This window comes from Eleutherodactylus coqui, chromosome 3 (genome assembly GCF_035609145.1).
Source record: "Eleutherodactylus coqui strain aEleCoq1 chromosome 3, aEleCoq1.hap1, whole genome shotgun sequence".
NCBI classification, from domain to species: Eukaryota; Metazoa; Chordata; class Amphibia; order Anura; family Eleutherodactylidae; genus Eleutherodactylus; species Eleutherodactylus coqui.
In genome coordinates this window covers 256,404,426-256,476,514 of record NC_089839.1, presented here as the reverse complement: position 1 = coordinate 256,476,514, position 72,089 = coordinate 256,404,426, and positions in this window count along the sequence as shown.

Below are 72,089 nucleotides of genomic sequence, written 5' to 3'. Positions count from 1 at the left end.
TCCGTTGCTGTGTCGTTCCCATCACTTTCTTGAATTGCTCAGATTTTCACACAAGGAAACCTTAGCGAGCATCGGCGAAATACAAAAATGCTCGGGTCGCCCATTGACTTCAATGGGGTTCGTTACTCGAAACGAACCCTCGAGCATCGCAAAAAGTTCATCCCGAGTAACGAGCACCCGAGCATTTTGGTGCTCGCTCATCTCTAGTAATTATCCCTCTCTACTCTTCCTTAGTCAGACCTCATCTGGAATACTGTGTCCAGTTTTCATCACAGAATAAAATGCCTACATACTGTGTGTGTATTTATGTATGTATGCATGTATAGTATATAAAAAAAAATGTGTATGTATGAAAGTGTAGGGTCCACCCCCCCATGCCAAGCTAAACCGTCACCATATCAGCAATGTGGCCCGAGACTGTAGAATTTATATATCAAAACATCTATAACAAAATGGGGAACCCAAACCTGTGTTTTATTTTAGTTTAAATATACTAATTTAAAAAATAAAGAACCCCTAAAAAAAAAAATCACTGTGAAAATTGGTATTAAATAATAGCCCTATATGTCAGAAAAATATGGATCAAAACAAATTTTGTCAGACCCAAGAAAAAAAGATGATAAAAACCCACCATGCATCAAATTGCTAATAGTTGTGTGTTCCTTTAAGACCAAGGGTTTAAAGTGCCTATCTAATTGTATCTTGTTGCAGCCAAAAAGGGAGAACTGTGAAAGAATGCATTATTGCTGTTCAAATAAAGTTTGCAAGATGTCAAAAACAGCTTGTTCCATGTCAACCCTGTGACCTGTAGTTCCATACAAGGTATACAGCTGTAGAGCTGAGAATGGAGCAACGTGATCTGCATGAGTTGGAGAATCAGAGTCATTGCAGTGCCAAGTTCTCAAAGACTGCTGCTCATCGTAACACAGGTACCAGTCCCCTCACTGGCCCAGACTCCCAAGGGAGTTCCACCTGTAGTCTTGTTGAAACTGATCCCTTCAACAATACCAACAAATATGTCACAGTGGTACCACACCATACCACTGTGGGTGCAATAATGTAGGTAATCTCAATCTACCCCAAAATTCAGAGGGCTCAGAACCTGCATGTTTTTTAGAGGACTGGTTCAAGAAACCACTTGGAACGAACTCTTTTACAGCTATGTTTTCCATTGAGTTGTCTCAGAGGGTACTGACTGACCTTCTACCACCTGGAGCACAACCATGTCTACTACTGGCTAAAATGCTGCACTATAGGGATAGAGATCATGCAGAAAGCTTAATCTAAATGAAGCATACGTATGTTATAAGATTGGTTGTGCTTCATTCTATCTGGATTTCCCACAAGTACTATATAAGTAGGGTGATATTTATGGAAGTGCTGAGGTCACGGAGAGGTATAGGCTATCCTTACACCATGATTTTTTTTTACCAAGCTATAGATGAATGATGATCAATGCACCAAGTTCTTTAACACACCAGAGGAAGCCTGTAACAGGCTGCCAATCCTAGGAGGTCACTGAGATGCCCAAATCTTCCCCTGGTCTGCAGGAGCAGGAGCTTTAAATGCATGCTGTATTTTTACTGGATTAAAGTCCAAGACCATGAGCGTAATGCAATATTCACACTGGTCACTTGATTCAAGTTCTATTCTAGAGCCTCGTGTGGCGCAGAGTGTAAGCTCTTGGCTGCGACCCGAAGGTTGCAAGTTTAATCCCGCATGATTCAGGTAGTCGGCTCAAGGTTGACTCCGCCTTCCATCCTTCTGAGGTCGGTAAAATCAGAACCCAGCTTGGTGGGTTGTAATAATTAATAATTACCTGAAAGCGCTGCGGAATAAATTGGCGCTATACAAATACCAAAATTTATTTTTATTCTCTTCTTTTCCTCTCTCACATTTGGCCGTCACTCTGTCTGCAGCCAACTCTTACAAATCCTATGTGGAATCCTTATTACCATTATCCTTATTATAACTGCTGCGGAATAAGTTGGCGCTATACAAATAAAGATTATTTATTATTATTAACTGGCCACCAATTGTTTCTTTTCTGAAAACCCATTTAAGACCACACTGCTTTGTGGCACAGGCCTATCATAGTTGGCCGATGCCAGACCTTTGTGTATAAAAGTCAAAATATTTCAATTTGTTCCGAATGTTCTTTAAAAGACTATACATCACAATCAGTTCACATTTTGCATAAATTACACAGAAACAATAAACAATATTGAGATGCATTTTCTCTACAATCTTTGTGGAAGATCTGGATGCATTTCCATATATTACACTCTTGTAATCGTACATATTTTGTTGATAAGTAGAGCTGCAAATTAAAAATGATTCTGTTTGATGCCTGCATGGTATAAAACGCAAGCATTTAGTCCTAGTCTGTAAATTATTCTGCAGATATTTAACAATCTTGTGTGTGTAATTAATATTTTGATGAAAGTTTGGAGTATCTGCTGACAGATATTTATCATAATGGCTTGTCTGCTGTCATAATTCAAGTTTTTAAAATGTGTCTCATACACAGCTCCGATGATCTAAAATAAGCAATTGTTAATGTTGTGACTTAAACAGTGTCAGGCAGGCAGTTTTTTTGACTTATGGGCAAATTGCTGTTATGATGCTTTCAGTAATCCTTGCACAGTATATGTTTTATTACAATGAAATACCTTTGTCTGTGCCAAGCAAACGAACGATCTAACATTTTTGTCTCAGATTTCATTAACACTTAAAGTGGATTTGCCAAAAGGTCAAAGTTTCTGGTTTAACCCCTTGAGTGGCACGCCCGGAAATTTTCCGGGACGAGCTCCACTGCTCATAGCGATACAGCCCGGAAGATTTCCGGACTATGTATCACTATGGGAGCTGCAGAGCACAATGCCACAAGCTGTGACAGTGTGCTCTGCCTGCACAGACCCACACAGAGCAGTGCAAGGGCTTTGAAAAACCAGCAGAAGATATTGCAGATATGTCGGCAATCTCCTGCACTGGTTTGTTTACAGGTTGCCATAGAGACCATCGGCTTGTCAGAAGCAAGCCGATGGTCTCTGTGGCAGGGAGAGCTTGGTGCTTGGCTGTCAGAGGACAGCTAGGTACTAGCTCTTACAGCAGAGATCAGAGAAAACCTCCGATCTCTGCTGTGTTAACCCTTTACATGCTGCAGTCTATGTGACTACAGCATATAAAGGGCTGTCACTGCAGCATGTAAAGGGCTGTCACCATTGGACCCCCTGAATGTGATCAGGGGTCCTTATGGGTCCCTGTGGAAGTCCCCTAAAGGGACAAAAAAAAACATTAAAAAAAAAAAAAAAAGTAAAAAAATTATAAAAAAATAAATAAAAACACTTGTCTCCCTTTACTTTGTAAAAAATCAAAAATAAAATCACACATGTGGTATCCATGTGTCGTAATGACCTAGAGAAGGAAGTTAATACATTATTTAACCCCTTAATGACATGGCCCCTTTTTTTCTTTTTTCCCCATTTCTTTTTTTCCTCCCCCCTGTTTAAAAAATCACAACTTGTCCCGCAAAAAACAAGCCCTCATATGGCCATGTCAATGGAAAAATGAAAAAGTTATGGCTCTTGAGACGCAACTGCAAAATTAGTTGAAATTCAATGATTAGACCATTTTCAAAAACCTGCCCTGGTGGGCATGACAGGGTGGTAGGAAACCCGCCACTCAAGGGGTTAAAGAGAAGCATCTCTCAGACTTGAACATGGACCTTCCTGTTGTATCATGTGAGGTGTAATTGTTGTACTGCCAACTTATGGCAATGTAGTGAAAATGATTAAGAGGGCTGCCAGAATGGCCAGGGATGGTGATTATAGAAGCATGGTGGTAAGTATCATAGCATAGGAGGCATTGTAGTTGCTATGAGGACCACCTACACTGAGCAGTGAGTGTCATTAGTGATTACTGGGAATGGTAACATAGTAACATAACATAGTAACATAGTATGTTAGGCTGAATGAAGACAATGTCCATCTAGTTTGGCCTGTTTCAACCCCTAGTTGATCCAGAGGAAGGCAAAAGCCCCAAGAGGCAGAAGCCAATTAGCCCATTTGGGGGAAAATTCCTTCCCGACTCCATAAGTGGTGGAAGGCAAAAGTGAGAGAATAAATGGAAATCATTAGGAAACCAAGGAAAGGAGCAAAAGATACAGACAAGGGACTAAAGTAATCATGAGCCTTCATGTACAATCCCAATGGATCAAGGACTCATTCTATCATTTGCTATGTGACCCCATGGCTGACACACCCCTGAATCTTTTCTATTGAGGAAAGAATGGAGAAAGAATACCAGTCAATTACTCCTGTGAATTAATCAGAGATAGTGAATCTGGACCACTCCCCCTTTTTCAAACAAGATTAAAATGCAAATCATTATTTTACAAATACTTATTTCACCACAGAAGAAATTTTATTGAGACCTTCTCCACATTAGTCACTACAGAATGAAGAGAGATCAATAGTCAGTGCCTACAGAAACACAATCTTAAAAAAAGAGGAACGTCAGGCACCTAAGACTCTAATGGGCAACCAGAACATAGTCATTCCTAATGCCGATAAAGGCGGGGGAGTGGTCAGATAAAACCAGAAGCTATGATAATCCTTTCAGGTACTGCTTACTGCACTCCAATTCTGACAGATCCTACAGAGGAAATGAAAAAAGCCCTCATCTCTCTGGTACAAGACATGTTCAATGACCAGGTAATCAACAAGGAGATATATTTTTTATTCATTGATCATCCATGACTACCAGCTTTTTACCATTTGCCAAAAAAATCACAAGCATCTTAATAACCCACCAGGGAGATCAATATAATTGTAGCTGGAATCAATTCCACAACCAGCAACCTTCCCAATAGATTGATATCCTTCTTGAGAGATATGTGATCAACCTTGAGTTCTATTTAAGAGACACCCCATGACCACTTAGCATCCTGATGGATATACAATTTACGAATGGATTCATTTGTATTTCTTTATACTTATATTATTATTTGTAGTGGCCAGACTGGTATCTTAGAAGAACACCTGAAGATGCTGACACGCACTCTGCATATTTGCTGTTTCCCTGTTGGGTTTTCTTTTTGTTTTATATTAACCAAAAACCACCAACAACTTAATAAACAATCTCTGGGCAGCGCAATATGTGAGAACAGAAGGCCATAGAATGTAACTTATATCTTTGTAAGCTGTTCCTGTTTCGTGCAGCATAATTGAATTCCCTAAACCCCACTGCTGTCTGCGTAAGGTCGGCAAATAATTTGTGGAGGCCTGGCTCATGACTGAACGACATCTGAGGCTGCTGACACACACTGTGTGTATTTGCTGTTTCCCTGTTGAATTTTCTTTTTGTTTTATATTAACAAAAGAACACCACTGTCTAAATAAGCCACAATCCCTAAATGGTGCAATATGTGATAATGGAAGGCCACAGAGTAAAGTATGAATCTTTGTGAGCTCTCCCCGTTTGGTGCAGAGCAATTGAATTCCCAAAACTTCACAGCTAGCTGCATTACGTCTGCAAATAATTTCTAGTGACATGACTTGTTATTGAATAATGTCTAAAGGCGCGAAAATGAACTATGTGTATTTGCTATTTGCTTTTTGGTTATACTGACACAAAACACCACCGACAACTAAATTAGCTGCAATCTCCGGACAGCATGATATTTGAGAACAGAAGGCCACACAGTGCAGCTTCTATCTTTGTGAGCTGTGCCTGTTTGGTGCGGTGTAACTAAATTCCCCAAACCCCACTGCTAGTTGCGTAAGGTTTGCAAACAAGTCATAATGGCAGGACTGATGACTTTGAAGAACATCTGAGGTTTGAAACAGAAATGCAATATTTTCCACACGAAAGTGTAGTTTGTCTGCTTTACTACTATATATGTTGTCTACAGCAAAAATATACCCTCTCCAAATGTACATCCCACATTTCATATAGACATATAAAAAGGACACACTTCTTTCTCTGTTCACTCTAATAGAATCCTATTTTAAGTGCTTTGCTGGTATACAAGCCTCACACCAGCAGCAATATATTCTCTGTAAAATATATGTCCCTATTAACAAGAGACTGCGTGTTACATATTCATATAAATATGATGCAGCTTCTTTCCCTGTTCCCTCCAATATAATCCCAGTATACAAGCTTTCACACCAGCAGTAATATATCCTCTGTGGAATTTCTGGCCCTAACAACAGAGCACGTGTTATATAGACATATGAACATGATGCAACTTCTGTGCTCAACTATAAAAGCACCACTGATTACACTGTGCCTGTGTCATATATGACTAGGTCATGTGATGCAGGTGTCCAATTAAACAGTTGCCCCTATGCAAGATGAAGGACACATTTGGTAACATCAGCAAGGTACACTGGATGCTGTTTGGCTGCACACTGACCCAAACAGCAGGCATTATGGGAAATTTGACTTTCCCATGATTTTCAATTGAAATCAGATTGGACTTTCCTAATGATATTTTGCGAAAATCGGGACTCTTTTTTTTTTGCCTGGCCAATCAATGCAAGCAACACTACGCACAACAATAACTGCAATCTGAAAATCCTAAGTTTCCCTTTAGCCAGTCAAGAATTGCTTGCTATCAGCGAAAGATTCTGATTACCTGCATCGGCCATGGAATCAATACCAAAACAATGAGGGGTAAAGGGGAAGATACTTGTCTCATGTCTAGCTGTTACTGAAAATTTGCAGCACTGTTAACATTTTTCCGGTGTCTGTTCTGTTTCTAAAGGTTTAGCCAAAGCCAAGAGAATCATGAAGGCCTTGCTGCTGTAGAATACATATGACAATGATTTCATAGTAGAGTAGAAAACAGTTTTGAACTTGGTATGAGTAAGTTAAATTCCACACAAATTCCTGCAAGACTTACTAATATAGAATGGCAAATTTTATACCAACCAGTGTCTGATGAGTCATAGACAAAACAGGATAGTCTACTCTTTGCCAATTGGGTTCCAAGGTAAGAAAGGGAATGTGAATTCTCTATAAGCATGCACATGGTCCACATGCGTTAAGAGAATTGCTTTTGTATTCTCTCCATGATAGACCTTTTGAAAAAGTTGTGACAAAAAAGGCCCGAACATTCATTTTCCTGGACACTGTCCTGAATAAACAGGGCAGCGATCAGCCAACAAATCTCAGCTGTTCAAATCTTTTGTGCTTCTGCAAAAATCACTGTTGTCAATTTCATACAGTGTGTGGCCATGCTGTGTCTGAGGAATCTTTAGTGAAGTGTTCAGTTATCCAAGTTTTCAATATTAGCGATTTAGTTATCTCAGTACTTTGGGTTTACTTAGTATCAGAAGGTTAGTGTTTAGTGTAGTTGTTGTTAGGCAGTCTTGAACTGGTCACCAGTCTCCCTTCCATAGTGCAGGGGGTCGCCCTTTTCAGGGCGGGTGCTCTGTTTGACAGACTGGTCCTGTTCTGGCAATCTTATCCATGAAATCATCTGTACATCATTAAATTCCGTCCAGTTATCCAAATTAAGTCCAAAAAGATCTGTATTACCAGTCACAGTTTTTTCTGCACCTTTGTGTCCCGAAACTTTTCACCTCTGGTTATACAAACTAGTGGGTCAAAACGTGACACGATGTTGGCATATTTCTTCGAGCTTTTTATGTTCTATTACATCCTGCTTGTATGTTTGCTTTTTTTTCATTGCAACCACAGCAGCTGTGTATATTTATTTCACTTGGGAAGTGCTTTCTAATCTTGTTTTTTGCATTGAAATCAATAGGCTGTCCAAGTAAAGTCTCCTAGAGAGAGACATGCTGTTAATAGACACTCTATTCTGCCTAATAGATCAGAAAGCAGAACAACGTGTGTCCATATGCCCTATTAAGGCATATAGACATCATAGTTGGGTTCCACCTCTGGAGGTGTTCATGTATAGTATTACAGAGACATCCAATTACCTGAATGGCTGCCTTGTAACACCCTTTTTTCCTGAAAAGCCTGTTGTTCGTCATGGTAACTCTTGAATTACAACCCTTTTAAATTAAGGTTAAATGCCCTAAAATAATAATAAAATCAAAGTTGAAGATTTTAATATCTGACAACAAAAAGAGCATTGCATTTGAATGAAGAGGTCCAATATATTATTTACAAGACTACTTTTAATATAATGATTTAACACGGTAGCACATATATCCGTGCCTTATACCAACACAATGCAGTAAATCAGAATCTCATAATATTTTGAATTCTTCAAGAAACCTCTTTTCACCAGAGGCCTTTGCTGTTTTAAACTCTTAATAGCATCTCCAATATCATCCCCAGTGTGATTAGTTCAATACCTGTTTGCCTGAAGAATTCTGAGAACTTTTATCTCTTTGAAGAATTCTTCACTACTGTCAGATGAGTGGATACTTATTAGCAATAGAAATCCACGACATTTCACATTACCGAGGGGGCATTACATCAATCTTTTCTGAAAGGAAACAGCATATTTTCCTTTTTAATGCTGTCAAATGTTGGAAGAAAAGATAAAGTTCCTAGGTTGAGAATGCTATATTTTAATTAAACTTCTACTGTCATACAGGGTAATTGAAGTGCATCAAATCAATTTCTGGGAAAATATTTATCACATTATTCCAAGTTGTTAAATGTTTCATTTAAAATGCCAATCCAACAGGCTAATTAATATTTTAATTATAATTTCCAAATGGGGTAATTACAGCTCTGTGCATCTTCCTAATAGCTTGGATGGTAGGGTGTGTTAATGATATTAATGCTTTCTGCCCCCAAAATTGCTTCATAGTAAAGAAGTGATTTGTAAGGCTAAAACGGTGGTAGAAAGAGTCTGTCAGTGGTTCTATCGTTAGATGTTGTGCATCACAATGCCCTCCTGTTGTGACTGATGGGAATTTCATACAGCCCTTGTAAGAATCCTTTTGACAGGATGATTGTGAGTCATCCAAATGATTCACTTTTGTGCTTTCTCACAGGATTCGTTATCACTCAGTGAATGGAGGTGGAATGATCCAGAGATCGTTTCTGGCTGCCCACCTCCATTCACAGTAAACAGGCAGTCCTTCATAAATGAATGATTGCCTGTTTGAACAGGCCAGCCATCCTTTGATTTTATGCCTGCCTAAATTGAATGAAAATGATAGGCAAATAAATTATTATTCATTGTTTAGTCACTAGCAGCAGATGCAGCGAGAAACTGAACGATAATCGTTCGGTGTAAAAGGGCCCTTAGTTTTTTGTCCAGTCCTCCAACTCAACTCTTTCTGCATCTCTCATGCATGGGACACTTACCAATCACACTTGACAGGGCATAAAAGTAAAAAATGTCCTGTGATGGGGCAATAACTTTATCAACTATTGTAATAATTACTGATCAACAGCTTAAATAGATGTCATATAGGTTTATTCTAAGCCAATTCTAATACCATTCAGGTATGTTGAGGAATGAGAAATAACAACTGTACAGTATTGTTTGATGTCACAGTACATTCTACAGTTTAGGAAGAATTGATCAAAAGCAAATGAAAGGCAATGGCAGGTATTTATTTCTGGCTCCAGTGGTCAGGCCATTAAATTTAGGGCATCTACTCAAGGTTTACTGTGCCTTCCATCCATTTGAGGACGGTAAAATAAGTACTCAACTTGCTGGGGGGTAAAAGATAACTGGGGACGGCAATGGAAAACCACCCCACAAAAACAGTCTGCCAAGAAGACATCATGATGTGACGTTATCCTAGGATTCAGTCATGACTCAGTGCTTGCACCAGGGGACTTCCCCTCTACTGAGGTCCTAGTTCCCAGACCACACTGATGAGACTTTCTGACAGGACTCATTACTTAGCACAGTAACAGGGTTGTGAGCCATCCGTATATTCCTGGATGGTACATAAAAATAGAAAACATTTTCCAGTATTTGTGCAGAAAACAACTTTTCATACCAATCAAACCAGAGACACTGAAAAGAATCAAAAAGCGATTGTTCCCAGCAAGAGAAACCCAGTAATCTTGTAGATATATATTTTAAAAGCTAACAAGACTACATGATGTTATAGTGAGCTTTTGAACCTCTCAGGGTTCTTCCTCAGGCATCATGAAGTAGATCTGAAGATGCATGCATATATATACACACATACTTATGACAAGGCACAGACATGGATGTGATTAATTTGCACTTAAAAGAATACCACAACAGGATGAGTAGTGAAATAAATACATACTTAAATAGTCCACAGATAAAGATGTGAAAGTTTTATGGCCTCTGAACTAGTGTTAGGGGGTCAACTTAATTTAAGACAGAGGGTTAAATTCTTCACATTTGTAGGTGCTAAACTCTTCACACTGTAGATGTTATAACAGTAAATTATACCTCTTGACTCATAGTGTCGGGAGCCTTCTATTACAGTTGAGTTAGCCACATTGCTTTTATCTCAATGATGATGAATGCCATGCAGTAGACAAATGTAGTTTGATAAGAGATAGTATGTTCCACAACTGACTTGTTATTGGGTGGTCTAGCATGATCTTGCTCTGTGCCATACTGTTAACATGTTAAGTAACAGTACTATAACTCTCATTTTTGTAATAAGGTATTGTTATTGGGCACTCCTAGCAATAACTTTTTCAATTGAATAGCAACTTTTTGTGAACTTAGGACCAGAATGCTCAAGTAACTGGTGCAGATAATCATTCCCCAGACTAGACTCATCTGGATTTCTTCCTGTAGGGTTTTGCTAAGGCAGCTGTGTGCAATGGATAATCAGTAGCACCTCATAATGTTGGTGAACTGGAGAGATAAATACGAGTGGCTTGTGTAACAGTGACCCCAGAAATGCTACTTGCTGTCCGTTCTGACATGTTCAACTGTGTACACATTTTTGTATAGCCAATGATGGTGGTCGTTTTAAACATTTTCTGTTAGATAAAAAAGCTCACTTTTTTTGTTTCCAGTCCTGCATTTCTCTTTAGTCTTTCCAGTCATAAATTGTTTGTTACGCTAATTCATCTTAAATTGATTCACTTTGGTTATTTCATCACTGGAACAAGCAGTTCCACACAAATACTCTCATGCAATGCTGGAAAGATCTCTTTGGCTCCTAGATAGGTATTTTGTGGACACCCTATATAGGCCTCACTGTGCTAAACTGTTTCACACCACTTATAATACTTCCTTCTTTAAACACAGATGTCCTCACATCCAATCAACTTTACTTTGGCTTGCAAACCAAACTATTTAGAAGAATATATAGTATTTAAAAAGGCCTTCTCTTCTTCCTTTCAGACACCGCACATAAATGTGTTAACCGCAAGGGCTTTATGACTAGAGCAGGTCTACTGTCATTCCATTGGTAGTTCTTGTCAGTCCAACTAAACTCTGTCATCCTTCAACCCAGTTTAAATTAACAGGTAATTTGTAGATGTCACTTCAGGTTAGGCCACTCATTTTGTTTCTACTCTACCAATGCAAAACATTGGACTAATTTTTCTTGTCTTCTCTTAATAGGATTTTCATTTATAAATAGATTTATGTTCTGAAAATAAATTACTGTAAGTGATGCACAGGAATGGTAGCAGAATGGACTTTCATGGAATTTTAAGCGTCTCTGAATCATGGAGATTAATAGGAATACTTCAAAGACTAAATTCTAGTTTTAAAAAAAAAGAGTGTTGAGTTAATATTTAATTGGAGTAACGGATCTGGTTGAAAACATAATTTTTAATATCTAAATTAATTTGCAAAACAAAACCATTAATTTAACCCGATTAAATTTATAGTGTTAAATTTTAACAATGTACTAGAACAAGAAAGTTTCCCAATGAACAGTGGCATAAAAATTAATTCTATCAGATCTCATTATGCCATTAATAGTTATGGATCCATGCACAATACAATACATTTTCTTACTGCTCTATCTGTATCTAAATTATTTAATCAATCTTTTCCTATTTTGGTTTCCAAAAATGAGATGTAGTAACGATAATACATCAGGTTTCACTGCTATATAGAATAAAGAGTTAATGTTGAAGGCACAATCCTACCAAAAGTAATTGGGCACTTGAGCAAGAATCAAAAGTAATATTTAGGTACATATGTAAATACTTAGTGGGCCCTCATTTGGCCCTAATGACATTAGATACTCTCCTTGGCATACGTTCTACTAATGTCTGATACACTTCAGCTGGTATTTCCCTCCATTCATCCTACAAGGTCTTCGAAGTTCTCTCAAAGAAAATGGATGCTGTTAATTTCTTTGACGTGATGTTCCAGTTCATGCCAAAGATGTCCAATTGGGTTCAAGTCAGGACCCTGTGCAGATCAGTCCAATCATGGGACATTCATATACTGAAACCAATGTAAGACAGCATAAGACAGTGTAAGATTGATAAGGCAAGTTGTCTTGTAAGTATTGTTGACCATTCCCAGAATATTGTCACATTATCAGCAACATATTATTGTCTAGAATGTCAAGGTATATCTCCATGTTCTTGGTTCTTGCTACTTCAATCAATGGGCCAAGACTATGTCATGTGAAATGTCCCCAGACCACAACAGAACCTCCGCCATGCTTAACTGTTTGCACAACACACTCAGGCAAAAGACATTCCTGAGGTATCCTTCACAGCCAGATAAATCCATCCGATTTGAAGAAAAAACATCCATTGCATGTTCTTCCATTGCTCAACTGTCCAATGACAATGCTCCGTGCATCCTTGCACCATTGTAGACACATGCATTGCAATTTGTGATAGATGGCTTGTGTGCACCAGTATAACCTGCATATACAATAGGGTGCAGTTCCCATCGCAAACTGTGGCTGATACCTCCAAGGGTTTACATCTTATGTAGCATGGTTTAGGACACATAACATACTAATAAGACATGATCCATTCTACTGATAGGGGTGTGCAAGTACTTGTGATAGGATAGTGTAGGATGGAATTATATATAATTGAAACTCATATAAAAATCAGTTTTTCAAACTTTTTAGGCAAGAAATGTATGTACAGTGAAACATCTTTGAGATGACCACTCAAAATTGCATTGATGGTTTTCTAGGAATTTGGTCTCCTCATAGAAGATGATCAGTATGTATAAAATACGATGTAACTGAAAGCTTTTTATGGGAAATCTGGTCTGGATGAGGGAGGGGTCTTCTTATAAAGGTAGCTTTTTGATGAGGTTTCACTGTATGCCCCTTAATAGATAAATATACTATAATGGTAAAAATGATCGATGTTTCTAATCTTATTGCGTTTAAATTCCGATCATGTTTGCATTAATAATAATATTAATTTATTACCTACACCAAGGGGGATAACTTTATTATTATCAGAAACAGACACAAGGGCAAAGCTATACGTAATCTAGATGTAGTGATTGAACCAGAGCTCTGGCGCATGAAAGAGCTAAAAGGTTCCCCTTGCATATAAGATCGGTAACAGTTTTGAGAGAATAGAACCAGTAGAACCCTGTTTTGGGTTGAACTTTGCTAAATGTTCAGTTTGGCATGAAATCGAACTGAGATTTTAGAAAAGGTCTACCCAAAATAGGGTTCTACTGATTCGGCTCGCTCAACACTAGTCCTGAATTCTGGTGTATAATATTATCTAAGAGACATAGAAGCCCTATAAAAACTCTAAAAGTGTTATACAGGCCTTTTACGGCTCTTAGACAGTTTTATACACCAGTTTTAGTGAACTTCTGGTTAGTTTTAAACTAATTCGGATGAAATCAAACTTTTTGCAAAAGTTCGATGACCTGGTCAAATTGAACTTTTCAAAAGTGATTTTATTCACTTACAATACCCAGCCTCATGTCAGATGGGACCAAGTGAGATACATGTCATTACTAATAATGAATTTAAAGGGATTGTCCAGTTGTACACTATTTATAGCCTATCCAAACATCAGCGAGGGTCTATTGTTCAGGACATCTCTGAACAGTTGTTCACTAAACCAGTTGACTTGTGCACAGAACTGAGGTCAGCTGAAAGCAATCAGCTCAGTTTCCACCGCAGTGACCAGGCCTGATATTCCCGCAAAGTTCCCACTGAAGTGAACGGGAACTTGCGTGTTAGGGCGTCCAGGGCGGGAGGAAGAGCTGTCAACTGAATAAGTATTTGACCGACAGCTGTCTAAGGTGTATATCAATATTTAGATTTCTTCCATTAGATACAGAAATACCATTTTAAAAATTGTAGGTAGACAATAAGGAGCATCTTTGAGTAAGAAGACACCAAGAAGATGCCTGCAAATATATATATATGAGAGTAGCTTCAGATCTCTTAGTGGACTGGATGTTAAACAAGTTGACAAGGAATAAAGAGTGCATGGCAGATCTAAATTCTTTATATATGTGTACCTGTAATTGGCTCCTTAATTTAAATAAACAATAAAGCAGAGATGATCTAGTTATATTGTGAAGTTTCCTAAAAGATAAGAATGCAATACTGCATAATGCTGCAGATGGATATACATATATTAAATAGGAGAAGTGACATCTAACAGCCATGTATTTATTCCTTATGCATGATTTGTACATTCATGTCACAATTCATATGCAGATAAGTGAGATATCAAATGCAGCTCAAGCCCAGAATTGTTACAAGGTTGGAAAGAAGATATATAAAAAGAAGAGTGAAACCATTGCATATGTGTGATGAAACCAGGCAAGAGATGAATAAGAATTCTGCATATTTTATAATATGGAGAGTAGTTTAAGGCAAATTCCTTAGAAAAGCATATATAGCACAGTCTGCATAGCGTATTTCTGAAAAATGACTCAACATTCAGTATATCAATTTCAATTGCAACTGAAGGGCGTTGTATCATCAGTGGAGGCACTATGAGATGAGACATCCAAACAACTCTACTTAGAACACTTTAGAACACCCAATTCAAGAATATCACTTTCATCTTACTAATAGAAAGTCTTACAGAACTAGCAAAGCTAACAGATAGTCACAACAGTGTCATAATGTCTAAAACTACATGCAGTATTCACCTAAAGGCCAGAAAGATCTGAAATTTATTGTACATTCTTTCTGGTGACCCCAAAATAGACATAACAGGAGGACATAGAAGCGCCATTACCATTCCTAGAATTTTGTTTAGGACTTCAATATCTCACAGTATAAATTCAATACATTCTGGCAAAAGCTGCGTCTCACATCACAACTAGTGTTGCTCATCTTGATAGGCCGGGCAATAAAATCATCCCAATTTTTGCAAAATTAAATTGGGTTTGTCCGAACCGATGCCTTGCGAAACTTCATGCTGCAGAGGTCAGCATGCATCTAATCACCAAATGTGTCCTCCATCTTGCATATGGGTAACAGTTTCATTGGACACCTGCATCACATGACCTAGCGATATATTTTACAGTTGAGCACATGGCAGACAAGTTGCATCACAATAATATGCCTATATGACGCATGGTCTTTTGTTAATAAGGACACATATTCTATAGAGCAGTGTTTCCCAACTCCAGTCCTCAGGGACCACCAACAGGTCATGTTTTCAGGATTTCCTTAGTATTGCACAGGTAATGTAATTATTGTCGGTCCTCAGACATTGCCAGCGGTGTTCTTACCATAGGATTTCCTGAAAACATGACCTGTTGGTGGTCCCTGAGGCCTGGAGTTGGGGACCTCTGCTATAGAGGATATATTGCTGCTGGATGTGAAAGTTTGTATACCAGGGTTATATTGGAGGGAACAGAGAAAGAAGCCGCATCAGTAAGTCTGCACCAGGCGGCCATGAGCATTCATCTCTACTTCATCCTGTGCCGAATCCCCCACACCCTCTGAAGCAGTCCACATGGATCAGGCTGAAAAGTTGTTTGAGCTCCTGGGCATGAATGTCAACTGGGCAGTCCAAAGAACCAGAGGGAGAAGACCAAGACATTTAATGCATTGATGCCCTACCATATTTTTTTCTTTGAAGAGGATAATAACGGTAGGTCAGTGCATGTGGTCAGCCCTCCACAGACAATGTGTACTCAGGGGGGTGTGGAAACAGAGGTACCAGCTCCCAGAGCTCACTGTGACAGGGAATCCACTAAGGAGGAGAGGAATAAATACTCAATCTAATATGGAGAGGCAGGGAGCGTCATCATAGTAGCTCGCAGGGGGAGAAGGAAGAGGCGGACATCACAGGGCAGCACCCTGCCAAGGTAGCAAGTAGGGTATCACGGAAAAACAAAAGGGCAGTGCCACTAGGCTCAGGTACTACTAGTCGCAGCAGCAACATCAGACTCACAGCTAGGTCTGCTCATAGAACTTGTAAAGCCTGGGCATTCTTTGAAACTGCATGTGATGACAAAAAAGTGGTCATCTGTAAGATCTGCGTTAGGTCTCCTGCACATGAGAGGATTTGCATTGCAAAATCCAGAGTGGGATTCCGCCTCCAGATTCTGCAGCAAATCCAGCCCATAGTATGCTATGAGAAAACGTGGTTTCCTGCCCATGAGTGGAAATCAATTGCGATTTTCTGCTCGCAGGGGAAAATTGCAGCATGCTGCGATTTTGTGCAGGCTACGCTTGGCCAGCTTCCATTGAAGTCAATGGAACCTGTCTGTCCCGCGGCCATTCCGCAATCATCATTGCAGAATGGTCGCAGGAGCCACGTCATCGCCATAGCAACCTTCCTGACCCCCATCATCCTTCTCTTCCTGCACCTCTTCATACCACCTTTAAGCACCATACATATCTGCACAGATATCTGTATATGACAAAATCCAACCTCCACACAGTGGTTCACATTGGAATTGCCAACATGCTGTTCTAAATCTCATATGTCCAGGGGAGTGCAACCACACAGCCAAAGAGCTGTTGTTGGCTCTGCAGACCTAGGCTGACACATTTCAGTCAGCATACAATCTGAAGACAGGGAAGGTCGTCTGTGACAATGGTGCCAACCTGCTGGTAGCCCTTCGCCTCGGCAATCTCACACATGTACCTTGCCTGGCCCATATTATGAACCTGATATTGCAGTGCTTCCTAAAAAATTACCCAGGTTTACAGTGCTGGAAAAGGCCAGGAAACTATGCTCACAGTTTCAGTGTTCATATCCATCCGCCTCTCGTCTGGGCTATGATCCAACCATCTCTTCTATGTGCCTACACGGTGGAATTCCACATTGCATATGTTGCAGAGGCTAAGCTAGCAGCTGAGAGCCATCACAGAGTACCAGATGGCATATGTCATTAGCAGGTACTCTATGGAGGTTGGTCACTTGATGCCTGTGGAGTGGCTGTATATTAAGGATGTTTGTGCCCTTTTTAGCTTGCTTTGAGGAAGCAACCAAAATGGTCTGTTGTGATGATACTCTAATCAGTGTGACTATTCCAATAGTCTTCCTGCTGAAACAGATACTACAGGGACAATGATGTGTTGTTGTCATAGGAGGAGGGGGAAGGGATACCAATCCCCATCTGCTCAGTCCGCCGTTACTCAACGCTGCATGGAGAGTAGCTTAGGACAAGAAAGGCAGCAGTCTTCAACATGTTTCACCACCCATGCGAGAGGTATAGAAGTGGAAGGAAATAAGAAGGATAATGCGCAATGTTTCCTCCATCCATATCTAACCCTAGCTATTCAACGTGGCCAGATGGAGGATGCTATTAGGCCTGACAGTGTCCATTTTTTAGCAGAAATCCACAAATTTTTCATTTGGTCTAGCAAGAAAGGTTGGTGGTAATAGAATAGGTTGGGAACACCTATGCCTCCATGGCATTGCTGATTGGTCAATAGGACAAATGACATTAGGGGTTTACAGTCTTGCCAGATGAAGTTATTCATCTGGTTGTGAAAGGTTTTAAATATTGAAATTGAAATGGGAACTGGGATATACCTAGGATAGTAGAGAATCCATGGCAAGATAAGCATATCACAAAGAAGTTCAATCAAGTCAAAATAACAATAAGCTTTTGACGGGGTGGGGTAGTACAGGAGGTACAGGGCCGGAAATGTACATAATAGGCGTATTGTGGGGGCAGGGGACCAGATCAAGAGAGTTGTTATGCTTCTTTGAAGGGGTGAGTTTTTAGGGCATGTCTGAAATTCCATGCACCAGGGATTGTCTGGATGTCTTTGGCTAGAGCGTTCCATAGGATTGGTGCTGCTCTGGCGAAGTTGTGGAGACGGGCATGTGAGGTCCGTATTAGAGGGGTTTCTAGTCTGAGTGTGTTGGCAGAGCAAAGCACGCGGGATGAGTGATCTATGGACAGGAGGGAGGCAATGCATGGTGGCGCGGCACCATAAAGAGCTTTGTGGGTGAGAGTGATGAGTTTTAATTGAGTTCTGTAATGCATGGGTAGTCAGTGCAGTGACTGGCATAGTGCAGAGGCATCTGACAAGCATCTGGATAGGAAGATGAGTATAGCTGCCGCATTTAAGGTGGATTGGAGAGAGGAGAGTCTGGTGCAGGGAAGGCCGATGAGCAGTGAGTTGCAGTAATCGAGTCTAAAATGGATGGGGGCGACAAGGAGTATCTTTAGCATGTCTGTTGGCAGGAACAAATGAATTTTTGCAATATTCCTGAGGTGCAGGTGGCATGTTCGGGCCAGAGATTGGATGTGGGGGGTGAAGGAGAGGTCAGAGTCCAGTGTGACTCCAAGAAAGCAGATGTGCTGTCTAGGGGTTAGGGTATTGCCAGATACTGATGTGGAGATGTGTGGGGGGAAGGGGGTTTCAGCTGGTAGAGGGTGGAAAATTGAGAAGGTCAGTTTTTGAGAAGTTAAGTTTAAGAAAGAGGGAGGACATGGTGTTTAAGACTGACAGTCGGAGATTTTTTGGAAGAAAGGTGCAGAGATGTCATGGGAAGAGGTGTAAAGCTGGGTGTTGTCAGTGCAGAGGTGATATTGGAGGCCAAATCTGCAAATGGTTTGTCTGATTGAGGCTGTATAGATAGAGAAGAGAAGGAGGCCAAGGACCGCGACTTGGGGGACCCCAACAGCGAAAGGAAGTGGAGAGGAGATACTGAATGAGTGGTCAGAGAGATAGGAGGAGAACCAGGAGAGAGCGGAGTCCTTTAGGCTGATAGAGCGAAGCATAGCAAGGAGGAGGTTATAGTTGAAAGTGTCAAACGCAGCGGAGAGGTCAAGGAGTATTAGACAGGAGTAGTCACCCCTCGACTTGTCCATCATCAGGTCATTTGATATTTTAGTGAGGGCAGTTTTAGTCATGTGTAGGGGATGGAAACTGGACTGCAGGGGGTCGAGGAGAGAGTTTTTGGAGAGAAAGCTCGTGTGAATGAGGCCTTAGGGGGCAATTCAGTATGAGCCTTTTTTCAGTCTTTCGGTGAAAAATAGTCACAAATTTTTGCATATCTTGCGTAAAAAAATTGCAATCCTAAATATTTATCGCAGTCGATAATCCCACTGAATGAGATATGATCTTTCCCTGTTCTTCTTGGACATCCTACTTCCACCACAAGCCTCCATTGCTCCCACCCCAAAGCTTTGTGTGATAACATTGTAAGGGAACAATGTATACATCGACTTGTTACCTTTGCCAATATACTGATACCTTACAATGTCATATTTATCAAAACTGTTAATGAAAAGAAATTTGAAAAACAAATTGCCATTTTTTTATCTTTATGTTGCCCTGAACATATGCTTTTAAAAAGTGTGTGGGTCTTAGGTGCGGGACTGCCCACAACATGTCAGATTTACTATAATTTGCCACAAATCAGAGTATATCATAGCAGGAATCTACGCCAGCATGAACACGAGCCCAAGATGTGCATAGAGGCTTGAGTCTCTTAATACAATTTTTGCATCTTCCAACAAGCGGGCTTCTGATTAAGACATGCATATGAAACGGTGGTCTTAATAAATCTATCTTACCTAAATGATGACTGTATCTAATAACTGATTATTTAAATATAATGGACCGGCAGTTTTGCAAGAGAATGTGAAATATCCCACAATAATGAGTTTGTTCTGTCACCAGATACTGTTGAACAACCAAGTTACTTTCCAACTGGCAGCTGATAAGTTAGAACTTGATGGACGTCTCAAACATATAAATGACAGATAATAGATTCCAACTGCTAATTATCTCAGTTAGGGAGGATAGTCTGATATCATATGCGAAAATTAAGCCCTGTGAGACTTAGGTTATATGATTCAGTGCCAGAAAGCAAGAAATAGTATGATTACTATTTTTTCATGCTAGAATATTCCAGCACAGACAGCAAATCAAGTCATTTTAATATTAAGAAAGTGACAGTAAGAGGCAGCACTTGCATCTCCTATATGTTTCACTGTAGATTTGTTTTCATGTTAATAGAACCAAATTATATATATATGTAAAGGTAAAGTCCACTCCTAGGGTGACGTCACATCATGAGATTTTCTTGGCAGACTGTTTTTAGAGGTGATTTGCCATTGCCTTCCCCAATCATCTTTACCCCCCAGCAAGCTGGGTGCTCATTTTACCAACCTCGGAAGGATGGAAGGCTGTGTCAACCATGAACTTGAACCATGCGGGGATTGAGCCCTCAACCTCCAGGTCGTGAGCGAGAGCTTAGGACTGCATTCTGCTGCCTTAACACTCTGGGCCACATGAGGCTCTCTATTATATATCATTAATATGTAATATTTTGGACACTGGATAAAAGAAGAATTTGATTCCAGTGGAAATATTGGGCTGACTGTAGTACTGTTGTTGATTGTGACTCTTTACATGGATTCTGTGCATGATATTCTACAGATGTTGCAAACTTTATCAAAGGGGACATGTTAAAGCTTAGAATCATGATTGACAGATCAATACTACTATGTCACACATAGAGAGTAGGGAAATAGGGTCTGCCCACTTGACACATTGAGCGCATCGGAAGTCAGAATTATGAATAGCCCATCCAGGTGAAAGAAGGTGACTATAGGAAAAAACAGGGATAGAAACAGCAGGGCTTTAGCACATTACTGCCAGCCCTGTGTTACGTGTGTTGCTGGGATCTGTAGTTCTAAGCTTCCTAGCAGCACAGCCCTCACAGGGTTAATTGATTGAGCTAACTGGGTGTGGTACTTCCTGCTGGCCAAGCTCCTGGGTCTGTGCTCACATATAAACTCAACTCCTGGTCAGTGTCTGGTGTTCAGGGTGAGCAGTCATGAATCCCTGTCTGTTGAAGTTTGCTGTGTGATTTGTGCCCTGTGCTGGTTCATGTCCGTTTGTTCATTTATATTCTGACAGTTTTGTGTCAGCTTGCTGTGTGACCTGTGATCTGTGTCCTGTCCTGTTGCAGTGTTCTGTGTAAACTCTGTCCGGTTCTGCTGGACTCCTGGTTAGTGTAGGGACTAGCAGTATAACCAGGAGCCGTGACGTGGCCTGCTAGCTTTCATGTTTTGTACAAAATGTCAACTAATACCTGGTATTTATATTCAGCTTCCAATCTGTTACTAGTGCTTGCATTTTGGATGCTGTATGCTGTGTATTCTGGCTCTGTGTCCTGTTGTTCAGTCCCTGTCATGTGGCATGTGAATGCAACCTGTTCTGGTGCGTGGCTCCTAGGATCAGCTAGGGCCCAGATCCGAAGACCGCTGGGCTGCCCTTATTGGGGCAATGTCCCCGCTTAGGTAGGGCCAGGTCAACCTCCCTATAGCCAGGGCCAGCTGCTTAAAACCTGTGTGACCCGTGTGCGTACCCAGTCCTCCTTTGGTCGCGATCGTGTGGGCCCCATGCTTAGTTTACCCACATGATCGTAACACCCTGATGATTCAATGTCATTACAGGTCCTCTTTAACTTAAAGGGAATGTGTAATCAGAAATAACCTATTATTTAAATCGCGTTTTTGTGTTAAACATATTTTTAAAGAATTTTTGGTGATTATGTTTAAATTTCAGTCACAATTTATATTTTTACAAAAATCCTAAAATCCTGCATTTTTCATAGTGACCACAGAGTTTAATAGTCAGTTGATACTTTCTGATCTCTAGAGAAAACTTTGCAGTAGTCATTTCACTATCATCACAGGCAGGATTACAGTGACAGGTAACACCTCAATGTAGATAACGTAGGACTGTGACTAGCTACTCCATCTCCCTTCAACATGACCTCTGCACAGGTCACAGAACATGTCTAGAACATTCACCATATAAGTCTGGGGGTCCCCTCTTGTCCATTGTCTAAATGGCCCGTGAGGATGCTGTAAAGATTATTTTCTAAGTGCTCCAAGTGCTGTTAAATGTAGCTCAGGAAAGCTGGCGGCCCCCATAGTCATATATAGACAATAGAATAAAAATTTTATACAGTAAATAGAAAATAAAAACAGATTAGAAGAATGGAAAATGTTTCTCTCTCCAGATTTAGTTAACCCCTTAATGATGTGGCCCTTTTTTTCCATTTTTGTTTTTTCCTCCCCCTTTTAAAAATCGGAACTCCTTTATTTATTTATCGACGTAGCTGTATGAGGGCTTGTTTTTTGTGGGCTGAGTTGTATTTTCCAATGGTACTATTTAATGTACCATATAATGCACTGGAAAAAAAAAAACTTCCGCTATCTTTCAGTGCGTCTGGTTTCTACAGCGCAGAAACGGCAACTTTATTCTATGGCTCAGTATGGTTACTATGATACCAAATTTACATAGTTTGTTTTTTTGCTGTACTACTGTTATTTTTTTTCAAAGACATTTATTTTTTTTTATTATTTTCTGCCGCCATCTTCTGCGCTCAATAACTTTTTTTTCCTGCCAACATAGTTATGCGAGGGCTCATTATTTTGCAGGACATCCTGTAGTTTGCGTTGGTAACATTTTGGAATACATGTGACTTTTTGATCGCTTTTTAAGGCATTTTTTCTTGGAGACAGGGTAACTGAAAAAGCACATTTCTGGCGTTCTTTGTTTTAGTTTTTCTAATGATGTTCATCGTGTGGGGTAAACAATGCATTACTTTAACTGATTAGACTTTTATGGACACGGCATTACCAAATATCTTTTGTTATCATTTAGATTTTTTTATTGTAAATATGGCAAAAGGTTTTTTTTTTTTTTTAACTTTAATTACTTTCTTTTTCAACAATTTGAAAAATAAAGTAAAAATAAGAACAATAAAGTTTTACTGTCTTCAGGGGGGACAACAACTAGCGATGCTTTTATTGCTCCTGGGGTATGATATAATGCCTTAGGCCTCAGTCACTCGGGCGCATCGGCACCCATACACCGGCGCCGATGCGCCCGTGTGACTGATAGTTAGAAGACGGCCGCACCTGAAGACGGCCGTCTCTCTCCAGTGCTGATAATAGAACACATGACCGACAATTGAGCCGGTCACATGTTCTTCCTCCTGGTGCTGCAGAGAGATGGCCGTCTTCAGGTACGTCCGTCTGCTGGTGTCAGTCACACAGGCGCATCGGCGCCGGTGTACGGATGCCGATGCGCCCGTGTGACTGAGCCCTTAGCATTACATCATACTGCGATCAGGCAGACAGTCTATCAAGCCAGCCCATGAGATCGCTTGATAGGCATTCTGCCAAGACAGCCCTGGGGCCTTTCAGAAGGCCGCTGGTTACCATGACACACCTGCACAGTTTCCTAGGGTCTCCTCGCAGGGGGCCGCACGGGACCCCCAAACACCGTTCGGGGCATTTAAATTATTAAGAGCTCCGATCAGCCACATGGCTGAGCGGAGTTGTTGCCGCCAGGTGTTGGCTGCAATAAACAGTCGGCACCCGCTCAGTATGAGGGGAGGTCGCCCTATCCTATAGCGAGAAGGAGTTAATAAAACAAATTTGGCAAATTTTTATTTGACTTTTTTGATGGATTTTGTAAAGTGTTAATTAAAGGTTTGCTGCAAAGCTGTATTTAACGTAATAAGTGTCAAGTTAAAGTTTGTTACAACTGTAACATTTGATAATAAAGCACAATTACTGAAACATTCAGTATTATTGCTATAAAAATAAAACATTAAAAAATGCAAACTTACTATTTACCTTCCGCAATATTATATAAAACCTTGTAACCAGGAGTATAACTATAGGGATGCAGAAGTCATAGCTGAGCCATGGAGCCTGAGTAGGCCCAAAAGGTCCCTCTATCTCATATGAGAGGAGATGTACAGTATAAGCAGTAGGTCACGTGCAATAAGTCTGTTGATAATTGTGCTTTGACTTCAGATCACATAGGCCATTTTATTACTTATTGGCGCTGCAAACCTGCTGACAGCACTAGGTAGAGGCAAATAGACCTTTGAGTGTTCTGTTAGTGGCAGCATTTTGTATAAAAGAACTTAGAGTCTGCTGCTCCTACAAGTGCCCTGCAAATGATCCCTTTCCTTGAAGTGTTCTGTGGTCTCTACATCCAGCTGCTCCACAGCTCCTCCCCTCTGCACTGAGTAATTTCTATAGTGGTTTCCTGATTGGACGGTACAACCATCACTCAGAACAGAGGGGAGGAGCTGTGGAGCAACTCAATGAAGATGTTGAAGAGAGCACTTCCAAGACAGTTACCACTTTCAGGGCACTTCCAGGACTCATGCTGGGATCAAAGTTCTATTTTATAATGATGCCATTGATAACTACATACTGAAAGATATGTTCCAAACGACTGGACCTAGGAAGGACCGCATTGGCTTATTAGCCGAAAACAGTATTAGTTCTCTCTAACTCGTGCCATACTCTTCCGCATGCTATTGACAAATTTGGATCCTTCTCTGATTTACTCATAAATTGGCAAAAATCCATGTTTATGCCACTGAATCAGTAGAGATGGGTTAAAGGAGAAGAATTATGATGACGTTATGTAGTATCACAATGTAGATATCTGGGAGTTTCTATCTCTAGAGATTACCAATATTCTTATAGACTTAATATTGCTCTTTTAATCCCCTTTCTTAAAGATAGATTTAAAATATGGAGCTCCATAGCTTTATTCAAAGTTGGGAGAATAAACCTTATTAAATTGATAGCCCTCTCGAAGCTTCTCTATAATATAGAGAGTACTGATGTTATAATACCGCAGCAATTTTTTATAACAGTAAATTCAATCTTGTCATCTTTTGTTTGGGGGAATTCCAAAAAAAAAATTTAGAAATCGAAACATTATAGCCCCCTTAGAGATGGCAGGTGTGGCATTACCTGAATGTTAATTCTATTATATAGCAGGTCAAATGCGATATTAAACCCCTTAAAGGGGTTGTCTCGCGAAAGCAAGTGGGGTTAAGTACTTCTGTATGGCCATATTAATGCACTTTGTAATATACATCGTGCATTAAATATGAGCCATACAGAAGTTATTCACTTACCTGCTCCATTGCTGGCGTCCCCGTCTCCATGGCTCCGTCTAATTTCGGGGTCTTCTTGCTTTTTTAGACGCGCTTGCGCAGAAGGGTCTTCTCCTTCTGGTCGGTCCAGGCACGAGTGGTGTTCTGGCTCCGCCCCCCTTCTACGCGTCATCGCGTAGCTCCGCCCAGTCACGTGTGCCGATTCCAGCCAATCAGGAGGCTGGAATCGGCAATGGAACGCACAGAGCCCATGGTGCACCATGGGAGAAGACCCGCGGTGCGCCATGGGAGAAAACCGCAGAGCATCCCTGGGAAAGGACCGCCGAACATCTTGGGAGAAGAATTTTAGAAGTTCATCTTTCATCACATCGGTGAGTAGCAAGCGGTTTAAAAACCGCTTTAAAATGCTATTTTATGCTGGGGGGGGGGGGGGGGGGGGTGACAGGGGGAATGGGCTAATTTAAAATTTTGATGTTTTGCCTCGGGACAACCCCTTTAAGGACATGGCCTATTTTGAGCTTAAGGACGCAACGCTTTTTGGTGGATTTTCATCTACATTTTTCAAAAGCCATAACTTTTTTATTTTTCCGTCGACGCCACCATATAAGGGCTTGTTTTTTGCGTGGTGGACTGTAGTTTTTAATGGTGCCATTTTTGGGTACACAGACTATATTGTAAAACTCTTATTATTTTTTTATGATCGCAGGGAGAGAAAACGCATCAATTCTGCCATAGATCTTTTTTTTTTTTTTTTTTACAGTGTTAGGGCTTAGTCAGACGGGCGTTTTTTGCCGCGATTTGCGCATGCGCATGCGTCCGGCGATTTTTTAAAACCATTGCTTCGCAATGGTATCGGACACATGAGCGCTTTTTATGCGCTCGTCCGAAAAATTATAGAACAAAAAATCGCAGATCGCACCTATCTGCGATCTGCGATTCCTGTTCGCTTCTGTATATGCGCTCAATGGGGCCGGCGGCAGCAGCGCCGACCCCATTGAGAACATATAGAAGACAAATCATTCTTCTCTGCCACAGCTGTAACAGCTGTGGCAGAGAAGAACGATGTTTGCCCATTGAATTCAATGGAGCGGCAATACAGCCGCTCCATTGAAAGCAATGGGCTGCCGGCGTGCGCGGGGTGAATTGTCGGGAAGGGGTTAAATATATAAACCCTTCCCTGCAATTCATGCTAAAATGTGTTAAAATAAAAAAAATTTGTATACTCACCTTTCCGCTGCAGCCGGAGTCCAGCCGCGCCCGCTGTCAGTTCTCCTGAACTGCTTCTCGGCACTATTCAGCCGGCGGGGCTTTAAAATCCCCGCCTGCTGAATGATCTGCTCTGATTGGTCACAGCCTGACCAATCAGAGGCCGGTTTCACTCACACACCCATTCATGAATTCATGAATGGGTGAGTGACTGCTGCCTCTCAGCGCTGAGCCAATCAGGGGCAGGTCTGACTCACATCCATTCATGAATTCATGAATGGGTGTGAGTGAGGCATGCCTCTGATTGGCTCAGCGCTGAGCCAATCAGGGGGCAGGTCTGACTCACACCCCCTTCACACCCACTGCAGGACGGCTGCCCGGAGCTGCAGGCAGAAGGTGAGAATGCAATTTTTTTTTATTTTAACACATTTTAGGATGGATTGCAGGTAAGGGCTTATATATTTAAGCCCTTACCGACAATTCATCCCGGGCTCGCCCGCAGCGCATTGCTTTCAATGGAGACGGCTGTATTGCCGTCTCCATTGAATGCAATGCGCTGGACAGCTCCGGCCCGTTTCTAATGAAACGCGGCTAGGAGCAGATTTTCGGGCGATTTGCGGGCGACTTGCGCGCACCGGTCACGCGATTTGCGGATGCGCATCCGTCATGCGATCCGCAAATCGCGGCAAAAAACGCCCGTCTGACTAAGGCCTCAATCATGCAGCATAAATGACACAATAATTTTTTTCTGCGGGCTGATACGATTACAAGGATACCAAAATTCTTATAATTTTTAGGTTTTTCCACTTTTCTGCAATAAAAACCCTTTTTTTTAAAAATCTTTTTTCTTTTCTATATCGCTGCATTAAAAGTCCTATAACTTTTTTATTTTTCCATGGACAGAGGTCTGTGAGGGCTTATTTTTTGCGAGAGAAGCTATAGTTTTTATTGTACCCATTTGGGGTACATTCGGCTTGTTTGATCACTTTTATTGCAATTTTTTTGGAGGCAAAATGCTAAAAATTAGAATTACCTCAGTTTTTTAGCGTTTTTTAAAACACTTTTTGCCATGCAGAATAAAAAGCACGTGCAACATGTCATTACAGACACGACAATACCAAATATGTGGGACTTTTTTTTTTTTACCTTTTTTATGCTAATATGAGAAAAAGCAGCTAAAAAGGGTTTTTTAACTTTTTTTTTACATTTCTTTTTTGTACATTATTTTGATCTTTTTTTTACACCATTTGTGTCCCTCTGGGGGACTTTCACCATAGCACCGATGATCGCTGTGATAAGGCATTGCAGGACTTCTCTCCTGCAATGCCTTATCGCTTATTACAGCGATCACAGGCACTGGCAATACAGGACACCGGAATCTGATGTCGTGTTGTCATGGCAACCAGCAGGGCTCTCTGCCATTATATTGCAAGAGCCTGACAACATCACAGAGGGAGCGCTCTCCCTCTGTGAACCCTTGCCATGCCGCGATCTACATAGATCTCGGCAGGGAAGGGGCTAACAGCGGGGGCGCATCTCTGATGCACCCCCGCTGTGGTAGTGGGAGGCCGGCTATCACTGACAGCCGGCTCCTGCTGCCGGATAGCGCAAGATCCCTTATGATCTCGCGCTAATCCCAGGACGTAAGTTTACGCCCTGTTGGGGGAAGTACCCTGCTGCCAGGACGTAAACTTACGCCCTAGAGCGGGAAGGGGTTAAAGCATTGGGTATCAGATGGACTCTTGCTGAACACTAAACACCACCAGATGTACTACTTCTCTTTTATTTTGTTGTGGACGGTTCTGGAAAATCACAGAATATATATTCTAAATATTTATTACCAGTTCATAAATTTGCCGTCCAAATATGGGATCTAGCCAAGCGAGTGAAAGAATATAGAGACCTCCCTTCTGAGACTCCCTTATGGGATAATAAAGGACTCTCACTTTTTTAAAATACATTTTCTGATACTAGATATTGGATAGAGCATGGAATAATATCATTATTATGTGATTTTTGTATCTTTTGAGCAACTACAACAAACATATGATATACCCCGATCGAGGTTCTATAGATTTCTTCAGCTGTGTCACACAGTATGTGTTCAGTATCCTGAACCTTGTCCAACCATCTTAACCTATCCTTTGATTGGAACACTATGTACGCAATAGCCTAAAGGGTTATTTCATTACTGGTAGTATGAATAATGTAACATACATATAATCCCAGTCTAGTTGTAAATTGCTACTATTTGTGGAATTATTAGGCAAATCACATATTGAATTATGGCTTGTGGTCAATGGCTAATGGTAAGCAAAATAGAATAAAGATTGAACATGTTTTACTTGTTTTATTACTTTTTAGTGGTCATGAACTTCCCGATAATAGACTGTCCGCACGCACCAGATACTACTAAAATAACTGGAGACAATTGCAGGTTGGAGCCTACAGTGTGATTCAGAATCATTGCAGAAATTCCCTCTGCAAATAAAAGTCCTGACTGAGCTATCTGCCTCTTAAGGCTCATTTACACACAAAGACAATCTTTCAACTGATTGAAAGATTGACAGTTTTAGTGATCATTTTGCATAAATTACTAATGGACACTAATACCCATTAGAACTTTATCAGCTTCATTTGCATGCAAATGAGCTTCCTGGAGCTGCTTGCAGAACTCAGCAGGTGGTCTTAGCTCTGCAATCAGCTCCTTTGCTCTCACTAAAGCTGTCATGGGCTGCCAGCATGAATACAATGTAATCAACCAATGTGTGGAGAACACAGCGTGTGGTCTGTGTTATCTACTCTTCAGCTGAATTATGGATTTTAAGCTCATCTTAAAAATCATAGTTAGGCTAAAGAGTAAACAATGGGAGCATTTACATGCAACGATTATCAATCATATGTCATCGTTTTAATGAATTTTGAGCGATAATCGTTGCGTGTAAATGGGTCTTTAAATGTTTCACTGCTCTATTGCAGTTTCAATTGCTTATTACATAGTTACTGAAAACACTGAGTGGTAGACTGTTAGAGACAGGAAGTTTATTAATCATTGTTTCCCTAAAGAGAAATCGTTTTTTGAGAAATCTGTCATGATAGCAGTGGCCTCTGCTGTGAAGAATCCAGTCCTGTACTAATCCCTTCCAGGCTCTGTATTATGCACTTTTTCTTCTGGCCTCCAGATCACATGACCAGATGAGGGGATGAGCTCCAGAACTAGATTCTTCATAGCATAGGTCCCTGATATTGTGAGGGATTTGCAAATGAAAAAAAACCCCAAAAAACAGAATGCTTATTTAAGTGACTCTTAGCAGTCTCTCCAAATCTCTATATCTATTGATTATAGGTATATGGATGTGATCAGTGATGATTAGAGTAATACAAAATGCTATTATTTGTTCCCCTGTTCATGACAAGAGGTATTTTGGCCCTTTATGCCCAATATATTGCAGAAGACTACTAAAAACAATGAGGGAGATTTATCAAGGCTTTATGCCAGAAAACTGACATGAAAAAGTTGCAAAATTCTGCACAAATTCTGCTTGCGCAAAAATTTTGCAATCTTTTAGCCTTCTGCGCCAGCCTCATCGCTTTCATGAAAAGTGGGTGGGACTTGTTGGGAGGGGGCATGGCCCCTCTGTAACCACAGATTTATGTATAATCTATGCCAGAAGATGGCGTAAATTATGTTAGAAATGCATGTATGGTCGGGACTTGGCGTACATTTCTATAAAAGCGCATGGAGCTGCAGGGGTTGTGCTTAATACATGAAGAGGCTTGCGTTTTCATGTATTAAGTGCACAGTGTGCTGGAGGAAATTATACTAAGGCCTCATTCAGATGAGCGTGTTTACGCACATACGCACACACAAGACGTACATACGCACACACAAGACCACACATCTATTTACAACCATTGGCTTCCTATTCTGTGTTTACATGTCCGTGTTTTACAGGCATGCAAATGCGCATACCTGCAAAACATAGGACATGTGTGCACGCATAGGTTCATGGTGCGCATCAATATTCCCCAGCACTGTCACAGTGTCCAGTGACAAGGGGACTCCCCACGGGGAATAAAAAATCCCCAGCCACAGCTGTCACAGATGTGATAGCTGTGGCAGAGGATCGCAATGTTCTGCCATTGCTTTCAAAGAGGCTGCCACTGCTGCCGGTGACCCCATTGAGAGCAATGGACTGCCGGCAACCCCTGCAGTGATTTTCGAGGAAGGGCTTTAAATATAAGCCTTTCCCTGAAAATCATCCCTTGGGTGTGTAAAAAATAAATAAATCCCTGCCTGCTGAAAGAACTTCCCTACACTGCCAGGTGATCTAGTGGCTAGACATGCCTGATACCCGACAGCGACGGAGAGGTGAGTATATATATTTTTTTTATCACTGAATGGCTGAACGATTGTCATGTTAAACCAAGTGAAAAGTGAACAGCTAAATGACCATTTTTATGCGGACTAAAAGTTAGCGATGAACAAATAACGAAAAATGCATGATGCCTGCTTTTACGCGTAACAAGTATCGCTCACTTTCAGCTGTTTGAACGAATTTTGAGCAATAATGGTTGTGCTTAAAAAGGCCTTTAGAGATGAAACCGCCTATTTCTTTGATTGTTATCCCTGCATACTTGCTCTATGGTACACCGCTTTCTTTTGTTTGAATACTAGACCCACTTGAACACAAAAAAATGGCTGTGGATCAAACCCCATGCTTCGGTCTTGGACAAACAAAAATGACTACCTGTTGCACACTGTGTATTAGTATTAGAGATGAGCGAACGTGTCCGTTACGGACACATCCGCACCCGGACACCCGCTTTGCCGAACACTGCAGTGTTCGCGCGTAAGTGTCCGGGTGCCGCCGGGGGGCGGGGAGATGCGCGGCGGCGCGGGCGGCAGTAGCGGGGAACAGGGGGGAGCCCTCTCTCTCTCCCTCTCCCCCCCACTCCCCGCCGCACCCCCCCGCGCTGCCACGGCGGCCCCCGAACTTTTTCGCCCGAACACTGAAGTGTTCGCAAGGTTCGGTGTTCGGGCGAAAAAGGGGCGGGGCCGAACGTGTTCGCTCATCTCTAATTAGTATGCATCGGTAGTCTAATACACTACATGCTGCTCCTACTGGCCAGCGCTGCTCACATAGGTCAATCAAATCAGCTGTGGTGTCTTAAACTAATACTAATGTACAGTGTGCATCAGGCAGTCAGAGAAGTGGTTCGGACATCTTTGTTAGCCAAGTCTGGAGGGTCACTTTAAGTAGCCACATACGGTAGTTTAATATGGATACAGAATTCTCAGTGCCATCTAACATTATCATATTTTACTTCCTTTTATTCACCATGAATATCACTACACTTCAGAATTGAGGTTTCTGTGTTGTGTCAGTTTGAGCTTGACTATGCATTTCATCTTCTTTGATTCTGGTAGGTGTGTTAGCTGTTGGTGTACACCTGGGGGCAATTAGGGAAGGTTTTTAGTTCCCTCCTGGCCTGGGTTCTGTGCTGGTCAATTTCAGTGCAGTCTCCTTCTGCTGTAGAATGAGGACCTCTCTGAATCCTGTTTCCATTGTTCTTTCAGCGGCTCTTCAGGTAAGTTAAGAGATTTATTACTGTGATTTATTCATTTAGGTTTTGGTTTACTCTTATAGTGGCTTTTTCTTTGCTAGTTATCAGGGTAAGTAAGTGGCACAGGCACTGGGGTGGATGCGTCCTTATCAGGGCGGGCCATTCACTAGTAGGCAGGGATTGTCACCCTCTAGATCCCCTTAGGAAAGTTTCCCTCCATTTTTTACTTTTTCGTACTGCTGTTATATAAGAAAGGGGTCAGAATTGTGCCTTGTATAACAATGTGCTAGAAAAAATGTGGAAGGTGAAATGTAACTCACCCTGTGCATGGTGGGTTAACCCTGGCTAGTGAAATCTTCACGGCACTCTCTGTCCAAGTCGGTGTGTACAAATATCCTTTGTCCGTGATCCAGTGGGCCTGGAGGGATGTTTGGGGCAGAAAAATAGCTACCTGGGAACCAGGAGCTTTCAATAGAAGTGCCAAGGAAATTAAAATAGCTCTGCGCTCTTTAGGGATTAAGGTGCACTCTTTCCATTAAAAGAGGAAAATATGGATGTCTGTGATAAGTTAACTCCATTGGTTTATTGCAGCGCGTTTCAGCACTTTAAAACAATGCCTTTCTCAAGCAAAAAAACAAAACTCACATAGATATAGATACATATAAATTAGAAATGAGCGAGCGTACTCGGTAAGGACAGATACTCGAGCGAGTATCGTCCTTTTCGAGTACCTGCCTGCTCGCCCGCAAAGATTCAGGTGCCGGCGAGGGGCGGCTGGGGAGAGCGGGGGGAAAGATATCTCTCTCTCTCCCCCCTGCTCCCTCCTGTTCACTCCCGCAACACAGCGCTCACCCCCGCCGGCACCCGAATCTTTGCGGCCGAGCAGGCAGGTACTCGGTAAGGACGATACTCACTCGAGTATCTATCCTTACCGAGTACGCTTGCTCATCTCTAATACATATTCATTTAAAATAACTCACAATGAGGCGTCCATCATGGGTACTCCGTGGTACACAGTGACGTCATTATTGAGGAGGGACTTGCCCTCTTAGATGTGGATAGGACACGTGACTTGATTTTGGAACGCGACGTGCATTCCAAAGTTGAATTGAACTTTTTCAATGGTGCTTCTTAGGAACAGAAAAAGCATATTAGCCTCTACTGTAAACCTCTGAATAGGCAATCCATTCCAATTTACAACTATTGTCAAAGGAGCTGCCTTTTTAGATGACAGTGCAATCCACTATCCGTAGCTTAATACTAATTAGAACATTGTACAGTTAAATACTAGAGATGAGCGAGCATACTCGTCCAAGCTTGATGCTCGTTCGAGTATTAGGGTGCTCGAGATGCTCGTTACTCGAGACGAGCAACACGCGGTACTCGTCTCGATTAAACGAGCACTGACCATTGAATTCAATGCAGCTGGCAATACAGCCGGCTCCATTGAAAGCATGGGTTGCCGGCGAGCGCGGGATGAATTTTCGGGAAAGGCTTAAAAATATAAGCCCTTACCTAAAAATCATCCTAAAATGTGTAAAAAAAAAAAAAAATGTATACTCACCTTTCCGCTGCAGCCGGAGTTCAGCCACGTCTGGCCGGCAGTTCTCCTGAACTGCTTTCTGTAGTATTCAGCATTTAAAATCCCCGCTTGCTGAATGAGCTGCCTCTGATTGGTCACAGCCTCACCAATCAGAGGCAGCTCTCACTCACACCCATTCATGAATTCATGAATGGGTGAGTGCTGCCTCTGATTGGCTCAGCGCAGGGACCAATCAGGGGCAGCTCTCACTCACACCCATTCATGAATGGGTGTGAGTGAGAGCTGCCTCTGATTGGTGAGGCTGTGACCAATCAGAGACAGCTCATTCAGCAGGCGGGGATTTTAAATCCCCGGCTGCTGAATACTACAGAGAGCAGTTCAGGAGAACTGCCGGCCAGACGCGGCTGAACTCCAGCTTCAGCGGAAAGGTGAGTATACATTTTTTTTATTTTTACACATTTTAGGATGATTTTCAGGTAAGGGCTTATATTTTTAAGCCCTTCCCGAAAATTCATCCCGCGCTCGCCGGCAGCCCATTGCTTTCAATGGAGCCGGCTGTATTGCTCCATTGAATTCAATGGGCTAACATCGTTCTTCTCTGCCACAGCTGTAACAGAGGAGAACGGTCTTTATGCTGACAGTGCGGGGGGGGGGGGCACTCTTGCCGCTATTGTGGCTTAATAGTGGGACCTGGGAACTTGAGATGCAGCCCAACATGTAGCCCCTCGCCTGCCCTATCCGTTTCTGTGTCGTTCCCATCACTTTCGTGAATTTCCCAGATTTTCACAAATGAAAACCTTAGCGAGCATCGGCGATATACAAAAATGCTCGAGTCGCCCATTGACTTTAATAGGGTTCATAACTCGAAACGAACCCTCGAGCATCGTGGGAAGTTCGACTCGAGTAACGAGCACCCGAGCATTTTGGTGCTCGCTCATCTCTATTAAATACTTTAAATAAGTCAATAAATATAAACATAGATAATAGATGTTGTAAAAACTTGTATTAAAACAGCAATACATGTTAGAACTTACACACATGACCATTAATATGGTATAAAATTGTGGTGGATTCACCAATAAATCATTAAGCAATAGAGATGAGTGAGCATACTCGTTAAGGGACAATACTCGAGCGAGTATCGTCCTTTTCGAGTACCTGCCTGCTCGTCAGAAAAGATCTCTCGCTTCCCCCCCCCCCCCCCCCCCCCCAGCTCCACCCTGCTCACTCCCGCAGCCCACTGCTCACCCCCACCGGCACCCAAATCTTTTCTGACGAGCAGGCAGGAACTCGAAAAGGATGATACTCGCTCGAGTATTGTCCCTTAACGAGTATGCTCGCTCATCTCTAATAGCAACAATAAACTACAGTACAACATGAAAATGATTAGGATAAAAATCCGTTTTAAGACAGGGGATGAAGCTATATTTTTTCTAGAACTTCAGTCTGTGGGGCATCAGGGTATTTAAACAGAATATCCAGTACATCTCTTTTTTATGTTCTGTGATAGAGTTTGACGTTAGATATTCAAGTGGTGTTATTCTTGATTCTTTATAGGCGCAGTTATGTTGTTCGCCGAAGTGTCGAGATACACTGTGTTTTTAAAAAACAAAATATTTATTCTGTGCCTATTTATGCGGGTACCTAGCTTGCCAATAGTACGACCCACATATTCTGTGCGACATGGGCATTCCAACATATAAATAACATTTTTGGCATCACAGGGGATTCTCTGTTTTATAGGTATAGTCTTATCACCCTGTTTAATTTCATTTCTTTTATGCATAATGAACGGGCAGCACTTACATCTTTTCTCATTACATCTGAAAGCCCCCAGGATGGATATTCCCCCAAACCCCATATTTTGTAGATTCTTGTTCTTGTTCTTCTTTTTTGTACTCTGGGCTAATATATTTTTCAACATCTTGTTTCTTTTAAAAATTATTTCAGGATGCTCTTTTATGATTTTTTCTGAATACGGATCTCCTTTGAGGATCTTCCAGTTCATTTCCTTGGTCTTTTCCTACTGCAGGGAGTTCCTGGTAGTGTGGTGTGAACATTGACAATAGAGAGAATATATTTTAGTTTTCAGTTATTGCACGCACAAAGTAGACGTGACATTCTGCTTTATATTATGGGTTACTATGAAACTGTGTCAAAACACGTTACATATGTAGATGCTGGAAAAAAATAAACCAATCTATATATATATATATATATATATATATCCTTTGGCATTCATCCAAATTCGATCTTTTCTATGATAACACTTCCTGGAGTTTGTAAGAAAACCTTTCCAACTCTGAACTTTACATTTCTGTTCTGGTGCCTAATAGCAAATATACTGTTAACACATAAAAAAAAATACAAATTCTGTAAATCCCAGGTACCACGTACGGAATCACATGGGTTATGTACTTTCCTAATGTTCTCAGAGTATATTTAAAAACATCATTCCACCAAGTGCCCAAATAATGCCACCAAAGTGAATATAAAGCTGTTTTATTGTGTTTGATTTATTATTATTACTATTATTATTTTGATTTTTGTAGGACGCTGTTTTTGCAGCTGCAGGACCCCTGCATTTAACCTTTGTGTTGTTGCCAGGGAAGAGCCAGCATAGCACTCTGCGGTGCGGCAATAGTGAACAGATTAACCACAAGTTCTAAAGCATAAATATTTTCTGAACAGCAAAATGGAATCATAACATTTTTGCTACAGTTAATGTTGCTTTATTTCTGTGACTTCAGCACTCTTTAGCAGAAATGTGTCTACTATATTTCAGTCTGTCCTAGAAGAACATTATCTATTAACTTTTATTTACTGTTCATGTTAAACTGCTACAGATTTTTATTTCTAGTGAAGTTAATATATAAGTAATGCTGTGTAATAATTCCAGCCATCTCCATTTATCAAGCTCCAATTATTTCTGTGCAATTACTGGTGGCTTCATTGACCATCAGGCCTTTAAAGGAGAAAATCACTTTATTTTTTAAAAGAAAATAATACATATTCAAGGAAATATGTTTTGCTTATGTTATGTTCAACTTTCATTTCATGGATTTACCCTATGGGATAATCTCATGTTGAATTTCTCCCACTAATTAGGGTGAATGCACACGGGCGGTGAGATTTCCCACAGAATTTCCGCCCGTGCACGCTGCCATAGGATTGCATTAGTTTACGCAATCCTATGCAGGCAGACGCAATTTGACCGTGTGAAAACTCGCACTGTTAAAAAATCGCAGCATGTCCTATTTCTGTGCGAGGCTTGCAGATGTCCGCACAGAAACGTCACCACTGACGAGCCGGCTCTTCTCTGCACATGGTTGTGTGCCAGCCTGCACATCGCAGAGCAGAGAGAAGATGCCGGAGGAGGTGAGCCGTGAGTCACTGCAGGGGCATGGGCCGCATCCCGCTGCAAGAATTCTCGCAGTGGGATCCGACCCAGCCGTCTGCATTCACCTTTAATTGGTATTACAAGCAAAGGGTGTTTCTAAATGGAACATTATAGTTATATGTAGTGCAGAATTTCATCCAGAACCTAATTAGTGAAGAGTAATGATATTTTCATATACAATTTAATACAGACTTCAAAAGTAGAAATGTCTTCTTGATTCTCTCTCCTTATTACTGGTGCATATAGGGACATAGCTATAGAGTATGCAGAGTAGCAGTCATGCCTGTACCTAGTGTCATAGAAGATACAAAGACTTTTCTTCCACATAAGAAGACACAACTTCTGTATTATAAATAATTAGTTGTGTTCTTGTTTTAGATTTAGCTCTGGGTGCATGCACATCATTCTCAAAAGTGAACCACACTGGTTCTCACACTCTGGGTGGTATTAGTGTAGTATGTCTCCACCTGAAGTATGAGTTGGCCGGGCTCAGCTACAGGTAACGCCTAGGTCATGCCCAAAGCTGCCAAAAGTTCCCAATTGGCTCCCCCACACACCTTCACAGATTCCTGAGGTCCATCAGAGCTGCCGAACGAGCGATCAGGCCAGAGGCTACATGCCAACCTCTGAGCTCCTGACCTGAGCTCCCAAGCGGCCACCACGCCCATCTCCAAGCTCCCGAACCAAGCTCCCGAGCACTACTGCTTTCTTCTCAGCAGCTTTTACGGTGCCTTTTTCTCGGAACAATGGGATGCACAGCAGGCCTAGTTTCAGTAGCAAATAAAAAAAAAATGCTAGCCAGTCAGGAGCTCGGAGGTGGCTGTAGTCTCGGGGCTGATCTTTCGCCAGCGCTCCGAAGCTCATGTGCATGTGGCTGTAGCCTCCTGGGCATGATCTGGGCATAACGTGTAGGCAACTCCATCCAACCCAACTCCATCCAAACCCCGGTGGAGACATACTACACTAATACCACTCCAGGTTCCTCCAGTATCTTAAAACCAGACTGCTCCCTGCTAAAATAATGATAAATACTGAATTTTGACTTGATATGTCCTTTTTTGTGATTTATTTGTAATGATATTGTTGAGACTCACAATATAATGAGGATCCTTGATGCGTGTTGCTAGTTTGCAAATTGTGTCCAAAATATTAACCAATATTTATAATTATTTTTGCAGCTAAAAGTTTGATTTTGAAATGCTGGTGGTGCCCAGGATGTCAGTACTAGTGTGGTTCAATTTTGAGGTGCAGGCCCAATATCATTTATTGTATGGGGTGTCATTAATAGGCTGTAAGTCTGCGTGGTGCCCTTTATATGCCTTGTCTATGTGCAACTATAATCCCCCCCCCAATATGTGGTAGGTATTATTTTGCATCTTTGCAATGCACCTCCATATAGCAATTTTCTTGTCTCCATACTGGGAGATGTGGTGTTTATAACTGCCCCTGTATTTTATATCAGTATACCAGTAAGTATGGCCACCTTCTGGGATTTCTGACTTGGTATGTCCTTTTTCTGTGATGTACTTGTTTTCATAGGCACTATTGAGTTACCGTTGGAGTAAGTAATCATGGAAAGTTATCAGATCCAATCAAAGAAGGCATCACCTGTGAATTCAAACCTTTCTGATTATGTGTTTAAAAGATTGCATCTAAATAGATTTGATGTTTATTTGAATTTGTAGATATTGTAAGATAATTAAAACTATTTGGAAGGGGGCAGGGCCCTCATGAAACCTTTAATTCACAGACTGAAATCCTATTGGATTTCAGTCTGTGAACTGACGATTCGTATAACTGATCCCCCTGCAGCTGTGATTTCTTCTTCCTTTCACTCATGAAACCTTTGCACTAAGCCCACTAATGTGATCAAACAGCTCCAACTAAATTACGGAACCATGTAAAGCTTACATATAAGGGTCATGCAGCATGCAACCTACAGTGCCGTGAAATACCATATTATTGTAATTCCACCATACATTTTGGCACTGTATCACCGTATAGTAGGGCACAATTCAATCTTACAATGTTCTATGTACGATATTCACATAAATGTGCTATAAGGCACACATAGAACAGTCATGCAGACTGAAAATCATATCGGCATATAAGCGCCCATAGGATGGTGTCATATAGTACCTACATATCCATGGTACACAGTGCACAAATAAAAAGAGTACAAAGAGCGCAAATACATAAGTGCATGTTGTACGCATAGACTTCACCATCTAAAAGTCAAGGAGACTCAGCATCAATGCATGTGGGCACAGAAAAGGCAGACCAGAAGCTAGGTGTCTTGGCCAACCACGCTTACTATTCGGATTATTTGATTTATCTGGTTTATAGCCCAAAGCTAATGAAGGCTACAGAAAACAGTAGGAAGCTAAAGGTGTAAGAGGAGGGTATGCAAAGAGAGGATCCAGTAATACTGTGTGCCCCTATGATAATTATGTCACTGTCTAAAAACACGCTAAACAATATTAAAGTGAAGCTCAATCATATTAGGTAAATAAATTACCCCCATTTCAGTTCTGTAAGGTATTTTTATTATTTGCTTTAAAATTCCATTTATGAGAGGATTATGTTACAAAGCAGAACAGCTGCAGGGAATTCTATTTCCATATAACTGATTTTATCCAGAACATGTCAGCAAAATCTTGGTCCTTTTTTAACAGCTTGCATCAACTGAGTAGTGCACTAAGCATGTTGCTACTGTATGTCATTCTTTGCCTTACCTGATGAAGATTGTGCATGGAAGGCACCCCAGAAATATTAATGAACTGAAATATATTTAAGGGAGGAATGATCCAAAATTACCTCCCACCATTGTGTAAATCTACTGTGTAGCTACTGAAAAGGTTTGATGGGAGTGAATGATGGTAAAGAGGGATTTACAGGTAACTACGTTTAAGGGCTCACTTATTTTGTTCTCCCTGTGTGTCTACTCAGTATGCTCAATGAAATACATGGATGTCCAACTGTTAATGTGTTATTAGTTTAATTAGATTGTGCTTGTCTATAATTATGACTAAAGGCCCATTTACACGGAGTGATGATCGCTCAAAAATCGCTAAAAGGCGATCGTTTGAGCGATCATTGCTGCGTCTAAATGCACGGCCTTCGTGCACCTTTCATGCACTGCTAGCTGATCGGTAAACTCAGGCCAACCTAAAAATCGTCGTTTGGTCTTATCAGGAGTTCTCCACGGGTAGTGCTGATAGCATTGTTTCCCATCGGAGAACAAAGGAACCGAAAGCAGATAAGAGCACTCCGGCTTTAAACTGCATTCAGCTAAAGGCTTCATTTGCACGCTAAATAGCTATTAAGTCGCTGAATAGCTATTAAATAATTTATGCAAAATGATCGCTCAAAGCTGAAACTCAAACTGTCGTTGATCTTTGAGCGATCATCGCTCTGTGTAAATGGGCCTTTAGATAACAATCAGACCACATTTTATTAGTAATCAATGCAGAAATCCACATAATTCCAATGGGTTCACTTACTTTTTAGATATTTTCTACTATTAAAACTACACAGAATACAGGGATGGCTAAATAATGATTGGATATGAATCAGAGCTTTAATCTTCCATAAATCTTATAATTAGTGTGAGAGAAGCCATAATATTTTCTTTCCTCCATTTTATCTTGTAACCTGGTCTTCTTCTCCATTTTTCTGTCTTGCTTTAGCACATATTATAATGGAAACATTCACAGGAATGCAAGGCTATTTTCCAAGGCTATTTACTGAGGTCTCATGAGAAGCTGATTCAATAGGCCTGAGAGAAGTCCTGCCTTTAGAAAGACGTCATTGCACTTGTTGAATTTTTAATAACCAATTATAGTAAATGAATAGACATGAGCGAGCACCCAAATGCTCGAGTCCGCGTTATTCGAGTCGAGCTTTTTGTAAAATTCGAGAGCTCTCCTCGAGTAACGAACCCCATTGACTACAATGGGAGACTCGAGCATTTTTGTATGTGGGACGCCGGGTGCCGAGCTTTTTTTTTTTTCCTAGGTTCATCTCTTTCTCTCTCTCCCCTGCCTACCAGACAAAAAATTTGCCAATGACGCGCGCTGCGTCGCGGAGGGGCTAAAACAAGCACGTCACAGCGGGGAGGAGCTAAAAACTGGGGCAGGGTCGAACACAGCTTGATGCTCATTCGAGTAACGAGCACCATCGAGTACGCTAATACTCAAACGAGCATCAACTCTATAAAGAATAATAATAAATTAGCCATATTCAGAAGTGAGGCGTCTTCTAGCCTTGTTTCAAATGTCTTTGTATAAATAATTCTGCTGATTAACTAATAAAGGAGACGACTTCCTATCACATTCAATGCTATGTGTGATGTGTAAGCTTTCTCAAGCTCGAGCACTAACTCTTTAAATTTGGCCACCTGAAAACATACCAACTAGCAAACATTACGCTAACAAATTCGACCCTCTGCCAGACATCTCAGGCAGCAGCTTATCTCCTGCAGAAACAAAGGAAATCCATGCACATTAGATAATTGCCCAATGCCATCAAAATCTGCAAGTTTGACTGGTATTTATTTAACATGTATGGCCATCCTTCCACCTCCAAAGATAATGATTAAAATACCCATTAGGTCTTACCATAGTTTGTTATTATTCCTATTTGTTACATTCATAGGGAAATATGTTATAAGCAATTTATAAGGACCTTCTACCATTCATTGGTCTCACTGATTTACGGATTGCAGCACATTGGTCTTTCTAGGTTAATGACCTATTCTTAAATGGCATGGACTCACTGTCTATACACTTTCTTTTTACCCTTTCTGTGACAGACCCAATTAAAAGGTCTTCTTCTAGGCGTTCATTAATCAAAATAAGAAAGGACATTAAATGAGCTCATCTACAATGTAATTTGGGTTTGGTATTCTCTGCACTGGTTTGTTAACTTAAATCACTTTAACCTTTTGTTTCAAACAGTATGATTATTTCCTCACAGTAAGCATTTACAAGACCAAAAAACGAGACACAGCAAAAATTGATAGACAGTCATAGTTATCTAAATTACAGACTACATCTAGTGCAGCGACACATAGTCAACTTTGACAAGAAATGAAATTCTGATGTGAAAAGAAAATTTATAGCAATAAACAAGAATTCAAATTTTTCCTCCTGACAATGTAACATAATGATGTAGATAACATGAATATGAGACCCTTTAATAGATATGCCAAATTTAAAGAAAAAAGGAACAAATATAAAATTATCAAATAGACGCAAACAGAAAAAAACTGAATTGTCCTACATACTATGAGAATTGGACTCTAAGGCATGCATGCACGTGGTGGAAAATATCTTCCCTGTTTAGTGCTGAAAATTGATTATAAATCCATATTAGGAAAGGCTGAAACCAGGACCACTTTAACAAAAGGGCAAATGATGCATCTGCACCAGGTTCCTTGATAGGGACCCTACTTTCAGTGTATCCAGATCAGGATGCTGATACAGCTGAGAAGTATTATGGAGCTTTAATAATTAAACAGGATATAATGATGTCTTGTGTGCCCCTTCTGCTTCAGCCTGTCAGTCCAGAGGTCATGTGCCTAAGCATCTGAATGCTGTAGTCACACACCACTCTCATTACTGTTGAGGCCAGTGATTGGCCACAGTGGTCATGTGCTTAGACAGACACATGATGACAGAATGGGGTGGGATGCTCATTTAATATGATACACTGAGCCCACTAGGGTATTAAAACAGCTCTGGCTGAAATCCAAGTTTTTTGTGTGAATTCAAAAATTTGCGTCATGCTGGAAATTCATGCAATTTTTTTCTGTCACATGTGAATGAGATTTTCTAAGGCTGAATATACACTTTAGATAACTGTCAGTCGAATACCTGAGCTATCTCTCCTGCCATTCTCGGCTGAGCATGCATATTCTCTGAATGGGGAGAGTGAGTAAGCCACTACCAGAAACCTCAGGTAGCAACTCATTTCTGAGAACAAAAAGATTGGGGATGTTGGAATCCAATACTCCAATCTCTAACTCCATTGATATATTGCTCCATATTTACACTATACAGTCATAAAGGAGTTAAATTATTTTCTATAGAATAACCAGGCAACTCATGAAACTCTGATGGCCAGTGAATGAATGTTTATTCTATAAGATATCTCATTTTGTATTTCTACAGAGTTCAATATCCTCTGCATAGTCTCCACCAACTACGGGAGTTTACTGCATACTGCTTATACATTAACCTGAATAATGAATTAGTATGCAAAACACTCCATAGCTCCCCCTAGTGGTGGCTGCAGGCAGATAGAAATTTATCTTGTAACCTTATGGCTATGCAGGGGATTTGGCGCTCTGTAGAAAAAAATGGAGCTGTGACCTCTATAAAGATATATTAAATTAAATCAGCACAAAGTGGTAAAGCTAATAATTACATGGTGTTGAAAGATGAACTTTCACTTTAAAATGTTAAGTTTAGGAGTGCAGAAAACATGAAGTAGCTAGTATCTTACTTAGAGGGATATTTCTATCTTGGTTTTACATAGCTGAAAAAGGGAAACTGTTGTCATGGCTAATGGCCATCCAGCTGAAGCCGTCAGAAAGAGTCGAGCGCTTAGTGGAGCTCTATTCTCTTAGCTCTCATTACAGTGAATGGGAGCTACAGAAACAGCATAGCACAGTGCACTACCATTTTTCTGTAGCTCCCATTCCCTTCAATGAGATCTAAGGAAACAGTGCTGCATTAAATGTTCAGCTCTTTCCAACAGGTGGTGAGAACAGAGCTTCCAGGTTTTCCCATCTCGGGCCATAAAAGCCTGAAATGGGAACACCCCTTTAATGGCTTGACAGGGACATTAAAAAAATATGCAAATGTATGGTATGGCATAAAGAAAGAAAAAAAGGTATGATCACCTGTTTAATTCCTTGTTGCTCTAGAGCCGCTCCAATTCCCCCTAGACAGGTTTTACTAACATGGCTGCAATGGTGATATTTTGTATACAGCAAGTGACTACTGCATGTAACTACTAATAGAGATGAGCGAGCCTACTTGGTAAGGCAGTTACTCGAGCGAGCATCATTCTTCTCGAGTAATTGCTTAGCGATCCGAGCAGGCTCGGGTGGGCTGCGGTGGGCGGGGGGGGAGCAGAGCGGGAGGAAGAGTTAGGGAGATCTCTCTCTCTCTTCCCCCCGCTCCACCCCACTAACCCCCGCAGCCACAGAGTAGGCTGCCTCATCTCTAACTACTAACTTTAGGCTAGCTATGTTCCTCCCCGAATTGTTTTTTTTTACATGGCTGTAACAGTGACATTCTATATACCTCATTGCTCCAGCCAATCACTGGACTCAGTAGACTTGTGCGATATGTAGCTAAGCACAGTGATTGGCTGGAGAAATCAGGTATATAGAATGTCACCGTTGCAGCCATGTAAACAAAACTAATTCGGGGAGGTACAGAGCTAGCCGGAAATTGTAGAGGATAGAGCAGGTGAGTATAACTTCTTTTGTTGCTATATACCATTTTCTGCAATTACATTTTTTTTTATAATTCGGACAACTCCTTCAATATTTGATGGGCTCATTTAATACCTAGCAAGAACAGTGTTATTTTAAATCAAGTTTTGTAAAATGAAAGAGAAATGTCACTCTGGATGTCTTTGAAAATTAAAATGTACAATTTCTAAAGCTAAGCACAATTTCTAAAGCTAAGCAAAATTAGTTTAGCCTACATATAGCTTTGAAGTCAGTCCCCTATTTTAAAAGTTTTCACATCATTATTACTTTAATAAGGAGGAACATGATCATGCACTTGAAAAGTTTTGGATGTGTCTTAATATAAAAAGCAATATGTTACAGGGCCATATATTAAAGAGAGGTCATCCCTATTTCTATTTAATACTTTAGATTACTTTATATTAAACAGATATACTCTAGGCTAAAAGAAACCATTTTGTTCTCTTCAATATACCACAAATGTGAGTTCTGCAATTCCCAAAGCATTCTAGTTAAGGGTAAAATCAATGCAAATTCTAAAAATATCTGAATGTATATGACAATTCATGTGTAAAAACGACTACATTCATAGTAAGAAGTTTAAGATTAGAAGTATAACTATGTTACATAGGTCCATTTTTTGCGTGTATATATCAGCAAAAGTGCAAGACAAACGTGTGGGTGGAAAAGGGGCAATGAATATATGGAGTTAAAGCAACTTATGCATTAATAATATACTGTAGGTATATATATATGTATATATATATATATATATATATATATATATATATATATATATATATACCTACCTACAGTAGAGAAGGCTAGGGCTATATGGGGACATTTGTTTCACTATAGCATGTAGCAAGAAAGGTGCATGAAATAAAAAAATGATCGAACCTGCTTGGGACTTGATGTCGCATGAGTATTTCACAGTTGCAACTTGGTTGTTGAAGGGGTTTTGTCATTAAAACAAAAACACTATCCCCCCACTGCCTCTGGCCTAATATAGAAAAATAGGACATACTCACCTCTCCCGGTGCCCCAGTACATCTACCCGGAAGCTAGCACTTGGCTTGCTGGAGACTGCAAACTGTAAACGGGAGTGGAAGGAGAGGTGAGTATGTACAATTTTTTATTTATTTTTTTTTAAATCCGTTTTTATTGGAATTTTTCATCAATACAAGAGGAAGAGAAACAAATAAACGACTCACATATCACATGCAGAAAGAAATGTCAGCTGGATTCAGTGAGTACTAGAAACCAAATACAATTTAACAGAGTACACTACAACTTAAAATAATAGAAAATTAAGCAGGGGGAAAGACAAACAGTGACATTAAGTGGGGTGAAGTGGGGGGGAGGAGGAGATGGGGAAGGGAGGGGGATCTACATAACGTCCTTAAGGGCGTTGGCATGTGGCTATTTTAGTGTATTTGAGGTTACCTGTCCATCGATGGAATAGGCCAAACCATGACCCTGTCTCCAGATAGTCACATACAGTGAGACACTGCAAAAAGAGGAAGACCCACAATTCCCCTAGATCCAAGAACCAGGTCGGCAATTGTCTAGAGACCATTTCTTACTTTTATACAGAGGAAGAGAGCTCCATCTTCAACCCGAACTGAGTGGTCATCATACAATTACATGGTGCCAATGAGATGCCATAGCCTAACCAGGGTCTAACCAAGGCAAAGCCTAATAGGCTGCCTGATAGTATAACACAGCTAGGCATAATTCAGTGCCATATTCCCATAATTGGAATGAAAAAGTTTTACGTTAAATGCTATGAAGTCTCCTAAAGGGAGTAAAATATGAAAAAGATAAATAAGTTTATTTTTTTAAAAAGCTGTTTAAGTGTAATAGGTGAACTAAGTAACATTAATTATCTTATGACAATGGCATTTTTCAAGACATGGGATATATTAGGTAGCAAGTAAATCATCACTTCTTGAACCTGATGTGTTGGAAGATGGAAAAAATGTCTAAGAGCAAGAATGATTTTGACAAGAGTGTGATGACTAGAGGTCAGGGGCAGAGTCTCTCCCAAATGGCACAACTTGTGGGGTGTTTCCAGTATGCAGTTTTTAGTACATACCAAAAGTGGTTCAAGAAAAGACAATTAGGGAATTGGTGACAGGGCTATGGGCAGACAAGGCTTTAAGGGGTATTATAGTGATCCAAAGTGTAACTTAGCTGCTTCGTAAGGTAATAACATGAATTTTGGCAATATAATGTTGTAACTTTATAAAGCTGCAGAAATATAGCTTTTTCTGTCATCTCAGCCCCCCACTTAGTTCACCATTGGTATCCAATGTTTACAACCTTTATGTTTAGCTGCTTTACTGGTCAGGCATGTGCAGAGCCTTCACATTCTGTAGTGATGACACAGTTTGTACAGTTATGTACACACACTTGTCAGAAACTGGCAGTGGGGCATTGTAGGAAATGTAGTTTTTGCAATCCCCAGTGGTCAACATGGAAATCTGAAGGCCCATTTACATGCAAAGACAATCTTTCAAACAATTGAAAGATTGACAGCTTTAGCAATCATTTTGCATAAAGTGTTAATGGACACTAATACCCACAGCTCTGCACACAGCTCCATTGTTCTTGCATGGGCTGGCTGTCAGCAGAATACAATGTAATCTCTGACCCCCGTGCTGAACACAGCGTGCGGTCCCTGTTATCTTTCTCTGGCTGAACGATGGATTGTAAGCTCACCTTAAAATCATCCTTCAGCTGAATAGTGAATGATGTCAGCATTTACATGCAACTATTATCGCTCATATGCTATTGGTTGAATTGATTTTGAGTGATAATCGTTGCATGTAAATGGGCAAAAAAGGTGCTGGAATTCAGTTTGATGCATTTGATAGATGTTTAGAACAATGGCAATAAGTGGAAACATTAGGGAAATGTATAAAATGTTGTAATCTCCGGGAATTCACCGTTAATGATGCACATGGGGAGTACAGGCTAGTCTATCCATTCTGATCCCACAAAAGAGCTACTGTAGCACAATTTTAGAATGTTATCTGCTTAATGTTGCCAATTTCTTCAACAATGAATTATTTCTCGGAGTTATCCCTGTTCCTACACCACCGAATAAAGTCCACTTGTAAACATTAAGCACATGGGGATTCATTATCATCAGAGTCTTTTTATTACTCATGTATATAATCTTCATATATCACAGTCAAATATTTGTTAGTCGCTTTCTTTTTTTGGCAATAATTGTCCCGTAGAGTCTTTAGGGTGAAGATCAAGTCTTGAGGTTTTCAAGTTTACATTTTATATTTTACAAGACTAATTGAACCCTAAAGGATCTACTAGAAAATAATTCGAGAAAATGAACTTTCCTATTATGATTGGAAGAGCATATTTTACTGTACATCAAAGGCTATATTTCCTACTATTACAAGTGAAACATGGAGTGCATGTTTAAGAATAATTGCTACGTAATCAAAGAAACATTGTTGATTGTTCCGTAAAAAATATTCAGATACAAAGTGTCTTTATTTCAATTAGCTTTATTGTTTGAAAGATGATGTTGAAACAGAACTACAGGATGGTGTTCAGTACTAAATAGGGACAAAGAAATCACTGCTCATGTTCGAAAAACTTCATATAGCATGAGTTTCTAATGAAGAGGATTAACCCTGGGGTGACCACAGAATATTGTAATTGAACAATAAAACGTACATCGCTTAGAAAAGAAGAAATAATGCTTTTGGTGTAACTGAGGAAAGTTATTTTTCCCATGTGAAATGAAATCAAGTTATTTATAAAGTTAATGGGTATATAACAAAAATCTGTACAAACCCCTTCTAGCCATTTCCTGGTTTCCCCACTCAAGGGCAAAAAACACACCGGCTTATGCGCAACTATGCTCACCACTATGGAGCGTAGTTGCGCCTGAATGAGGGTTTTTTTTTCTCTTCTTGGACCATTCAAACTCCACATCATAGCACAGGAGTTTGAAAAAACTGTGGAAAGATAGGTCCAACCCCATCTTTATCACATTTAGCAATAACTATGTGCAGGAAAGATAGGGCGAATTCTTTCTTTTCTCGCATGTAGTATTAATGGGTGAGAATACAGGTAGTAAAAACGAAACCATTGAAATCAATGGTTTGAGGGCGGTTGGTCCAAGATTTCTTGTCCTTTCATAAGTTTGTCCAAGGAAAAACTTGTCCAGGTTGAGATTATGTCCAAGACTTTCTTGTCCTTTCATAAGTTTTTCCAAGGAAAAAGTTGTCTGGGTGGACGATTTGTCCAATCTCAATTTGTCCTATATATCACTAAGTCGAACCTAGATTTTATCCACTTAGCATCAGAAATGTAAGAGTGATTCCAAGCCACTTGTTTTAACCCCTTAGTGACCAGACCTGTTTGCGCCTTAATGACCAGGCCAAATTGTAGAAATCTGATATGTGTCACTTTAACATAGAATAACTCCACAAATTCTGGCATTGTTTTTTTTGCCAGATATTGTACTTCATTTTGGTTGTATAATTTGTATAATTTGGGGTCGTCCTTCGGAGAGAGATTTCATACAGACTATATGTTCGAGAGGAGAACACACGTCTCTTTTCTTAAGTATGGCATAAAGTATCAATGGCGAAATGTCAAATGTCTTACTGGGCGAGGAAAGCAACTGGACGAAATGTGGATTGGATGAAAGAAGTTCCCAAGCACCCAAGCCTATTGGCAGATACTATAGCAATATAGGAATCTACTCTAGTTCCTGGACAGAATTTAGTCCTTAGACCAGAGGGTCGATATAACAGATCTGATGCTGCCAGACATTTTATTGAAAGGCAGAATAGTATTTTAAACAGTTTCTGCTTTCTGAGCGTAGAAAAGGCATAAATACCAGTGCAAGGTGGTGATTATATGTGTTGCATACTGAATCATCCTGGTATTAGATATCCAACAGCCTGGACCATAAGAGCGACATTCTTTACACTTATTAGTCTCTTACCTATAAAGTCTTTTTTCAACAATTTAGTTGTCTTTGTGGGATTTTTCTGCGAATGGTACATATATGCAAACTAAGTACAATAAAAGCAGAAACCAAAGAGTTGGAACAGCACACAAAATACATTGACTATCAGAAGTATACATACCTATAATCAATACTCTAACCACATTAAATAATGCAAGGTTCTTGGTATATAATTTGATCAAATCATATTGGCCCATCTACCAACATCCAGGTGACCAAGCTTTCAGATGGGTCCTAACTAGAGATCAGCGAGCACGCTCGGATAAGCCAGTTACTTGAGCCAGCCTCACTCTTCTCAAGTAACTGCATTCTTGTCTGAGCGTGCTCAGGGGGGGCAGCGGGGGTTAGCGGGGGCTGCGCGCGGTGGTGGGGGGGGGGTAGCGGGGGGAGAGAGAGATCCTCTACCTCTAAGAATGCTTCTCTCTTGGGACTAAGCCTACATAAAAAACCACCTGGTAATAGCATTAGGACTAGAGATGAGCGAACGTACTCGTCCGAGCTTGATGCTTGGGCGAATATTAGCGTGTTCGGGATGCTCGTTACTCTTAACGAGTACCACGCGATGTTCGGGTTACTTTCAGTTTCCTCTCTGAGACGTTAGCGCGCTTTTCTGGCCAATTGAAAGACAGGGAAGGCATTACAACTTCCCCCTGTGACGTTCAAGCCCTATACCACCCCCCTGCTGTGAGTGGCTGGTGAGATCAGATGTCACCCGAGTATAAAAGTCGGCCCCTCCCGCGGCTCGCCTCAGATGCCTTGTGAGTTAGCTGAGGGACAGTGATGCTGGTGCCGGAGCTGCTGTAGGGAGAGTGTTAGTAGTGAGTGTAGGCTTCAAGAACCCCAACGGTCCTTCTTAGGGCCACATCTATCCGTGTGGAGGCTGCTGTTAGCAGTGTTGCCCTTTTTTTTTTTTTTCAAAATCGGCTGTGCAGAGCATTGCGCCCTGCAGTAATACTACAGGGACAGAAGTGGTGTTTAGGCAGGGAGAGTGTTAGGAGTGAGTGTAGGCTTCAAGAACCCCAACGGTCCTTCTTAGGGCCACATTTAACCATGTGCAGTACTGTGCAGGCTGCTGTTAGCAGTGTTGCATTTTTTTTAATTTTTTTAAATCGGCTGTGCAGAGCATTGCGCCCTGCAGTAATACTACAGGGACAGAATTGTGTAGGCAGGGCCAGAAGACATATATTATTGATTGAATATACGCAGTGGGCCTTTTCTTTAACCAAAAAAAGGGAAACATTCTATTTGGCCTGCCTCTGACAGTCCTCAGCGTTCTGGGTACGTGTGTGGTGGGTGCAGAACGTTAACAAAAAACATACGCAGCCAGCTACGTTTAACAGCAGGCTTGCGCCAATTTCTTTCCTGCCTGGGAAAAATCACCGCTCTGCTGTAGTTAATAACTCTGCAACCCTGCAGTTCTGTGACACATTTGCAGGGCCAGAAGACATATATTATTGATTGAATATACGCAGTGGGCCTTTTCTTTAACCAAAAAAAGGGAAACATTCTCTTTGGCCTGCCTCTGACAGTCCTCAGCGTTCTGGGTACGTGTGTGGTGGGTGCAGAACGTAAACAGAAATCATACGCAGCCAGCTACGTTTAACAGCAGGCTTGCGCCAATTTCTTTCCTGCCTGGGAAAAATCACCGCTCTGCTGTAGTTAATAACTCTGCAACCCTGCAGTTCTGTGACACATTTGCAGGGTCAGAAGACATATATTATTGATTGAATATACGCAGTGGGCCTTTTCTTTAACCAAAAAAAGGGAAACATTCTATTTGGCCTGCCTCTGACAGTCCTCAGCGTTCTGGGTACGTGTGTGGTGGGTGCAGAACGTTAACAAAAAACATACGCAGCCAGCTACGTTTAACAGCAGGCTTGCGCCAATTTCTTTCCTGCCTGGGAAAAATCACCGCTCTGCTGTAGTTAATAACTCTGCAACCCTGCAGTTCTGTGACACATTTGCAGGGCCAGAAGACATATATTATTGATTGAATATACGCAGTGCGCCTTTTCTTTAACCAAAAAAAGGGAAACATTCTATTTGGCCTGCCTCTGACAGTCCTCAGCGTTCTGGGTACGTGTGTGGTGGGTGCAGAACGTTAACAAAAAACATACGCAGCCAGCTACGTTTAACAGCAGGCTTGCGCCAATTTCTTTCCTGCCTGGGAAATCAAATCACTGGTAATACAGCATGCTGAGGGGTAGGCCTAGAGGACGTGGACGCGGCCGAGGACGCGGAGGGCCAAGTGAGGGTGTGGGTACAGGCCGAACTCCTGATCCAGGTGTATCGCAGCCGACTGCTGCGCGATTAGGAGAGAGGCACGTCTCTGGCGTCCCCACATTCATCGCACAATTAATGGGTCCACGCGGGAGACCTTTATTAGAAAATGAGCAGTGTGAGCAGGTCCTGTCGTGGATGGCAGAAAGTGCTTCGAGCAACCTATCGTCCACCCACAGTTCTGCGCCGTCCACTGCTGCAAATCCGAATCCTCTGTCTGCTGCTCCTCCTTCCTCCCAGCCTCCTCACTCCTCTACAATGACACATGCTCAGGAGCGGGAACACTCCCAGGAACTGTTCTCGGGCCCCTGCTCAGATTGGGCAGCAGTGGTTCCTCTCCCACCAGAGGAGTTTATCGTCACTGATGCCCAACCATTGGAAAGTTCCCGGGGTCCGGGGGATGAGGCAGGGGACTTCCGGCAACTGTCTCAAGACCTTTCAGTGGGTGAGGAGGACGATGACGATGAGACACAGTTGTCTATCGGTGAGGTAGTAGTAAGGGCAGTAAGTCCGAGGGAGGAGCGCACAGAGGATTCGGAGGAAGAGCAGCAGGACGATGAGGTGACTGACCCCACCTGGTTTGCAACGCCTACTCAAGACAGGTCTTCAGAGGGGGAGGCAAGGGCAGTAAGCAAGAGGCAGTGCGGTGGCCAGGGGTAGAGGCAGGGCCAGACCGAATAATCCACCAACTGTTTCCCAAAGCGCACCCTCGCGCCATGCCACCCTGCAGAGGCCAAGGTGCTCTAAGGTCTGGCAGTTTTTCACAGAGACGCCTGACGACCGACGAACAGTGGTGTGCAACCTTTGTCGCGCCAAGATCAGCCGGGGAGCCACCACCAACAGCCTCGCCACCACCAACAGCCTCACCACCACCAGCATGCGCAGACATATGATGGCCAAGCACCCCACAAGGTGGGACGAAGGCCGTTCACCGCCTCCGGTTTGCACCGCTGCCTCTCCCCCTGTGCCCCAACCTACCACTGAGATCCAACCCCGCTCTGAGGACACAGGCACTACCGTCTCCTGGCCTGCACCCACACCCTCACCTCCGCTGTCCTCGGCCCAATCCAGCAATGTCTCGCACCGCACCGTCCAGCCGTCGCTAGCGCAAGTGTTTGAGCGCAAGCGCAAGTACGCCACCACGCACCCGTACGCTCAAGCGTTAACCGTCCACATAGCCAAATTTATCAGCCTTGAGATGCTGCCGTATAGGTTTGTGGAAACGGAGTCCTTCAAAAGTATGATGGCGGCGGTGGCCCCGCGCTACTCAGTTCCCAGTCGCCACTACTTTTCCCGATGTGCCGTCCCAGCCCTGCATGACCACGTCTCCCGCAACATTGTACGCGCCCTCACCAACGCGGTTACTGCCAAGGTCCACTTAACAACGGACACGTGGACAAGCACAGGCGGGCAGGGCCACTATATCTCCCTGACGGCACATTGGGTGAATTTAGTGGAGGCTGGGACAGAGTCAGAGCCTGGGACCGCTCACGTCCTACCCACCCCCAGAATTGCAGGCCCCAGCTCGGTGGTGGTATCTGCGGCGGTGTATGCTTCCTCCACTAAACCACCCTCCTCCTCCTCCTCCTCCGCAACCTCTGTCTCGCAATCAAGATGTGTCAGCAGCAGCAGCACGTCGCCAGCAGTCGGTGTCGCGCGTCGTGGCAGCACAGCGGTGGGCAAGCGTCAGCAGGCCGTGCTGAAACTACTCAGCTTAGGAGATAAGAGGCACACGGCCCACGAACTGCTGCAGGGTCTGACAGAGCAGACCGACCCCTGGCTTGCGCCGCTGAGCCTCCAACCGGGCATGGTCGTGTGTGACAATGGCCGTAACCTGGTGGCGGCTCTGCAGCTCGGCAGCCTCACGCACGTGCCATGCCTGGCCCACGTCTTTAATTTGGTGGTTCAGCGCTTTCTGAAAAGCTACCCACGCTTGTCAGACCTGCTCGTAAAGGTGCGCCGGCTCTGCGCACATTTCCGCAAGTCCCACACGGACGCTGCCACCCTGCGGACCCTGCAACATCGGTTTAATCTGCCAGTGCACCGACTGCTGTGCGACGTGCCCACACGGTGGAACTCTACGCTCCACATGTTGGCCAGGCTCTATGAACAGCGTAGAGCTATAGTGGAATACCAACTCCAACATGGGCGGCGCAGTGGGAGTCAGCCTCCTCAATTATTTTCAGAAGAGTGGGCCTGGTTGGCAGACATCTGCCAGGTCCTTCGAAACTTTGAGCAGTCTACCCAGGTAGTGAGCGGCGATGCTGCAATCATTAGCGTCACCATTCCTCTGCTATGCATCTTGAGAAGTTCCCTGCAAAGCATAAAGGCTGCCGCTTTGCGCTCGGAAACAGAGCCGGGGGAAGACAGTATGTCGCTGGATAGTCAGAGCACCCTCCTGTCTATATCTCAGCGCGTTCAGGAGGAGGAGGAGGAGCATGAGGAGGATGAGGAGGAGGGGGAAGAGACAGCTTGGCCCACTGCTGACGGTACCCATGCTGCTTGCCTGTCATCATTTCAGCGTGTATGGCCTGAGGAGGAGGAGGAGGATCCTGAAAGTGATCTTCCTAGTGAAGACAGCCATGTGTTGCGTACAGGTACCCTGGCACACATGGCTGACTTCATGTTAGGATGCCTTTCTCGTGACCCTCGCGTTGCACGCATTCTGGCCACTACGGATTACTGGGTGTACACACTGCTCGACCCACGGTATAAGGAGAACCTTTCCACTCTCATTCCCGAAGAGGAAAGGGGTTCGAGAGTGTTGCTATACCACAGGACCCTGGCGGACAAACTGATGGTAAAATTCCCATCCGACAGCGCTAGTGGCAGAAGGCGCACTTCCGAGGGCCAGGTAGCAGGGGAGGTGCGGAGATCGAGCAGCATGTACAGCACAGGCAATACAACAGTCTTTAAGGCACTGGACAGCTTTATGGCTCCCCAGCAAGACTGTGTCACCGCTCCCCAGTCAAGGCTGAGTCGGCGGGAGCACTGTAAAAGGATGGTGAGGGAGTACGTAGCCGATCGCACGACCCTCCTCCCTGACGCCTCTGCCACCTACAACTACTGGGTGTCGAAGCTGGACACGTGGCGTGAACTCGCGCTGTATGCCCTGGAGGTGCTTGCTTGTCCTGCGGCTAGCGTCCTGTCAGAGAGGGTGTTTAGTGCGGCTGGGGGAATCATCACAGATAAGCGTACCCGCCTGTCAACCGACAGTGCCGACAGGCTTACACTCATCAAGATGAACAAAGCCTGGATTTCCCCAGACTTCTCTTCTCCACCAGTGGACAGCAGCGATACCTAAGCAATACGTAGGCTGCACCCGCGGATGGAAGCATCGTTCTCTCTCACCATCCAAAACGGGGACATTTCTGCTTCATAAATCTGTGTATAATATTCCTCCTCCTCCTCCTCCTGCTCCTCCTCCTGAAACCTCACGTAATCACGCCGAACGGGCAATTTTTCTTAGGGCCACAAGGCTCACTCATATAATTTTTCTTAAAAATTTTTATACGTTTCAATGCTCTTAAAAGCGTTGAAACTTTAACTTGAACCAATTTTTCGTTAAACTGGGCTGCCTCCAGGCCTAGTTACCACTTAAGCCACATTAACCAAAGCGATTAATGGGTTTCACCTGCCCTCTTGGTTGGCCATGGCCAATTTTTTTGATGTACTTTAGTACTGTTGATACAGCAATTTTTGTGGGCCCTCGCCTACAGTGTAATCAAATGAATTTTTAGCCCACCTGCATTACAGCTGACGTAACATCCGCTGTGTTGGGCAATGCAATGGGATATTTTTAGGTACCGCCGGAGGCTTCCTGGCACCCACCCATGCTGTGGGTCCACAGGGAATTATAAATGCATCTGTTTCCACTTCTAAAGAACCCCAGTCTGACAGGGGCATGCAGTGTGGGCCGAAGCCCACCTGCATTAAGCACGACATTACTACCTCAGCTGTGTTGGGCAATGCAATGGGATATTTTTATGTACTGCCGGTGGGTTCCAGGGAGCCACCCATGCTGTGGGTCCACAGGGAATTATAAATGCATCTGTTTCCACTTCTAAAGAACCCCAGTCTGACTGGGGCATGCAGTGTGGGCCGAAGCCCACCTGCATTAAGCACGACATTACTACCTCAGCTGTGTTGGGCAATGCAATGGGATATTTTTAGGTACCGCCAGTGGGTTCCAGGGAGCCACCCATGCTGTGGGTCCACACGGAGTTGTAACTGCATGTGTCCACTTCGAAAGAACCCCAGTCTGACTGGGGCATGCAGTGTGGGCCGAAGCCCACCTGCATTAAGCACGACATTACTACCTCAGCTGTGTTGGGCAATGCAATGGGATATTTTTAGGTACCGCCAGTGGGTTCCAGGGAGCCACCCATGTTGTGGGTCCACAGGGAATTATAAATGCATCTGTTTCCACTTCTAAAGAACCCCAGTCTGACTGGGGCATGCAGTGTGGGCCGAAGCCCACCTGCATTAAGCACGACATTACTACCTCAGCTGTGTTGGGCAATGCAATGGGATATTTTTAGGTACCGCCGGTGGGTTCCAGGGAGCCACCCATGCTGTCGGTCCACAGGGACTTCACAATAGGGAGTTGTACCTGCCTGTGTCTATGAATTAAAAAGCCCGGTCTGACTGGGGCATGCAGACACCTTGACAGAATGAATAGTGTGTGGCACATAGGTTCCCCATTGCTATGCCCACGTGTGCAGCTCCTGATGGCGGTGGCACAGGATTCTATTTCTCATTGCTTCTGTACAGCATTGTGGGCTATCGCCCCGCCCCTTTTAAAGAGGGTCGCTGCCTAGCCGTGCCAACCCTCTGCAGTGTGTGCCTGCTTTTCCTGTGGCAGACGCACTTATAAATAGACATGAGTGTGGCGTGGCATGAGGGCAGCTGAAGGCTGCGCAGGGACAATTTGGTGTGCGCTGTGGACACAGGGTCGTGCAGGGGGGGTTGGGCAGCATGTAACCCAGGAGAAGTGGCAGCGGAGTGTCATGCAGGCAGTGATTCTGCTTTGTTGGAGGTAGTGTGGTGCTTAGCTAAGGTATCCATTGCTAATGAGGGCTTTTCAGAAGTAAAAGTTGTTGGGAGGGGGGGGGGGGGCCCACTCTTGCCGGTATTGTGGCTTAATAGTGGGACCTGTGAACTTGAGATGCAGCCCAACATGTAGCCCCTCGCCTGCCCTATCCGTTGCTGTGTCGTTCCCATCACTTTCTTGAATTGCCCAGATTTTCACACATGAAAACCTTAGCGAGCATCGGCGAAATACAAAAATGCTCGGGTCGCCCATTGACTTCAATGGGGTTCGTTATTCGAAACGAACCCTCGAGCATCGCGATAATTTCGTCCCGAGTAACGAGCACCCGAGCATTTTGGTGCTCGCTCATCTCTAATTAGGACCTATCTAAAGCTTGGTCACCTTGCCGTTGGTAGATGGGCCAATATGATTTGATCAAATTATATACCAAGAAGCTTGCATTATTTTAATGTGGTTAGAATATTGATTATAGGTATGTATACCTCTAATAGTAAATGTATTTTGCCTGTTGTTGCCACTCTTTAGTTTCTGTTTCTATTGTACGTTGCAGCCATGGTTTAACGTGCACCTATAGATTGGGAAGTGCTGACCTATTTTATGCTTTTTTCTGCAAACCAAGTACAGCCACTACTCAGGCCTTAGTCAGACGGGCGTTTTGTCGCGCGATTTGCGGATCGCATGACGGACGCGCATCCGCAAATCGCGTGACCGGTGCGCGCAAGTCGCCCGCGAATTGCCTGAAAATCTGCTCCTAGCCGCGTTTCATTAGAAACGGGCCGGAGCTGTCCAGCACATTGCATTCAATGGAGACGGCAATAGAGCCGGCTCCATTTAAAGCAATTCGCTGCGGGCGAGCCCGGGATGAATTGTCGGGAAGGGCTTAAATATATAAGCCCTTCCCTGCAATTCATCCTAAAATGTCTAAAAATAAAAAATATATATGTACTCACCTTCTCCCGGCAGCCGGAGCTCCGCGCGGCCGTCCTGCAGTGGGTGTGAAGGGGGTGTGAGTCAGACCTGCCCCCTGATTGGCTCAGCGCTGAGCCAATCAGAGGCATGTCTCACTCACACCCATTCATGAATTCATGAATGGATGTGAGTCAGACCTGCCCCTGATTGGCTCAGCGCTGAGAGGCAGCAGTCACTCGCCCATTCATGAATTCATGAATGGGTGTGTGAGTGAAACCTGCCTCTGATTGGTCAGGGCTGTGACCAATCAGAGGCAGATCATTCAGCAGGCGGGGATTTTAAAGCCCCGCCGGCTGAATAGTGCCGAGAAGCAGTTCAGGAGAACTGACAGCGGCCGCGGCTGGACTCCGGCTGCAGCGGAAAGGTGAGTATACAATTTTTTTTTATTTTAACACATTTTAGGATGAATTGCAGGGAAGGGCTTATATATTTAAGCCCTTCCCGACAATTCACCCCGCGCACGCTGGCAGCCCATTGCTTTCAATGGAGCGGCTGTATTGCCGGCTCCATTGAATTCAATGGGCAAACATCGTTCTTCTCTGCCACAGCTGTTACAGCTGTGGCAGAGAAGAATGATTTGTCTTCTATGTGTTCTCAATGGGGTTGGCGCTGCTGCCGCCGGCCCCATTGAGCGCATATAGAGAAGAGAACAGGAATCGCAGATCGCAGATAGGTGTGATCTGCGATTTTTTGTTCTATAATTTATCGGACGAGCGCATAGAAAGCGCTCATGTGTCCGATACCATTGCAAAGCAATGGTTTTATAAAATCGCCGGACGCATGCGCAAATTGCGGCTAAAAACGCCCGTCTGACTAAGGCCTCAGAGTACAACATTATGCACTATGGTGCAATGTAAACCATGAAGAGGCTGAAGCAACTCTTGTAATAGCTGATTGCACATTTGCTGAAAGTCAGAACCCCCCCGATTTAATCTTAATGGCTTGTATTTTTAACATCTTATACAGAATCCAGGACAGAACCATAGGGGTGAATATGTGAAGGAAACCCAAGATTGAACCAGTGCTGATTTCACAAAATGTACTGTGAAGCTTGTCTTAGTCCAAATCTAGTAAAGACTTTATGCAAAGAATTATTCCATCTTGGTTTTAGTTACAATTATTTTAGAGTTATTTTCTACTCCAGGACACAGCCATGCATGGGGACAAGTTTCTGTTGGACTATATGGAATTTCCCAGCCAATAAATAAAAATGCTACTCTAAGGTTATTTTATTCTTTTTTTACTTAGCAATCTACCTAGCAATATTCCAAATGTTCTTGTGAACATGTTATATTACACAAAGGGCATAGGTAGGACCAGGACCAAGGTCAGTACATAAATAAGATAACACAACTAAGATCATGACAAAAACACAGTGACAGAACCAAATTCAGGGCGTAAAAATGGTAAAAGGACAAACCTCCCCACATAAATTCCGTAACAGCTAGACCTGAACTGACAATGGTTGATTCTGTCAGTTTCCAGAACGGCCACTCAAAGTAACTATACTGTACAACAGCTGGTCTTTATTACATCAATAAATTGGCCCAAAGCAGAGATAAAAAGACATAAATATGCTATGGATGAAGATGTACAGCAAGAGATGAGTGCCAGTAGTCAGAGGTCATGCCGTAACCTTTCAAATGTAATATTCTATGTAAAGAAAATTGCGTAAAGAGTATGCAAATGTAGTTATTTAGTCCAGAGCTCCTGTCACACAAGGCTAATGACAAAGGGGTGGACACCAACAACTGAGGCAGCTGTGCAAGAACAGTATATGGGCTCCTAGATTTCCAGCTGCTAATTCCATGGTACATATCGTATGTCCACCTGTGAGCTTACCTGTGTGTAAGAGTGTCAGCTTTTGTGTGTGGCCCTTGATCTTGATTTTGGACCCCATTTGAGGACGGCTTAGTAAGGTGGCAGACAAAGGGCATCGTGAGGGTTTATGATGAGGAGCACAAGCCCCTAGACATGTTTGCCCCTCCGCCCCCCCCCCCCAAAAAAAAAGATTTCAATGTATATATAGTTATCATTGTTGCTGCTATACCATGAGCAAATATTTCCACCATACAAAACACTCTACCAATACTACCAATGATACTAGTATACAAGGCCATTGCCACCACATAGTGCCTGAATAATACCACCATACTGTTGGTAAATAAAAGATCAATATTGCCACAATATAGTGACCATATAGTGGTAGATACCAATTCTACACAGGCGCTTTGCAGATCATGTAAATGACTACTGTACAGTTCACTTTTCTTGTCTTTTTCATCTGGCCCAGACAATGATGGAGACTTCTTCCAGCCCAGACTAGTATCTGCACAGTTTGCAACAGAGATATTTTTGGCTCTTCACTTTTCTCGCTCTCTCTCTCTCTGCTGTTTTCCAACCTACACAAACTCCAGATCCTGCTGCGACTCCCAAATTATATGTCTGTTGTTGCCCCATCTGCCCATATTACTGTACCTGTAGTGTAGCACAGTGCCCCCAAATACTTTGCTACAAATGAAAAGGGGCAGCTTATTGTTTAGTTAAATCTTATTTTATCATTATTCCAGATAGTGTTTCTACTTTAACTGTTTATGGTGTAAAGTTTTTTTCAAAATAATGCTGATTTGTGTTCCTTTGGTTTGTGATAAGGGCAGAATTGAAACATGTGCAATATGGGACTATCAAAAGTAATGGGTGGTTCCATAATATGAAAATAGGAGCAAAGTGAAAGTGACACACCAAAAGTTGAAAGCATGGAGGGAGAAGCTGTTTCCTTCTTATTGACCAATGTTTGGAGTATCACAGCCTGGTGAAAGATGTTGCTACTGCTGGACTAGATCAGGTCCAGGTATTCTATTGGCAACTTCTATTGTTCCATATTAAAGATGTTTTAAAGCATGTGGCTAGCACAGTCTCCAATTCCTCCTTACCACATTATGCCCCAGTAGCGTTGCAATTGGGCATTCTTCAATTGGTTTGCTAAATGGTGAAAGCGCCCAAAAATGTGTCTCGCGCTATTCCTCCGACCTCCTCACTGGTGAGCCCTGTCCGGAACCTGTTCTGGAGTAGAACTTTGGGCAAGGTCATTACACAGATATAATGCTGTCATGACTTTAATTACCCCCCAACCAAATAATGCGACACTGACAGCAGCCCCATGTTACTGATATGTGTATTTTTGATATATGAATTAGTATGTAAGGTATGTTTCTTCACAATTGAGAGGCTGGAGTTTGCTTGTTTTGATTTACCATCATCCCTGTGGTCACCTGAGGAGCTTGGGGGCTGTTATAGGCCCGTTATTAATAGAAAATCACTGTTATATTGGTTTAAAAGTATGTGTAGCGGATTCACCCAAGAACCCCCACTCCCCCCACTCTAGATAAGTTGGTTCTGTCCTGAGTCCCTGGAGAGTGGGGAAGAAACCCCTGATATGTAAATGGAGGTTGTTATAAAAGTGGGGTTGTTGCTGAGACATTGAGTTCCACAGCACATGGGAATCTAGAGGGGAGCTGCGGGCAGCTAGTCAGGTATTCCCTCTATGTACCAGAGAGCTGCTTCACCTTAGCTGGGATCAAGTAAGTAACAGCATCAGCACACTATATATATATATATATATATATATATATATATATATATATATATATATATATATATATATATATATATATATATATATATATATATATATATATATATATATATATATAGACGAAAGCCCTCACTGACTCACTCACTGACTCACTCACTGACTGACTGACTGACTCGCCAAAAGTTCTCCAACTTCCTGATGTCATAGAAACATGAAATTTGGCACACGCATAGATTATCTCCAAAATAGGAAAAGTAATTGGGTCCCAACTCGATTATTCAATTCTAGCGCAAAAGAATTGACGTCGAAATTTTACATACATAATCTAAATCTGTCACTTTCCAATGTCATAGAAACTTAGACCCGAGCATTGATTATGTCATAAATGGGAAAAGTTAATGGGTCCCAACTCGATTATTTAATTCTAGCGCAAAAGAATTGGCGTCAAAATTTTACGTGCGGAATGTAATTTTTTCACTTTCCGGTGTTATAGAAACGGGAAATTTGGCACGAGCATTGATTATGTCATAAATAGGAAACGCTAATGGGTCCAAACTCCATTATTTAATTCTATGTGCAAAAGAATTAGCGTCCAAATTTTACGTACGGAATCTAATTTTCTTACTTCCCGATGTCATAGAAACAGGAAATTTGGCACGAGCATTGATTATGTCATAAATAGGAAAAGCTAATGGGTCCCAACTCCATTATTTAATTCTATGTGCAAAAGAATTAGCGTCCAAATTTTACGTGCGGAATGTAATTTTTTCACTTTCCGGTGTCATAGAAACGGGAGATTTGACACGAGCATTGATTATGTCATAAATAGGAAAAGGTAATGGGTCCCAACTCCATTATTCAATTCTAAGCGCAAAAGAATTGGCGTCGAAATTTTATGTACGGAATCTAATTTTCTCACTTTCCGGTGTCATAGAAACGTGAAATTTGGCAGGAGCATTGATTATGTCATAAAGAGGAAAAGCTAATGGGTCCCAACTCGATTATTCAATTCTAGCGCAAAAGAATTGGCGTCGAAATTTTACGTGTGGAATGTAATTTTTTCACTTTCCGGTGTCATAGAAACGGGAAATTTGGCAGGTGCATTGATTATGTCATAAATAGGAAACGCTAATGGGTCCCAACTCCATTATTCAATTCTATGCGCAAAAGAATTAGCGTCCAAATTTTACGTACGGAATCTAATTTTCTCACTTCCCGATGTCATAGGAACAGGAAATTTGGCACGAGCATTGATTATGTCATAAATAGAAAAACGCTAATGGGTCTCAACTCGATTATTCAATTCTACGCGCAAAAGAATTAGCGTCCAAATTTTACGTACGTAATCTAAATCTCTCACTTCCCAATGTGATAGAAACATGAAATTTGGCACGGGCATTGATTATGTCATTAATAGGAAAAGTTAATGTGTCCCAGCTCGATTATTCAATTCTATGCGCAAAAGAATTAGCGTCCAAAATTTTACGTACGGAATCTAATTTTCTCACTTTCCGGTGTCATAGAAACAGGAAATTTGGCACGAGCATTGATTATGTCATAAATAGGAAAAGTTCATAGGTCCCAACTCGATTATTCAATTCTAGCGCAAAAGAATTAGCGTCCAAATTTTACGTGCGGAATGTAATTTTTTCACTTTCCGGTGTCATAGAAACTGGAAATTTGGCACGAGCATTGATTATGTCATAAATAGGAAAAGTTAATGGGTCTCAACTTGATTATTCAATTCCATGCACAAAATAATTAGTGTCCAATTTTATGTACGTAATCTAATTCTCTCACTTCCTGATGTCATTTTATATAAAGTAAACGTCACATGGTTACCTCCACGTGGTGTTTCCTGGGTAAAGCAGAGAATTATGCAAAATGGTGAACATATGTTTTTCCGGTATCTCTAAAGTAAGCACGACTTCATAAGATTTTCCGTGTGAACACCAGATAAACACCAGTACCAAATTAACTCGGGCGAAGCCGGGTATATCAGCTAGTATATATATATATATATATATATATATATAGTTGGGCTGAATCAAAACTATAGTGCAGAAACAGCTACTGTACTGCCTAATTACTTACAGTCTCCCTGTGCAGAGCTGGTGATACCAATTCTGTTGCCTCACTATTACTGCTTGATTCATCTAGGCTTTATACATTGTTGTTTGATGATTGCTAATTTCTAAGCAGCTCTGGTTCACCCTTTGTGGATATGTACTTGCCGCAGTATGATCATTATAGTAAATAAAGTTATAGACAAGGACTTGTGTTCAGTCTAGGAACAGCGTCAGGTTAGGCAAACCAATGGCCCATAGGAGAGTAGAGATTCAGTCACACTGATAGAATAGAGAAGAGGGAATAGTACAGCATAGCTAGGTTTGTCTTCAGCATCTGGCTTCCTGTGTGGCGATCGTTGGATACAGAAGCTCCTAGTTCTTCTCACCCTCTTCTATCTCCTGACCTGCATTGGAGAGAAGTTCATCCTGCTGTGGAATCCTGCATCTGCTACCAGCTACAAGTGCCCCTGCATCGTGACTCTTCATCCTTCTGACATCTGAGGTATCGTGCATGGGACTCCACGAACACCTGTATATGCATATACCCTGGTATATAGTCACAATTTAACCAGGACCATTTGGAACTACTTATTAGGTACTTGTTACGTGTGCTGCTGGGATTTGTTGTACTATGAACTCCTAGCAGCACAGTCAGGCGGTTGAGGGTTAATTGAGCTGGCTGGTGTGGTACTTCCTGCTAGCCAATCTCCTGGATCTGTGCTCACATATAAACCCAGCTCCTGGTCAGTCTCTGGCTGGACCCTAGGGTGAGCACTCATGTTACTTCTGTGTCCTGTAACTTGTTATCAGTCATGTTCAGCTTGTTCCCACTCTGATCTGTGTTTGCAAGTAGGTCTATTGTCTCTCTGCTTCCCCAAGATTGTTTGGACACCTGTAGTCCTAGTCTACAGTACATGCAGCCCCCTTTTCCTTCCCCCCGTACAGGTGCAGCCTCCAAAGGTCTTATGTCTTTTTCTGTGTGTCAGTTGGTGTAACTTGACACAGTTCCCTATGTGAGCTTGTGTAGTTCACTGTCTATTCCCCCTGGTATGAGGACACATAGACTTGCTGTGAGTTTCATCTGTGTGCATGTGATCTCTGAGTGGAGTCTGTCTGGCTGTGTGCCCTGTACTCTGTCCTGTTCCTGATGCAGCTGGCTGTGTGTCCAGTGCTCTGTTCTGTCCTGTTGCAAGCTTTGCTGAGTAATCTGTCTTGCTGGTTCATGTCCATTTGTACGTTTAAATTCTGTCAGTTTTGTGTCAGTTTGCTGCGTGACCTGCTATCTGTGTCCTGTCCTGTTTCAGCATTCTGTGTGAACTCTGTCCGATTCTTCTGGACTCCTGGTTAGTGTAGGGACTAGCGGTATAACCAGGAGCTATGAAGTGGCCCCCTAGCTTCCATGTTTTGTACAAAATGTCAACCAATACCTGGTATTTACATTCAGCTTATCATCTGTTCTAGTGGTTGCATTGTGGCTGCTGTATGCTGTGTATCCTGTGGTTCTGTCTCTGTCATGTAGCATGTGTATGTCTCTTGTTCTGTGGCGTGGTTCCTAGGATCAGCTAGGGCCCAGATCCGTAGACCGCTGGGCTGCCCTTATTGGGGCAATGTTCCCCGCTTAGGTAGGGCCATGCCATCCTCCTGCGTAGAACAGGGTCAGTTGCCTGAAACCTGTGTGAGTCGCGTGTGACCCTGGTGATACCTGTGTGCGTCCATCCATTCTCTATCCCTTTTTGGGTGCGATCATGTGGGCTCCCATGCTTAGGTTGCCCACACGATCGTAACAGTACTATATCATTCATTGTAACATATGTATGCATCAATTGTATCTTTTACTACTGTTTTACAAAGTATGATATCCTTTACTGTTATCTCTGTACAGTCATTTATATTGAATAAGTTAGATTCACAAATATATGCCTCTTTGTATAAATGCATAGGTAATTCTCAGGAAGAGACCCTTGTTAGTCTTAGGCTCTATCCTGAGTAGAGGCACTGACTCGAGAAAACTCACTATTTCACCCATTCTTCCAATTAGCGAAGGTATCAGGTCTCCATGTGCCATAGGGGTTAGTGCCAGGGCCTTTTGGGAAGGGTCAGTATATATACCCTCCCCCAAACAGGATTACACAGGGATGGTCTGACCAGATGTATTGCCAGCAGTACTACACAGGAGTTGGTAACGCTGAGCCGCTGGATTATACATCAGCCATACAGATGAAGTTTCCTGCTCATTGCCTCTTATTGTTTGTGCTGTTGATGTTGAACATAACCTTGATGGACGTTGCCCTGCAGTATTGCTGGTAATTCATTTATTAGGACAGAGGCCAACCCAATGTTTACTAGTGAATAGGGCTATGCCAACTTCCTGGGTATTATCTTCTAGAGCTGTCTGCAGATTAGTAATGTCTGAGGCCAATCTTCAATGCACATCCATCTACTTGTTAGTAAAACTTTTTCCATCCTGCCATAGAGGTAGGATTCATGCACACTTCAAATGACGAGTTAATTAAATGAATTAAATTGATTGCCCACTGTCACGTTGTTCCCCTGGGGCGGCACAGGTTGCCCATATGATACGTCCACCCATGAGTTCATTAGGCATGCAATACATTTGATCTTCAGTGTGACTGCATGTTAGCAAGATGCAGTACAGTACAATACATTTTTTCATAAATGTTAAAAAAAGAAAATCAATATCACACAAGCACAATGTACACTAATATAAAGCTATGAAAAGATAATTGAGCACATTGTGGCTTACTGCTAAAATTATTTAAAAATAACTCCTCACTGCTAAAAAGGCTTTTTGTCTCCGGGTAAATCTGTAGAGACTATCTAATATTGTTTCCCTGTTATAAAAAATATATATTCCAATAATGTACTATGTGGCCCACTTATGAATCGATATAAGATGTATGAAATTTAGGGAGTTCGGCTGACCTTTCTATGAACCACCTGCTGGTGTTTATGAAATCTGAGTTAATGCGTGATTCTCAAAGTGAACTAATAATCTTTGAAATGCTGACAAAAAGGAATCTACTGTGAACTATGGGGCTGGAAATAACAAGCAGACGCTGGTCTAAGAAAGTCAAAATTGAACCGTTCAGATAGAAATATATTGTCTTCTTCGCATAATCTTCGCATATCTTATCCTATCTATCTATCTCATATCTATCTCATATCTATCTATCTCATATCTATCTATCTATCCCATATCTATCTATCTCCTATCTATCTATCTATCTCCTATCTATCTATCTATCTATCTATCTATCTATCTATCTCATATCTATCTCATATCTATCTATCTATCCCATATCTATCTATCTCCTATCTATCTATCTCCTATCTATCTCATATCTATCTATCTATCTATCTATCTATCTATCTATCTATCTATCTATCTATCTATCTATCTATCTATCTATCTCATATCTATCTATCTATCTCCTATCTATCTCATATCTATCTATCTATCTATCTATCTATCTATCTATCCATCTATCTCCTATCTATCTATCTATCTATCTATCTCCTATCTATCTCCTATCTATCTATCTATCTATCTATCTATCTCCTATCTATCTATCTCCTATCTATCTATCTCCTATCTATCTATCTATCTATCTATCTATCTATCTATCTATCTATCTATCTATCTATCTATCTATCTCATATCTATCTATCTCATATCCATCTATCTATCTATCTATCTATCTATCTCATATCTATCTATCACTCATATCTATCTATCACTCATATCTATCTATCACTCATATCTATCTATCTATCTATCTATCTATCTATCTATCTATCTATCTATCTATCTATCTCCTATCTATCTATCTATCTCCTATCTATCTATCTATCTATCTATCTATCTATCTATCTATCTATCTATCTATCTATCTATCTATCTATCTATCTATCTATCTATCTACCTACCCACAGTATCTATTTACCTATCTGTCATGATATTTAAACTATCTGCAGATTACAATGAAATCCTGCTGATGACTTTGAATGATTTTTTGTAAATACAATCCACCGCATCCCCAAGAAAGTCAAAGTTTATAAATGCATTTAACAATATATATTTCTCCGCCTAGAATCCCAATACCCTATATATAAAACATGGTAGATTAACAAGATGAATCATGATAGCTTGCTGTGTCACAGTTTGTATTACCTTATTACTACTTTAAATTGGGTTTTGCTATGTTAAAGGCTTGGTAGCGTAATTGTAAGTTATCCCCTATCCACAGGAAAGGGCATAAGTTGGCGATCGCTGGGGGTCTCACTGCTAAGACCCCACTGAGCTCACGAATTGGGTCCTGTGTCCCCCATCCTCCTCACTGCGGGGTTACTAAACTCCAAGAGTGAGGAGGAGTCTCACTTTCAATGAGACTTCAGAGATACCCAAGAGGGTGCTGCTCGGCTATTTCTATGAGCCCCACTGAAATGAATAGCTCACTGACCTCACATACTAGGCCAGTGTTCTATTCACAGGGACGTCACTAGTAGAGATGAGCGAGCACCAAAATGCTCGGGTGCTCGTTACTTGAGTCGAACTTTCAGTGATGCTCGAGAGTTCGTTTCGAGTAACGAACCCCATTGAAGTCAATGGGCGACTCGAGCATTTTTGTATATGACTGGTGCTCCACTAAGGTTTTCATTTGTGAAAATCTTAGCAAATCACCAAAGTCATGTAAAAAACACAGAAATGGATAGGGCAGGCGAGGAGCAACATGCAGGGCTGCATTTCGGGCTCCGAGGTCTCACTATTAAGCCACAATAGTGGCAAGAGTGAGACCCCCCGCCCCCACTGTCAGCATAACGATCGTTCTCCTCTGCCACAGCTGTAACAGCTGTGGCAGAGAAGAACGATGTTAGCCCATTGAATTCAATGGAGCCGGCAATACAGCCGGCTCCATTGAAAGCAATGGGCTGCCGGCGAGCGCGGGATGAATTTTCGGGAAGGGCTTAAATATATAAGCCCTTACCTGAAAAAGAAATATTTTAGTGTAAAAAAGAATAAAAATGCAGACATTCTCTTTAATGGAGCCGCTGCTGCTGCCGGCGGCTCCATTGAAGACAATGGTCCACTGGCACACCTGAATTCTTTTGCAGGGAAGGGCTTTACATATAAGCCATTCCCTGGAAATGAATTAAAAGTGATTTAAAAAACAAAAAAAAATAGATACTCACCTCCCTTCAGCTGCCGGGGCACAGCCGCGTCTTCTCCTGCTGTCCCCTGCATTGTGGTGCTGAACTGCTGTCATTCAGCTGAGAGCTGCGCTGAGCCAATCAGAGGCAACACTCACTCACCCATTCATGAATTCATGAATGGGTGTGAATGAGATCTGCCTCTGATTGGCTCAGCGCTGAGCCAATCAGGGGCATGTCTGACTCACACCCCCTTCACACCCACTGCTGGCCGGCCGCGCTGAACTCCGTCTGCCGGGACAAGGTGAGTATATATATATTTTTTATTTTTACACATTTCCGGATGAATTGCAGGGAAGGGCTTATATATTTAAGCCCTTCCCGACAATTCATCCCACGATCGCCGGCAGCCCATTGCTTTCAATGGAACCGGCTGTATTGCAGGCTCCATTGAATTCAATTGGCTAACATCGTTCTGCCGGGACAAGGTGAGTATATTTTTTTTTAATGTTTACAGGGCTTATATATTTAAGCCCTTCCCGACAATTCATCCCGCGATCGCTGGCAGCCCATTGCTTTCAATGGAGCCGGCTGTATTGCCGGCTCCATTGAATTCAATGGTCAGTGCTCGTTTAATCGAGACGAGTACCGCGTGGTGCTCGTCTCGAGTAACGAGCATCTCGAGCACCCTAATACTCGAACGAGCATCAAGCTCGGACGAGTATGCTCGCTCATCTCTAGTCACTAGTAATTAAAGGACCAGTTGTTCTGACCTCCTTCAATCATGCAGAATGTTGCTGGGAACTATGGCAGTGTAAATAGTTGTGGAGCTGTACATGAGCACTATTCTCACTATTTTGTTATGCAAAAAGCTAAAAACTTTTGTCAGTATATCTATTATGTAAATGACACTTTATCATAAAGGTCTTTATACATGAGACGATTGTCCGCTGCTTTAGCGTCCAATAGTCATCTCACGGGAGCAGTGATTGCTCAGTAAATGGAGGTGGAGAGTGCCAGAGATCGCTGCAGCTGCCCACCTCCTACAGGCCGTTGTTCATAGATAAATTTATGCCTATTTACACTGGTATAATTCACAGAGTGCAGAATAGTCTAGATAAAAGAGAAGCCCTTCACTGACTAGACTTGTTAAAAATCACTAATAATAATCTTTATTAGAAAAAAAGCCTAAAAACGTACACACTAGGGCTAGACAATTGGGGCGAAGATCAGAGGGAGATGCACCTGACCTCTAGGCCCCAAGGACAGGCAAACATTCAGATGGAACTCAAACAAGCATAGCAGGAGAGTGTTTACTCTCAGCTATGGTCAGACATGTGCGGACCTATAGCATGGGTTAAACAGATGAACCCAGTATGCACCTGATGTCCCTAAGGTAGGGACCAATTGTAGTTAGTATCAGTAATTGGTTCATTTAAGTAATTATTAGCTCTCGACTAAGTTTAGCAGCCCTTTTAGCTCTACGCGTTTCACCGCCAATGTGGCAAATCTTCAGGAGGAACGGGAGCGTCGGTCAAGACAGACTAAAGCAAGTGTGTACGTTTTTAGGCCTTTTTTCTAATAGAGATTATTATTAGTGATTTTTAACAAGTCTAGTCTGTGAATGGCCTATTTACACTCGTTCGATTTTTATGCCTGCAGAAACTGAATGCCAAATGAATTGTTGTTTGTCATTCACTTGCTGCTGGCATTTACAGTAAATGATCGTTCAGATTCCCGCGGACCTGAACGATTCATTCAGTGTAAAAGGGCCCTATGAGAAACTTTGTAACACAAGACTCCGAGCACAGTTGAAGGTCATTTATATAAGAATTGTTGAATTCTTAACATACAGACTTTTTCCAGTGGTATTTCTAGTATGTCTTCAATCAAAATCAATCATGATGAAATCTGTAATGTTAGGCCTTGACTACATCAGTAACTGGATTTATAGAATCCCTGCTTAAAGTGAAGAAGTTATGATAAAGGAACATACAATCCTAAGGACCACTAGTAACCACTTCACAGTGGACTTCATGTTGCCTTTAACTGAACCAAGAAACACAGTAGAAAATATTATATATTGGCTTACATGTGTTGTCAACTTTATCAACTATGCTACGTAACAGCTACTACCCAAGGAGCAGTCATCTTTGTACTATCCCTACCCCATCATTACACCAGCAATAGAGTATGTCCATGAACCAATTAGAAATTGATCCTATCACTTTGCACTTTCTGGCTTTAGAAAGAAGTGAATGTGAAAGTTGTGAGTGCAGAGATAAAAGACCGATAAGATACAGAAAATTTTCCATTGCCAAAAACAATGGAGATTCTAAACTCAAGGTCTAGAACATAAACACGGAAATAAAAACGAGATCAAAGCAAAGTGCTACTGCATCTCTATAATTCAAGGAAAGGCCTTTCTCTTAAACGTGATAAGGACGGAGATCCGTGAGCATTTTCCGGGATTTGTGCTAAGGATAAAAAAAGAGAAGTAAACTTATTGCTGGACCTTTTTGAGGGCTTTTAGAGAAATAAGAAAAAAAGCTTCCCTCCCGGAACATAAGTTTGCTAACAGTTTTACTGAAAATATAGTTTTTAGCAAATACAGCAAGAAAATACTTTTGTGGGAAAAAAATAACAAAAGTGGAGTAAGGCTGGCACATTTATTGACATGAGTTAAATGAAAGTGCAGGCAGATGGAGGAGATTGTATGATACCTTTTATTAGAGCAACATATAATTGAAATTACATTTGAACACTTGGAGGGAATTGCAAGCTTTCAGAACTACTTAGGTCTCTTCTTCAAGTATGATGACATAAATAGTTTTGAAATCTTGTGTTTTTTTTTCTAACTGAGTCAATAAAGTGAACACTTTGTAATATGTGTGGGTTTAAAAAATACCTAAAAGTATATGTAGCAAAAAGCCTAGATCAAATGAACCTTATATAAGGATTACAACAATCACAATGTACATTTCTTTTGATAGTTAAAACACTTAAGAATCATTGAAATAATGGTTGATGATGATGGTTGGTAATAGCTCATAACGATCCACATAGGTGGAGGCAGCTCTTCAATTTTTTATCAGGAGAAAAGAGAGAGATGTGGATAAATGTACATCCAATATATCCTGTTCATGTGGTCGTGATGATAATAATGATGGTGTATTTTTACATCCTATTTCTCATACAAATTAGATATGATAGAACAGATGAATTATACTCAAGCACCGTGCAGAAGAAAACTAATATAGGCCTAAGTGGTGCTGATAGCGCTTTGTCCTTAACAGATCGGCAAGCCAATTTTTCTTTCCCGATGATTAGTTATAGCATATACGTTCATTGTAATTAAATAGCTATCTTTATTGCAGAGGTCATTGCGGTAATGCCAAATATGTATAGTTTTTCCAGTTTCATTACTTTTTTCCAATAAAAACAGTTTTAAGGAAAAATAGTGTTATACTTATGGCTTTTTACTTTTTTATCTCTATAGGA